General features: G+C 45.9%; 1 protein-coding gene across 2 annotated transcripts; it reads left to right on the plus strand.

Annotated features, from left to right (window-relative positions):
- The first annotated feature begins 14426 nt into the window (after positions 1–14426).
- On the plus strand, positions 14427–32998 carry LOC136452289 (uncharacterized). 2 transcript variants are annotated; one of them, XM_066452910.1, is made up of 4 exons: positions 14427–14843; positions 15582–15651; positions 18438–18470; positions 32803–32998. In XM_066452910.1, exons 1-4 carry the CDS (start codon positions 14624–14626, stop codon positions 32810–32812), a joined length of 333 nt encoding a protein of 110 aa, XP_066309007.1. In that variant the 5' UTR covers positions 14427–14623; the 3' UTR covers positions 32813–32998. The 2 variants fall into 2 exon arrangements, with proteins under 2 accessions (XP_066309007.1, XP_066309008.1); XM_066452911.1 differs by lacking the exon at positions 18438–18470.
- The last annotated feature ends 27834 nt before the right edge of the window (positions 32999–60832 follow it).

Here is a 60832-nt window from a genome sequence, read left to right on the forward strand (position 1 = left end):
GCGGAGTAAACTGCTTCAGACCCGGTGGGCCATGGGTAGTGTCATATTCCATACGGCGATAACTTTCATGGGATGCTCGATCGTTGGCTCTCTGGTTGATGCGATCACACAGATCGCGTTCCCCGAGGTAGCGGCGGAGATCGTTATTGCCATCACGGCGATCCCGGTTGCCATCCTGATTAACCCTGCGACCACGGCGATTATCGCGGTTATCTCAGCGATTGTCATCCCGAACATCGCGGCAGTTGTCCTCCCGATGGCGATTGTCATCCCGACCACCATCATGACCACCGTTTCCGCCTTGACGATTGTCTGATGGGTCATTGTTGTGCGAGCCATGTTGGTTGAGTGGCTGTGAGTGACTTGAGTATTGGCGGCTGTGGCTTGATTCGACTGAAACGGATGGAGCCCGGGCTTGATTCACCATCTCTGCGGTCTGAGCCATAGCTACCATCAGATAAGCTTATATATCATCGCGAACTGCCTGGATTTCGGGGGTGTTGGGTAGCCGTTGCATTGTCGCCATGGCGACGGCTATGTTGGCGCTTGGAGTCCTGAAGACCTATTTGTCCCCCACCCTGTCGAAAGCATTATTGAGGTCACATGGCTAGACCCTTATGTGTCGTGCCTCTTCTTCTGCTTCAGCTTTGATTTGCCGGCGATTAAACTGGTCAATATTGCGCGCCTCGCATGCAATCCTCTCTTGTTCTATTTCACCAACTGCTAGCGGTTCATCATTGCTGACAACATTGATCAAACCCCCTCGTCTTGGCGGGAAAGACGGGAATTGCGGGAACCCTGGGGCATGGTCTGGGATATCCAGATCGTATTTGACGCCTTCATCATCGTGATGCTGGAGCTCGGTGTGGATGGAGGCATTAGATGCGATGCCAGACGAGGAGCTGGAGTCACCCACTTGGACCGTGTGGACGGATCCTTCTTGATAATCCTCAATCCGGATCATGTTGATGAAGTTGCTTGGCTTCGGCCGAGGCTGATGTACAAAACACAGATCTGAGCAGCGTTGTATGTTGTACGCATAGTTGGAGGCAGTGTTTCATAGGCCATAGAGCTAGGCCTGGTAGTTATCCATCGAGGCTTCGTACTCGGAGAACCAGAGACCCATCGCGGAGGCTAGCTGGCGACGAGCGGAGCGCCCTTTAGGAGTAGATATGACCATGAGATCTATACCAAGTCATGCAGGATGACTGGCCTGAGCTGGTCGGGGTAGATCTGTTGTGGGGAGCAGTTACCTGCTTATTAGGTTGACTTTGAATTGTACTTACTAGAGCTAGGGTTTCAGCGAGTTTGGTGCCGACCCGATCGATGGAGTCGAGCAGGTCGGTGTTGTCGATCTGCTTCCCTTTGTAGCGAGGAAGCAGATGATGGGTTGTCGGCGTGGCTGAAGATGATGCAGGCGTGGTCGGAGCTAGATATACTATGGTCGGAGTCAGATCCATTGTGGTCGGAGCTGTATCCACCATGGTCGGAGCCGTGTCCACCGTGGTCGGAGCCATGTCCACCATGGTTGGAGCTGTAGCCGATGCAGGTGGAGCAGTGGTCGACGCAGATTGAATCCACATTTCCTCCATGATCATGGCGATGAAGTCGTCGGAGCCGGTGGTCCAGGTGATCTGGCCGATGGTGAATGCGAGGCCGTTCAGTGTAGCCACGGAGCCGGAGATGAGGACCATCTTGTTTGCTTGGAGAGCAGTACGCACACCCCCTACCTGGCACGCCACTGTTGATGAAATATGGTCGGCAGTCTACCTAGGGGTATGCCCAAGGTAGTAGGTTGTTGGCAAACAGATGCGCAAGCCACAAACAAGACAATGACGCAAGACAGACATGAGGTTTTATCCAGGTTCGGCCGCCAAAAAGGCGTAATACCTACGTCCTGCGTCTGATTGTATTGTTGTATGTCAATGAGAGATGTTTTTAGAGGGGTCCCTTACCCGCCTTATATAGTCCGAGGGGTAGGGTTACAGATCTGGAAACTAATCCTAGCCAGTTACAATTGCCATAGGTGACCGGATAAGGATTCCTATTCTAACCGACCAGGATCTTGCTTGATCGCCAAATCTGCCTTGACTCCTTGCGCGGGACTCCAAATAGGTTGGCTGGGCCACACGTCGTCTTTTGATGGACCGGATCCTCTGATCTGAGCCGGCCCAAGCCTAGCCATAAGGGTATAGGGGTTAATACCCCCACACACGGCGGTTCCTAGGAAAGAAAAGGGAGAGAGCGAGGGAGAGGGAAAAACTCACAAATCCTTTCGTGAACCCAGAGTGAGATGTCGGACTGGAGGTCATCCACCATGAAGGAGTCGGTGCTAAAGGCCTTTACCACGAAGGGGTTTATGCTCCGTAGGAGGTGGCGCACTAGAGGGTTCCTAGGAGGGAGGAGTTCCCACAACCTCGGCCTGACGAGGTGGTTTCCTTTCTCACCTTCCACGAGCGCAGGTTAGGATACCCATGCACTGGTTCCTGTGTGGGCTCCTCAATGAGTGAGGTCTAGAGCTGCAACACCTTAATCTGATGGGGGTGCTGCATATCGCTGGCTTCATCACCATTTGTGAGGCCTTCCTTGGGATGGAGCCGCATGCGGACTTCTTCTAACGGCTATTTTCTGGGTGAGCTTTGCCGGTGGGGAATCCACCTGAGGTCACGCCGGTGGGGGCTTCGCCCTGTAGAGAAAATCAAGCATAGGGGGTTCGTATCTCACGTACATCCCCTATGACTCCAACCAAGGGTGGCATGAGGAGTGGTTTTATATCAGGAATCCGGTGAAGGCACCATTCTCGGCGTTCACTGGCGGGAGGCCAGAGAAGCAGGATAGTTGGTCATGGGGTTGTTCCTATCATGAGAAGAAGAAGGTGGAGATCATCGAGGAGGAGCTCTAGAAGCTTATGCAGCATGGCCTTGACAGGGTGTTGGTGTTCCACACCCTCTATCGCCGCTGGGTTGCTCCGTTGGCAGAGAGGACATAGCCGATGTGGAAGTACAATGGCCCGACGGACCCGGACCGTGCGTCGCCAGAGAAGCTACCGAATGACAAGGTCTGGAGTCACCTTGACCGGGTGCTACAGCTAAAGCGCAAAGAGAAGGTCGATGGGAAGCCTACACCTTTCAACTTCGCGATCATGTCCAGACTGGTATGCTCCCTTATCTTTAGTCCATGCTTCTTCCTTTGCTTTCCTTTTTTTATTTTGAGTCACCCATTTCATAGGGACTTGGAGTTTACAAGTCTCGGCCGCACCTTCCCAAGGGACCAGAGGGCGTGGCTCGATAGGCCGCCTAGAAGGAGGCGGCAGATGCTAGGAAGAAGAAGAAAACCAAGGTGGCTCAGCGAAAGTATAAGAAGGAGAAGGAGATTGCCGACGCGTGAAGGCCGAGAAAAACAAGAGCGACGTCAAGTCCGAGCTTGAGTCGGAGGATCCCACAGATGTGGATGACATGGTTTTCTCCAAGGAGGAGGAAAGTCGGGAGGTCGTTGTGACCTCGGTGGAGCATCGTGACCCTGCAGCGATGTCTGCTAGTGATGAGTAGGAGGCGGAGAGGCACGCGGTGGTTCCCATGCTGAGGAAGCGTGCAGCGAGCATGGACGCCGTCGATGAACGGGAGGTGAAGCGGACGCGGTCACCATGCCCATTGGTGGTGTCACCGGCCTCGTCCCCGCCTACCATGAACGTGGCCAAGCAAGCCAGGTGGTCCGAGGAGCAGGCTTGCACCCCGTGCATCGCCGGGACCGGTGCCAGCACGCAACTCACAGCCGGAGGATGCCCTGTTTGCTGCTCCGATCAGGGGGTCCCGAGCCGAGGGTCATAGTGACCAGTAGGCTAGGCAGGAGCCAGTTGGGATGACTCCATCCCTGGCTAAAGTGAGGGGGTGTGGGTCATAGCCTGGGAGTGGTCCTTGCCCTACTGGCCCATCGACGTCGGGTCTTGGCATCAGAGTCATGCCGCTTACCTCCCGGTATGTTTTTCTTTGTTTCTTTTCGATATTTTGCTGTTGAGTCTTTTTGGAGTATGACTTACCTATACTTCTTTGTCAGCGGTTGGGCGATGACGGGGTTGAGCATCGCCCCAACTCTCATGTAGGAGGTTTGGAGGCCCACCCTGCAGCGCGCCGCGGTGAGCGGTGGGGGGAACATGGTGGTGGCAGCAAACCCTTCCCTTCTGGGGGTGGTGCTCCCCGGGTCGGTCGCTAGTATGGCGGCGTCGGCATTAGCGGCAATCTCGATGGCAGAGGTCATGTTGGAGGTGACTCTCATGGCCCCTCCTCCACCAGCTATGGTGGAGGAGGAGAGGGAGACTGAGCTCCCTGCCTCGCCAGGTGGAGGGCTACACGGCTCACCCTTGTGGTCGGAGCTAAAGGCGTCGGGGGAGACATGGCCAGGACGGAGTTGGAACGCCTGGCGGCAGCCCGTGCAACTAAGGTGGTGGAGATCCCATCCGACGATGAGGCGAATGACGCGGTGGAGCTACCGATGCCGTTGTGGGAGCTAGCGTGGTTTGGTCGGAGGCTGGGCCCTTCAACGGGCTATTGGAGGGTGATCTAGAGTGGCCCTGCCCCAAGGACCCATCAAAGGTGCAGTTCATCCTTTGGGATTCCTAGGAGTGTAAGCTCTAGGACATCCTTGGGGGAAAGGACTCTCCATGGAGTCTGAACTTGCCAACCTATCGGTGAAGCTGGAGGGTGCCTAGGAGCGGGTTAAGTCCACCCAGCAATTAGTTAAGGTTAACCTGTAGCTCGCCATAGAGGTGAGTTTCCCGTATTCGTCCTTGACCTCTGAGTCTCTCATTGGTTGCCTCAACATGCTTGCTTTTCATAGGGTCTAAAGGAGATGTCGTCCCACAAGTCCTGCTTCCTTCGGATGGAGCATGCCCGGGTGGCTGAGCTCGAGCGTCAGCTAGAGTCCGCCTGTCGCGAGTCCTAGGACCGGGTGGCCGAGGTGACTGCGGTGCGGGAGGAGGAGCAGCATGTAGCGGAGCGAGCGACCACCACCAAGCGGGGGCTTGAGGCAGCGAAGGCCCGCTAGGCGAAGACCAAGGCGGGGTTGTGGAAATCCCTGGCGAACACCGAGGCGACGCTAAAAAATCACTGGAGACCCTTGAGTTAGAGCGGAGTGCCTTGGTGTAGGAGTGAAACACCCTGGAGTCAGCACGAAAGGCCCTGGAGTCAGAGTGAAAGGCCTGGTCGGAGGCAGACTAGGAAGTGCTGGCGCTTCAGGGCTGGGTGATGGGGACAGAGGAGGCAAGTGCCCAGCTACGCAAGCAGGTGGCCCGGTAGGCATACGAATTCTCCACCCTTGAGAACTTTCGCATCGATACATACCTTTTCTATTTTTCATCATGTTGGTTTCTTCCTTTAGCCTGTTTCTGAGCTTGTTGCCCTTCTTTCAGAGCTAGGCGGAAAGGTGAAGTTGTTGGAGCGGGACCTAGAGACGGTCAAGGCAACTTTTGGCCGGAATACAGAGGAGCTGGCCAAGTCCTATGAAGAGTGACGTGCTCTCAAGGGGGAACTTGACTAGATCCACAATGTTGCCCAGCTTGTCATCTCAAAGGTCTTCGGGTCAGCGCCAAGTACTAGCGCGCCCGCCGTCCAGCTAGCGGAGGTTCTGAATGAAGTCTGGGTCCTTATCACAAGCGGGTTGTTCTATGGAGCGTCGGGGGTGTTGACTTCGGTGGCGACGTACCATACAAACTTGGACTTCGCCACTATCTATAGCGGGTACGCCGATGGCTTGAGCACGAAGGACATCCAATCACTTGGGGAGAGCTTGCTGCCGCACGCAAGGTTGGTGGCAGAGCAAGTCTCTGTGCAGTGGGTGATGTGGACAAGGATAAATCAACCTCAACTATGATTCAATAGTTTGTTACAGCTATACCTGCAAAATTGGGCCATGTTTCTGCATCCTTATTCTATATCAACAGAAAGATATTGAAGTCTATTTTCCAACGCAACAAACGGTGTATCTTTTGGACTTCCGAGCTAAGAGTTATGATCATTTTAGTGGAAGGTGCACATGCAACCCAGCACCTGCGCGAGAATTGAAGAGATTGCTTGAGTTCCCACTTCAGTTAGCCAAAAGTAAAGAGGACCTTTGGAATGGTGGTTAGCACCCAGATTAAGTGTCAACTTTTCGCATACTTTTCATCATTGTATAAATACCCATGTAATCCTTCTATGTAAGAGTCTCTTTTGGTTAAAATACAGCCACCTTGTGTGTGTTTTTCTCCTCTCATGGAGAGAATATTTGGAATCTTTGGTAAGGCATGAGTGCTTTGCAACATTCGTTCTTTCGACTCCTGAGGGGGTTGTAGAACACCGAACTTTGGTTCACCCAGTTCGTGCCTTCATGTCTATATGGCGTGATTGCGTGGACTGGTTTTGTCGGCGCATGGAAGGGTGGATGTCTCGGCAGTTCGTCGTGGGTGCAAGATCTCGTGGTGCGCTACCTCTCCATCAGGTCATGCAACGATAGTTATCAAGTTTACTTATGCTCTACTATGAAGATCAGGCCATACAAGTTGCAGTCATGTGTTCCATACACGTACTCACATCATTTGGTATTCAGAGCCTTGGTTGTCATGGTGTGAGCTGATTATCCTTACAAGCTTCCTTCGCAGATTGGTATTCAATTCCTAGATAGTGTTGAGTCAAGTCAGAATGCTGATAGGGTGCCTTGAGAGATTTAAACATTGGTTTCCTCTCATTGCGTCGGGTCAATTCGATGGTTTGGTTCTCACTATATGGAGTTGTTCTCAGTTTGCGCTCGAGTTTGTAGTTATCTTGCATTGTCAAGTCTTGTTTTTTTTGTTCTTTCTTGAGTCAAGTTTCCAATAATGTTCATCCAATGTTGATGCTACGAGCACGAGTCGAGGACGACTCGTTTCGAAGGGAGAGAGAATGATGTGGACAAGGATAACTCAACCTCAACTATGATTCAACAGTTTGTTACAGCTATACCTGCAAAACTGGGCCACGTTTCTGCATCCTTATTCCATATCAGCAGAAAGATATTGAAGTCTTTTTTCCAACGCAACAAACGGTGTATCTTTTGGACTTCCGAGCTAAGAGTTATGATCGTTTTAGTGGAAGGTGCACATGCAGCCCAGCACCTACGCGAGAATTGAAGAGATTGCTTGAGTTCCCACTTCAGTTAGCCAAAAGTAAAGAGGACCTTTGGAATGGTGGTTAGCACCCAGATTAAGTGTCAACTTTTCGCATACTTTTCATCATTGTATAAATACCCATGTAATCCTTCTATGTAAGAGTCTCTTTTGGTTAAAATACAGCCACCTTGTGTGTGTTTTTCTCCTCTCATGGAGAGAATATTTGGAATCTTTGGTAAGGCATGAGTGCTTTGCAACATTCGTTCTTTCGACTCCTGAGGGGGTTGTAGAACACCAAACTTTGGTTCACCCAGTTCGTGCCTTCATGTCTATATGGCGTGATTGCGTGGACTGGTTTTGTCGGCGCATGGAAGGGTGGATGTCTTGGCAGTTCATCGCGGGTGCAAGATCTCGTGGTGCGCTACCTCTCCATCAGGTCATGCAACGATAGTTATCAAGTTTACTTATGCTCTACTATGAAGATCAGGCCATACAAGTTGCAGTCATGTGTTCCATACACGTACTCACATCAGTGGGTCATGGATGTTCGCCGTGAAGACATGGCCAGAAGCATGCATCGAGGGGATGTCGCCCCGCCTGTAGATGACACGGAGCCTAGGTCGGAGGTGGACATCGCCCTGGCTTCAACCGAGCCGAATGTTGTCCTGCCGGGGAGTGAGTAGCACGTGCCTTCGTCGGTCACACCGACAGTAGATGCCACCGAGCCGCCCCAATAGCTTGTAAAGTATAAGTAGTTTAGTAGATGTAAAAAGTTTAAGTTCATGGGGGAGCCCCCGTGTAAACATTCTTGTGTATTCAATGAGTACAATTGGTTTTGTTTTTTGTGATGCAGTCACTCCGTTCGAGGAATCTTGTCCCTTCTGTTCCTTACTTTTTCCCTTAGCATAATTTTGTTTTTTATTCTTTCTTTCTTGTACTTGCATGTTCATCCCATAGGCTGCAACCTTAGGAGCCCGAGGCATGGCCTACGAGGCTCAGCTGCTCGTAACCGTAGGTAGAGGCGGGGTGCGATCGGTCGGAATATTTTAAAGCAAAGCTACATAAGGCAAATTATAGGAACGAACTACCCTTTTGTTCAGATAGGAAGGAGTTTCACCATATGATAGTAAACGAAAAAGAGAGGTAGTTGTGCACCCTCGTGGAGCCCTCGAGCGACCCAGGCCAAAAGTGTTCTGGTCGGGGTGCTCTTATAGGAGCAAACACTAAGTAAACAATGGTAAGACTGAATTTTAGGGGAAGAAAAATGACATAGCTGTTCTAAGCGTTTGGTGAGAATGTCGTCGTTGTTGTCCTTTAGTCGATAGGCGTCCGGTCAGATCATTTCAACCTTCAGTCGTCCGGATCCTTGTCCGCTACGCCCCTTTCTTGGCCGCTGCTTCTTCACCGTCTTCTTCCCTTGGCCCACCGGCCTATCGTAGAAGGCGCTTGAGGAGCTCGCAGTCCTTTGTAGAGGTGTTTGATGGGGTAGGTGTGGTTGGTGCACGGGCTCTCCATGAGCTTGTGGAAGTGGCCCGGAAGGTCCTGCTGGGGCTGTTTGCCCGTGTGATCAGCCATGGCGACCAACACGGAGTTGGTCGGTCGGCGGCGATCTTTCCTATTCTTTTCCCCTTCTACGTGGAGGGGCCCTCGTCTTGATATTGGCGCTTGGGCTTGCCTTTGCCTCGGCCTCCGTTGGAGCGCTGCGGGAGCGGCGCTCGCTGGATGCGTTGGTCAAAGGCCCATGGTCCTGAGCCATCTGGACTGGGACTTCGGTTGCTGCTGCGAGCATCTCGGTTCGGCCTGAGCCACTCGTGTACAGGCGGTTGGTGCAGAGCGGTCATCAAGTCAAGACGAGGTGTAGATGTGGCCTCTTGTGCCGTGCTTGGTGGTTGTAGTGGTGAGCGGGTGGAGCAACTCGTCTGTTGTGTCCCCATTCCCCTGGTGGGGAGCGAGGCCGCGAGTTGGTGTCATGATACGGAGCTCTCCGCCTGTTGAATGGTGGCGGTCTCCACTAGTGCCCGAAGGTTCCGGTGGATCACCTGTTCTTGAGGGTCGTTCAGCTCGGGAAGGCCGCATAGAAGCATTACCGCAGCGGCGATGTTCTGATTGGCCCAAGAGAACTATGGGGGATCGTTCCCCTATCCATGGTGTTGCGCTAGACCCGACGGGCATGACCCCAAGGGCCACTCATTGGTTTATGCGCACGGGGGCGTAGTGTGGTGCGCCGAGCGAGCTGGCACAGTCGGTGGCTGGTGCAGCCACTGTTGTCGTAGTTTCTCGCCGTGCTCCCATGAGAGCGCAGGGGTCTTCGCACGAGGGTCCAGAGGGGTGTGAGTCTGCAAGGACTCCATTACCATCGGTGGTTGTCCCAGAGCATCCGCCATATCGCACTCCCGAGACGGACGGTGGCTAGGCGCCACATCGCCGATATTGGAGCCATCACTCTCAACATCGTCATCCATGAGGTCGAGGAAATAGGTGGGAGCATAACTCACCATCCCCACGAATTCAGACATGAGAGGGGGCGGCGCCGGCATCCTTTGGAGCCCTCGGGCATACGCGTCCGTAGGAGACGTGAGGCCATAGGGGAACCGATCGTATGGCGGTCACGGCGGAAACAACGGGGTCCCTCTGGATAATCGGCGGAAGATAGAGAATAGCAAGTAAATAACAACATGTACATTACTCACAGCGGGGTTTGAGCAGAGAGTTTGCTTGGAATAAAGCATAGATGCCTCATTATTGAAGTCGTCGCGCGTCCCAGAGCCGATGGAGGGCGTCCCTTCGACGGGCGCGGGAACGAGTGCCTCCTCGTGGAGGTGTAGTACGCCGAGCCGGTCGGCGACGAAGTCTAGGCTACTGAGAAGGAAGGCCTAGGATGGCTCAAAGATGGGTGGAACCCACATCCCAACAGGTGGGAGTGCGGGAAACTCCAGTGAGCCAAAGCGAATCGTATCGCCTGAGCCTGCCATGGCGATAGTGGCGGAAAAGTGGGCCATCTGATGACCAAATAGTGTTGAACGTACAACGTCTTCCCCACGGACGGCGCCAACTGTCGATGCAGAAAGTGACCAACAAGTAAATATTTATAGTTTTATCGTACGTTGTGATCGAAGGTGGCCTAGCACTCAATGACATAGGGTTTATACTAGTTCAGGCAACGTGCCCTACGTCCAGTTTGAGTCGGTCGGTGACTTTATTCCTGAGCCCAGATGCTCAAAGTTTACAGTGGGGTAACAAACAAGAAGGGGAAAGATGGGGGTACAAGAGGTCTGGTCGGACTCCGGTCGGAAGGGCCGAGAGCGACAAGAGCTCCGCTATGAGCTAAGTGTTCGAGCGTGTGCTCGTGGTTTGAACCTGGTGGTTCTGCTATTGTGCGCTAGTGAACTTGATCGATCTAATGAATCTAGAATGACTTGAAATCTACCTTGGGAGAGAGCGCATCCCCTTTTATAGATGAAGGGGATAGCCTTACAAGTGAGAGGGAGTGAGTTCGTATGCTTCTAAGCCTTGTTGCCTACGCCGGCGAGTACGGGATGATGGTAGGTGCCCACAACACTGTTGGATATCAGATGCACGTGGGAGGTTGCGTTGTCTTGTTCAGGTATAGCAGATGTCGGTACCTGCTATACTGTTGATGCCTAGAGGCATGTGAGGAGTTTCACCATGTTCACTCGGTACGGTAAATTTTGGCGTCCACAACACTGTCGATGCCCAAAGGCATGTCTGGAGGAGCCTTACCGTATGGGAGTTAATGACGCCCACAATACTGTAGGGGAAAATGTCGGTGCCTACAACACTGTTTGGGCTCTGTTGTGCCAGGGAGGTTGTAGAGTACTGTTTCTGCAGGTGTATAGGGTATGGTCTCTGGTATCGTGGTTTGACTTGTGCGTCCTGCCTTGCTTTCTCTGTTCGTTCCCTGGTCCTTTCCGAGCGGGCGTCCCCGGTCGGTTGGTCCCAGTCGGTTCTGATCGCGCCAGTCGGAGAAGAGCATGAGCAAGGGTTTGGCACATCCCCGGTCAGAGACGCGGGTCGGAATCAGAAGCAGTGCTTTGACCAGGCCATCCGGTCGGAGAGGGCATCCGGAGGTGGACTGGAGATCGAGGCGAGTGTTCCAATCGGAGAGGTGGGCTGGAATCGAAAAGCGGGCGCTGTTCCTCCCCGGCCAGGCCTCCCGGTCGGAGATTCGTTCGCCCCTCTGGCCTGTCTTTAGATACTTGGGCCGGTCCATGAGTTGTGCGTTGTGTGTTTGGACCGAGCCTTTGTTGGGAAGCCGGTACCCGAGGGACCCCGGGTTTATGAACCCGACAGATATAGTAGTTAACCGTTTTCAGATTATTTACTATCTTGGTTCTGTTTTTATTTAATGTTTGCTGGAAGGTCATAAGTGGCTTGCTTGTAGTTGTAAATCTTATGTTCCCTGTCATTCATCGCTAATCAGCCAATGTAGAGGTGTACAATCCCGAGGAGGAGGCTTGTTTGTAGCTTGTTTGGCTAGTCAGTTTTTGGATGATTTCGGGTGATTCAATAGTATTCTGTGAGAGAGAATAAGCTAAAACAAGCTGAGAACTGAACAGCCGAACGGGCTTGTCTCCATTGGTGACCAAGTGGCCGTTGCCAGGTTTCACTGGAATGATGCATGCTCTGGTTTCATGGTTCGTCGGTTTGTAGAAATTGTTGCACAGGGATAGAAGATTGACAAGGGGTTCAAGGACGTCCACCTGAATGTTGTTGCAAGGTTGGTGACCACCTTCAGCGGGAGGCTGTGCTCAGGACAGCAAGTGTACAATCACCTGAGGTATTGGCGGGCAAGATGGGTGAAGGTGTGCAAGCTCAAGCAAATGAGTGGTGCTGGTTGGGATGAAGAGAACTACATGATAACAGTCCATGCCGATCAATACGAAGGACTCGTCAAGGTTTGCTAGCTGTTATATCTTGCTGGTCTTATTTTTTTTGTCTCTTGCAAGTTCATAATTGCTGCTGTTCTAATGCTTTGTTCCTTGTGTTTTTGTCTCTTGCTGCATAGGTCCACCCTAAGGATACAGTGTTCCTGAACAGGCCCATAGTTAACTACTATCAGATGCAAGTGATCTTTGGAAGTGGCGTCGCTACAAGTAGGTATGCAATGGGGTCAGCTGAAGCGTTGGGAAGGCCAGGACAAGCAAATGCTCTAGTGGATGTCGAAGCCTATGAGAGAGGTGAAGAGCAAATGGAGAGGCCTGGATTTGACAAAGAGAAGGAAGATCAGGTGACACCAAAGAGGACACCAAAGAGGATGAGGAACAATGAAGAAGGAGGATCAAGCAGCGGCGGTCTCGCAGATGCTATCACGGGACTCAGCAATTCTGTGGCTGAAGGGTGTAAGGGGATCAACAGGGCTGTCATGGATGTCCCTGGATTCAGCAGATACGAACTGATGTGTGCCCTGGACCACTTCATGGAAAGGAAAGCGGCAGCTCTGGTTTTTCTGGCCATGACTGAGAGTGATAGGCAGCTGTGGCTGAAGCGCTTCCTTGCCAAGAATTACAACTGAAGGTGATGATCCTATCAGCACATACACTTTTCCAAGAGAAGCACAACTACAAGTATTTGAAGCTCAAGTAATAATCATCATTTCTGTGGACTTGATTTTTTGACATGGGCTTACAAATCTTGTATAATAAATGTGATACCGTGGATGCTGTTTTAATTGTGTGGATGCTGGGATAACTTGTGATTCATGGTCATACTATGTGATAACCGTGATGTGTTTTAATTTGTTAGGTCATAACTGTGAACTGGTTGTGATATGGAGTATGAATGTCACTGGAATTGGTCATATGTGATGTTTTCTGTATACTGTAGACCCGAGATGTGTTCTGGATAAGCTCCTAGGTGTTCTGCATTATTTCTGAATGTTGAGTTAACTAGAAAAGAAATCTGGATGTGTTGAGTCTTCTGAATGTTCAGTTTAACTTGTGATATGGAGGCTAGATGTGTTCTGAGCCAGGTGAAATTGTCAGTCATGTGAAATTGGATTCCTGTTTCATGAGAAATTGGCTGGTATTGATTTCACATGTGGAATTGGATAACCTTGTATGGACAATGCAGCACTCCATTTGTTCCCGCCAAAACCACAGTCCAGCACTCCACTTGTGAACACTATGACCAGCCTGTTCGCTTGGTTGTATTTGGCTTATAAGCTATGGCTTATCAGCCAACGAATAATATTTTTCTATCACACCAAAACAGCCAACAGTACTTTCAGCCATGGCTTATAAGCCAAACAAGCCCAAACAAAACAGGGCGCAATTCGTACACAGGAGGTAACTTGAACTGAGCTAGTGCAGCTAACCAAACACCAACAGTTGCACTACCTTGTGCAGGCTAAACGGTACGCATACAACCAATCAAGCACATAGTACTGTACAGCTCCTTATGCTGTTGAACCAATCAGCTCCTAACTGCATTGGCTAATACATGATAAGAGTATGCTGCATAGCATCTATATGCAATGCAAGTATCCAACCAGCCCCAGTATATTACTCTCTCCGTTCCTTAATATAGGCCATATAAATTTCTAAAGAAAATTCCAAAATATAGGTACGTATCAGCTCCCACGCCGATTAGTTTGGAAACCTTCCCACCGTAGATAGCACATGCCCCAACCAATCCCTTAGATTTAGGAAGCAATCTGATTAGGAGAGTGAAGATGTCCTGATTTTCCTTTTCCTCGGTCTCACATCCTTTCCCAAGCCGTGCGTTAATATTGGTGCTAAAAACTATATGGCTTATATTAAGGAATGAAGTGAGCATATCAAATATTCAATTAGACATATAACACTATAAATTTCCGCATCAACACGCGGGGTGTCATCTAATACTAGAATAAAATGCGTCGATTTTTAAGCTAGATGGCAAGCTACGTGTAGAAAAAAAAGAAGCTATAGTCTGCCAAACATCAAACGTGGTGGACTCTAGCTTATGATAAGGCCACAACCTGTCGAGGAGCTAATTTTATGTCTTTTTACCTATCCATCTGAGGATTTATCTATTGCCACCCTAACCAATAATTGAGTTTTTTTTTTCATCTACAACAAAATTTACTTTATAGTCTGGGTTGCCAAGCAATCCTAGAATACATGTAAGGAAGCCTATAAGTTGGACAGAGAAAGAAACAATCAAATATATGCAGAATAAATTATCAAAAGATAATTGCGTATCTATATATACACGTGTAGACGTACGGACGCATGGTACTGTTAACCTGTAGCACTTCGTGGTTTCCTCCTTCCTATTTTCCCGTCAATCGTGCAACCTCTATTTTCCTCCCAGAAGTTTCCAGCCCCCTCCTCTCATCCATCTACACAGCCACTCGGCTCCGCGCGCGGACATGCGAGGCGGCCACGGCGTCTCCCTCTTACTCTCCTCCGGCTACGGCTCCGCTCGGAGGCCGGCTCGGGTGGCGGCACGCTCATCTCCTCTGTCCTCTCCCCCCGCGGCGGCTATGCTCAGCGGCCGGCTCGAATGGCGGCGCACGCCACCGCCTCCTCTCCTCCGGCGGTGGCTTTGCTCGGCGGCTCGCCCTCTTCTTCTCCTCCTCCGTCCCATGGCCCAAGCAGTGGCGCCGAATCAGCTAGACCGCCCTGCCGCATCACCATGGACTCCAATGTCGTCGCACCATCCTTTGCCTCAAGGGTATCACATCTCCCGTTCTGCATCTGTACGCCCATCTCCTGCCCTCCAGGTACATGTTCATAATAATGATTTGTCAATATGGATAAAATGTTACCTGCCCACCAGGTGTTTGATAGAATGCTTTTGAGACAACATTATTTTCCGCTCATAGCTCTTATTCTTTCAATAATTATAGATAAGTTATACCAAATGTATCACATATTTTCTTCCTGATAATCATTGAGGTTGCCTGGCACTGAAGTGATTATATGATTTTGTATTATCTTTTTTAGTTGTCAAATCTCTTTAGTATTCAGTACTTGGTGAATATTTTCCATTTTAGATTTCAAATCGCATCCGAGAATGATTTTAGTAGCCTTCATCTTAGTCAACAGAGCATTGAACTGGGACATCAACTTTCCAAACAGTTGTATTCTGAGGAATTTAGGATGCTCTTTCTGTGGTAATGCAATAGAACATTGAACTGAAAACATTAAAGACATTGGTCCTGTTCGTTTATCTTATGAGCCGTGCTATTTCAGCGAACGACAATGTTTTTCTCTCACAGCAAATCAGCGAACAATACTTTCAGCCATGACTTTTTAGCAAAACGAACAGGGCTATTGTCTTGTGCAGCTTTCCAAACAGTTGTGTTATATGTGATTATGATGCTCTTTCAGTACTATACAGCGTCCTGCTATCCTCTTTAACTTTACTTTGTTGTGTCGCACAACAACCTTGCTGCTATTTAGTTATGAAGTGTCTTATATGTATGAATTATGATGCATCCTTATGCTCATCTCAACAGCAACAGCAGGCTTCTATGCTTCCAGGTTGCTGATTGTTGCTGGTCATAGATTACATCCACATCTAAAGAGGTAAATCGTCGCTCATATTATGAGCTCCATGTGACTGTTCTGGCTTGATTTGTTTAGTCTATTTATGCCTTTCCCATGTGTTGGCATGTTGCCCTGTATGAAGTTCTTACTACCTAAGTTTCATGTCACTATACCGAAAGGACTTTGATGTCACCTAGAGGGGATGAATAGACGCTTCTGAAAATTAACAATAAATAAAACTTGCAGCGGATTAGTAGTGTGTGGCACTGCTGCTCTAATGTTGCAGCATTGTAGCACTGCCTCAATCAAAATGCAGCACTGACATGCCCTTGTAGATAGCTCAGCACAAGCTGTGCCTAGAACTCAAACTTGGAGATGTGCTTGGAGATGTCCAGTGGCAAGTCCACTAAGTACCTGCACTTACAAACACGCACAACCAAGTAGGTCGAGTGGAACACAAATAACGCAATTCAAACCATAAAACACAAGACACAAGATTTATCATGTGGTTTCGCTCGCCACTAAGCCTTGCCTATGTCCATGTTGTTGAGGCAGACACGAAGGGTTAGACTTTGTAACCCTTATCCTCGTTCTCAAGTCAAGAGAGTGAACTCTTGAGATAAGGGATTTCTACTAGATCAATATGGTGATTACAAACTTTTTCGTGGCTCACCACAAGCACGGGAGCTCACCGGGGTAACGCCTAGCCGTTTAGCAGGCTTCACCTCCAAGAGTAACAAATGAAGAACGAATGCTTGATGCAGCCCAACAAGTGCTCAATGATTGGCTTGCTCTTAATTGCTCTAACACTTAATCAATCACTAATTACTCACTCTCACAAAGAGAGGGATTAGAAAGAGCTCTTACAAGGCTTGGGAAGGGTTTGGAATATTTGGAGCATTAGCAGCACGGCTAGGAGGCGTGGGATGAGTATATATACTCACCCCACAAAAACTAGCCGTTATGTGCCACTGCTGCGAAAATTCGCGGCATTGCCACAGCTTTGAAAAATAGTACATGTCACCTCACGGAAAACATCATAATTTTTTACTCCGAACTTCGTTTGCAGTGATCTTGGACTTTTTGGAAAGCTTGTTTCGAGGGCTATCCAACCCAGTAGAGAACAAGCCCCAAGATCAACAAGTGCAAGTGTTGTGCTAATGTGTTTCTCTCATGTTTGTACTTGGGTTCGGTTAGTTTGAGCACTTGAGACTTGTCTATTTTTCGTATTGCATCCCCCTTGATAGTACGACATACCTGTACTAAAGATTAAGAGAATATTCAACCACTTGAGTCTTCAATGTCTTCATATGCCATTTCTTATCAATATCACTTCATAAGGGGTTATAATCATCTTTGTCTTATCTCTTCAAGCAAACATACCTTGAGCATGTGACTTGAACCATTTCCACACATATGAGTTCACCTCAATGGCTTCAAGTCACTTCCATTAATGATTTGATCATCAATATAATATGACTCCTCATAGCTTGATTAGTTCCTCGACTCAATACAAGTACTCTCTTGTTCACGTTAGCCATGGTACCTCGGTCCTTAAGCCATTGCTTGCTCTTCACCTCCGCTTAGTCTCTCGAAGCCCTTTCCTTGCTATCTTCACCTTATCAAGTCATAATCAAGTCACATCATACTAAGCATTCATTGAAAAAACATTTCTTTAATATTATGATCCTTGCTTGAATATCTTCTAGATATGAATGTTGAGATCAATTAAGCTTTAGTTTAACTTGCATAGAGACATATATGGATCAACATCAACATGGTCAAGCCAATTCATGATTCCTTATATCCTCTTCATTTTGGCTTGACACTCCTAACACTTACTTCGATCTCTATTCTTCATACCTTGATCATATTAATGCAAAGTGATTTTCCAAATCTTTATCCATACAAGCAAACCAATGTAGAGAACATCTTATATCCATTATACATTGTCTCCTTTGTCATTTCACCTTTGCTTGACATTTCCTCACTTATGCACTCTTGATTCATTCTTCAATCCTTGATCAAAGCTACTCCACTATCCAACTCTTCTTGTTCATGCAAAGCAAGCCATTATAGAGACCGATCCAAAATCATCAACTCATATCTCATTTGCTATTTGCCAAATATGCTTGCTTTCACATGATGCTATGATATTCCACAATATAAAAGCTATTTCATTGATTCCATTTGCATTGTTATCTTTTGTTTGAACTAGATTGTTTCCATAATCTTTCAATATAATAATATACAATTTGGCCTTCATTTCAACACTACTTGATATATCATCAAGTATGCCTTCTTGTTGAACCTTTGATACACTTCTCATTACACAATCCACAAGTGTATGCAATAAACTCGATTTTCTATTCAACACTTAGCAAGCTTGTTAGGCCTTTAATTATGTTGTCATTCAATTCACCAAAACCCACTAAAGGGCCAGATGCACTTACATATACTACCTTTTTTACCAAAAAAATCCATGGGTTCTATTATTTCATTGCAACATTAGGGTACAGGATGTTGTGCAAGGATAAAATATTTAACATATTTCTATTCTTCTTCCTTTTTTTGGCATCAGAGGTGAATAGCAAAATTCCTGCTATTGCAAATAATTTGTTCAGGAATAGTGCTACCACATGAAGGCAAAAGAACACACCTACCTTTCCTGTAAAAAGCTACATTACTTAATACCTAATCGTACTTTGAGTTGATCTTTGCCTTTATTTGTTACAAAAAGAAATGTTGTCATTTTGATACGTACTTTATATATTCTTTGTAAGTTTATTTCATAAATAATTTTTGGTAATCTTTGTGTCTCCCAGTTTTGAGAGCTACAAGCATCAGTTTTGTCGCAGGTGAGCACCATCTCTGTACCATGAAGAGCCCCTTTGTTGTATCGCACGCTATTCTGACCTGCCTCTTGGCTGCTGCTCGTGTTATTAGCACTGAAAAGTTCGTAGTAGGGGTTACAAACGGGCGAGAGAGGGATAGATCCCAAGTCTCTGATAGAAAGGTCAAATGGGTGCTGAGAGCTTGGTTGCTGCTTAACTATGTGTGATGTGATGTGTGATGTCTTAAAATTGATCCCCTTAGTGGGGTGTCATGCCTTCCCTTTTATAGGCCAAGGGAGGCAGGGATTACAGATGGGAGAAAGAAGAAAAACCAGAGGCAAATGAGGTCCTTCAAAGACGTCGGGTCTTCCTTTTCCTCTGTGCGAGCCCCGCTGATATGGCAGGCGGTGTTAGGGATAGCTCCACGCTGGGTGCATGTCCGCTGATCCTAATAGGGCCGTGCTGGGCGTCTGTCCGCTGATGATGCCATGTCCTGGTATTGTCAGCAAGTTGTCACGTTCCATCCCGCCCCGGTGGGCGGCGCGGTGGACCACGGTGCTGATCCACGGCCCTACGGGGAGCAGATGGTGCAGTGACCGCATGTCTGTTACTATAGGTGATGTGAGTTTCCTCCTAGACCATAGTGGTTGTCGTGTGCTTCTGTCAGGATCCGTGCCTGAGGGCAAATGGCGGCATCCACGGCGTCCACAACACTGTAAGACAAATGTCGACGCCTATAATACTGTTTGGACTTTGACATGCCCGGAAGGTCTCAAAGCGCCCTTCTAGTCATATCTTGATGGTACCTCTACGCACGTAGTTATGAAGGAGCAGCGCGTAGACGTCGGGCGAGGCGGAGCCAGCCCTCGGACGTCGGGCGAGGCGGAGCCAGTGCTCAGACGTCGGGTGAGGCAGAGCTTGCCCCCATACATTGGGCGAGGCGGAGCTAGCCCTTAGACGTCGGGCGAGGCAAAGCCAGCCCTCGGGGGTCGGGCGAGATGGAGTCTGCCCTCAGACGTCGGGCGAGGCGGATCTAGCCCTTAAATGTCGGGCGAGACGGAGCCAGCCCTCGGGGGTCGGGAGAGACGGAGTCTACCCTCAGACGTCGGGCGAGGCGGAGCCAGCCCTCGGGAGTCAACCTAAGGCGGAGTCAACCCTTGGGGGTTGGGCAAGACGGGGCCTGCGGCCACAATGCACACCAAGGCGGAGCCAACCCTCAAGGGTTAGATGAGGTAGGGCCCATAGTCTCGGTGGACGGACGAGAAGTGACCCGACAAGCAGTGTAGTCACGCTCTTGATCATGCGGATGAATCAATGTCGACGGTCATTAGCTCCTCTTCGGGTACCCTAATATTGGTCCCCGACAGGAGCCCCTAGGCGATTCAAGTAGAATTGCCTGGGGAATTTTTTACTTGCTAGCGGGTGCGCGCGAGCGCACCTGGTGGGTGTAGCCCCCGAGCCAGCGGAGGAGTAGGATACTCCTTCGGAGGGTTTTCTAAAAGAGAGGATTCTGAGAGCCCTGGCCCTCTATTGTTGCCCACGGCGTGCTCTGAAGATAGTGATTTCTTCTTCGCCAAGGTCAGGCCCCTTCGCGGGTATGGTCGTGAGATTTGGTGGTTGTTTAGCTAGATAGCTTGATTGGGGTCCCGGTATCCCATTCGTGGAGATCCGGTCATGGAAAGCCTGACTGAGATTTAATCGTGGGCTGAGATGCCCGTGGCAGTCGTGAACCTGGGCGCTGGCCGCTTGCGGGGCCTAGCTCTTTCCACCCTTTGTTGTAGGGGTGTTTGGAGCGGTTGTTGGACCCGTTGATGGGCCAACCATCGGACTCCTAGGCTTAGATGGGCCATAGATGCGCTTTTGATCCATACTCTTACTCGTAACAAGTCTCGGTCCGCCCGGGGAGGCAAAACGTCCGGCGAGTTTCCCGAAGACCTTTGAGGCCCTATCGGTGAGGGCGTGTGTCGACAGAATACCTCCTGGTCGGAGCTAAAAGGTGAATACATCCTGGTCGGAGTTACTATTCAAGTAATTTCCTTGTATGATGGAACATTGTAACGCTTGTAGGCTACCGTCATAAAGCCAAGGCACAGTTTGATGTGCTGGTGCAGGAGGCTTGGACCCAAAGGGATAACTTCGACGCTGTAGTCACCGCAATTAAACTGGTGCTCGACTGCGTCGACCTAGAACCAGCTCCTCAGCCCGTCGGCAGGCGGCAACATTCGGACACCATCATCTAGAGGTGCAAAGCAGCGTGGGAGAGTGCAATAAACATTTATGTATGTGTATAAATGTTATAAAGTGCATGTGATGCAGCTTGATTGTATTTGTGTTGAAAAATAGTTGTACTAATAGCCCTAATACAATTATACGTAGTATAAGTAGCATCTGAGCAGTTAGTTCATTACTAAGCCATATGGCCTTGGCTAGCCCATAGTCCATAACGTCGAGCACGGAGCCCGTGGACGTGTAGGAGGAACAGGCGTGACCAAAAAACCGCAGCCGACCACCCATAACGTAGAGTGTGGAGCCCGTAGCACGTGTAGGGAGAGATCAGAGACTGGGTCTTTTGCATAGAGCGCAGAGCGGAACATGTGCTGCTCGGCGGCTGGCGAAATAACTTGGAAATAGGCGTAGTATAAGTGGCGTCTGAGCAGTTAGTTCTTTACTGAGCTCTCGTCCTTGGCTAGCCCATAGTCCATAACGCCGAGCGCGGAGCCCGTGCATGTGTAGGAGGAACAGGCGTAACCAAGGAACCGTAGTCGACCACCCATAACATAGAGCGTGAAGCCCATAGCATGTGTAGGGAGAGATCGGAGACTATGTCTTTTCCATAGAGAACAGAACAAAACGTATGCTGCTCGCTGATCGGTGAAATATCTTGGAGATTTGGAGAAAAATCTTCGATGATTTGGAGAAAAACGTGGTGAAATACGTTGGCGATTTGGAGAAAACATCCTCGGCGATTTGGAGATAACGTTTTTGGTGATTTGGAGAAAACGTGTTAAGCAATTTGGAGAAACGTGCTCGGCGATTCGGAGAAAAAATGCTCGGCGATTTGGAGAAACTTGTTCGGCGAAAACATTGGAGATTTGGAGAAACATGGTCGGCGCAGTTATGGCGATTTCTTGTTGGAGTTCGTTATGGAGTAGCTGAAAGCCCGACGACCGTAAGTGGAGATTAAATCATAATGGAGAAATAATGGAGACAAATTACAGAGACCAAAACTTTATTCATCATAAAGTGGAGAGTACATATCTGGGGCATTTCAAGGATAGAAACGTATGTGGTGTTCGATGTGCCATGAGTTGGGGACATCGATTCCGTCTAAGTCACATAGGGGGAAGAGAGCTTGTGCATCCCTTTGGTTTTTTGTTTTCTATGGAGAACGAGGTCGCCAACAGCAAATGAACAACCTTTGATGTTGTGGTTGTAGTACCTCTGCAAGCCTTCTAGATATTTGGCTGTGCGGACACAAGTGATTAGGCGTTCTTCCTCGGCCTTGCCGACGTCCTCTGTTCGAATAGCTGCGGCTCGCTCTTCATCATAATTTTTCACCCTAGGTGCTCGGAAGGCAATATCCGCTGGTAGTATGGCTTCTGAGCCGTAGACCAAGAAATATGGAGACACGCCAGTGCTGCGACTAGCTTGAGTGCGCAGCCTCCAGACTACAGCTGGTAGCTCCTTGAGCCATCTGCCCGGATGTTTTTCTTCTTTCTGATATAGACTCTTTTTGAGGGCATCAAGGATCATGCCGTTCGCCCGTTCGACCTAGCCGTTGGCTCTAGGATGGGCAACGGAGACGTACTTGACGGAGATGCATTGGTCTTTGTAGAAGTCCTAAAAGTGATGGCCAGTAAATGTAGTTCTGAGGTCGGTGATGATGTTGTTTGGGAGACCAAATCTATGGATGATGTCTTTGAAGAGCTCGACTGCTTTCTTTGTAGTAGCCGAGACGAGCGATTTATACTCGATCCACTTGGAGAACTTATCAATGGTGACGTATACGTACTGGAAGCCACCTGGCGTTGGCTTAAAAGGACCAATCATGTCCAGTCCCCGGCATGCAAAGGGCCAGGAAGCTGGAATGGTCTACAACTCTTATGTCGGCACGTGTATTTGCTTGGCAAAAAATTGGCATCCTTCACAACATCGGACGAGGTCTTCTACATCGGAGATGGCCGTGGACCAGTAAAAACTAGCTCGAAAAGCTTTGCCGACCAGTGTTCTCGAGGCCGTGGGTTGCCACAGGAACCAGAGTGAATTTCGAGAAGTAACTTCACTCCGTCTTCTTGGGTGATGCATTTTTGTAGAATCTCTTTCTTGGCACTTTTCCTCATCAAGTTGCCATCCACCAGCACATAATGTTTGCTTCGACGGATTAGGCGTTCGGTTTCAGTCTTATCGGCGGGTACTTTGGCGCTGGAGAGGTACTTGTTGAACTGTCCTCTCCAATCGGCGATCGACAAAGGTACCGTAAGTACCAGCTGCTCGGTGGGGGGAACTTTCTGAATTTCCTTTTCTTCCTTAATGGATGGCACCAGAAGATCTTGAATGAAGACCCCTGGTGGAATCGCGGCGCGAGAGGAGCCCAACTTGGACAAGTGATCGGCGAGCTGATTTTGATCGCGTACCACGTGGTGGTACTCGATACCATAGAACTTCCCTTCAAGCTTCTTGATTTCGGCGCAATATACATCCATCTTCTCGCTAGAGCAAGACCAATCTTTGGTAAGCTAGTTTATGACCAACGCAGGGTCCCCCCATAAGGCGTTTGATGCCGAGCTCAACGGCGATACGGAGTCTATAGAGACATGCTTCAGATTCGGCGGCGCTGTTGGAGGCCGGAAAGTGTATCCGAAGAACGTATCAGAGTTTATCCTTGGTCGGCGTAATGAACAGAATGTCCGCACCAGCACTGTTGATGTTAAGGGCGTCGTCAAAGTACATCACCCAGTGCTCGGAGCAGGTGGCGATGATGGGCTCTTGGATCTCGGTCCACTCAGCAATAAAATCAGCAAGCGTCTAAGACTTGATCATAGGCCTGCTTCTGAATTCAATGGAGTAAGTGCCAAGCTCGACAGTCCACTTGATGATACGGCTGTTGGCCTCTTTGTTGCAGAGGATGTCCTCTAGAGGGAACTCGTTGACCACGACGATCTTGTAATACTCGAAGTTGTGGCAGAGCTTGCGAGACGTAATCAGAATGGCGTATAGCAGCTTTTGGACTTGAGGATAACGAGTCGGGCTCGTTAAGAACCTCACTGATGAAATATACCGAACGTTGCACCTTATAGGCGTGCCCAGCCTCCTCACATTCGACCGCAATTGTTGTGTTGACGATGCGAGAAGTAGCGGCAATATAGATCAGGAGAGTTTCGTCTAGCCGTGGCGCTGTCATGATCGGAGGCTTTGTTAGGAACAACTTAAGCTGCTCGAAAACTGTGTCTGCCTCTTCCGACCAGGAAAAGCGCTCAGAGGCCTTGAGGAGTTTGAAGAAAGGTAGCCCTTTTTCGTCGAGGCGCGATATGAAGTGGCTTAAGGTAGCCATGCAGCCTATAAGCTTCCGTAAATCCTTGACGCATGTTGGCCGTTTCATGTTGGTGATGGTAGAGACCTTGTCAGGATTTGGCTCGATGCCTCGTGTGCTGACAATGTAGCCCATGAGTATACTGGATGGAACTCCAAAGATGCACTTTGAAGGGTTCATCTTCCATCGGTGCCTTTTTAGGTTGGCGAACGTTTCTTCGAGATCGGCGATAAGATCATCGACGGTCTTGGACTTGACAACCACATCGTCGATGTAAGCTTCGACGTTGCAGCCAATCTGTTGATCGAGGCACATCTAGATAGCCCTTTGATAAGTCGCCCGGCGTTCTTGAGTCCGAAGGACATGGTGGTGTAGCAATACGCACCGAAGGACGTGATGAACGGCGTCTTGATCTGATCTTTTTCCTTGAGGGAGATATGGTGATAGCCAGAGTAACAGTCAAGGAAGGAGAGTGGTTTGCAGCCGGCGGTGGAGTCTACAACCTTGTCTATCCGAGGTAAACCGAAGGGGTCTTTAGGGCAGTGTTTGTTAAGATCAGTGTAATCAACGCAAATTCTCCATTCTTTATTCTTTTTTCGAACGAGAACAGGGTTTGCTAACTGAAGGGGACCATGACGCCTAAGAGGGGGGTGAATTAGGCAACTTAAAATTCTAACTCAAAACTATGGCCTCTTTTTCTAAACCTAGCAAAACTTATGCAAAAGAGAAACTATCTAAATATGCAACTACGGTTTTGCTAGTGTATTGCTATCTCTACCGCAAAAAGGAGTAATACAATCAATATAAATGCGGAAGCTAAAGAGCAAGGTAGAGATATGCAAACTCCTGTCGACGACTTTGGTATTTTTACCGAGGTATCGAGAAGCACGCAAGCTTCCCCTTAGTCCTTGTTGAAGCCTCTCGCAAGGAATCCCTCGCAAGGGCCAAGCACCTGGTCGGGAACTCCGTGGATAACCTCGGGTCTTCCCCACGCGCAAGTGGGTCGCCGACGTGCCTTCCGGCAAGCCTCTTCCGGATGCTCCCCGCCGTCTTCACTATCAAGCTTCCGGCCGAAACACCGTGAGCCTTGTTTCCTCCAGTACACGGTGGCGGTCACACTACAAACACGGTTGGTGTGATCTCGTAAGACTATAAGCCCCTTCGATGTACAACAATGGTGCGCGCAAGCACCGAGTGGTAAGAGGTATGCAAACCTCACTAAACACTAGGCCTAAACCTAGAGCAAGCGCATAAGCGGTGGTCTAATCAACCTAAGCACTTCGCACAGCACATACGCTAATCACCTAATAAAACACTAAGCACTATGTAAGTGGATAAAATGGTGTATTAACACCCTTGGTATGTTTTCTCAGCTCCACACCTGCCAAATGACCGGTTAGGGGTTGTATTTATAAGCCCCACTGAGAAAGTAGCCATTGGGGATGAAATCTCACTTTTCTGCTACTGACCGGACGCGAGAGTCGTCCCGAACGTTGGAGCCACAAACAACTGATCGGACGCTGCCAGCGTCCGGTCACTTGCCACCAGACACGTCCGGTCGCAAGTTCGTCGCTCTGGAATCTCTCTGTACTCGATCGGACGCTGTTGTCCTGTGTTCGGTCAGTTTGCTGCCAGCGTCTGGTCGCTTCTGCTGTTGTTAAGCCTCTGATCGGAGCGTCCGGTAGCTTTCCTCCAGCGTTCGGTCGCTTCTAGGAGCTTGTTTCTTTGTGATCTTACGTGTGGCTTAGTTTCTATCTTCGTGCTTGGACTTTGCTTGATATCTTGGGTTTTCTCTTATGCTCCTAAGGTCTTGCTTAAGGTGTTGATCATCGGATCATGACATCGCCTTTGTCCAAGTTACGTCTTGCATCCTATTGAACTACAAAACAATCACTTGCAAATTCATTAGTCCAATTTGGTTGTGTTGGTCATCAAACATCAAAATCCAAAGTAAATGGGCCTAGGGTCCATTTTTCCTTACAATCTCTCCCTTTTTGGTCATTGATGACAACATGACCAAAACAAGCAAATAATAAAAATTTTGAATTTAAAACCTATCTACTTGATTGGATGCAATGCAAGGGGCAAAGTTATATGATGTTAAAAGATACTACTTGTAAGACTATATAAGAACTTATCTTACCCTTGTAAATGTCCACATGTGATGTTATGGATTTAAGCCTTGCTTCCTGTAAATTCTTCCCATTACATAGGCTAATCCATAATCCACTATGCTCCCTTTCTCGGACCATTACTATAAATTAATGCTTGCTTTTGGTACTTTAAATTCTCTCCCTTTGGAATCAAACACCAAAAAGGAAGACATTAGTAGCACAAGGGAGGGGCAAATTTATGATCCTTTGTGTGTAGAGTGAAATAGATCACGAAATTTGACTCACATTATATAGATTAAGCTCCCCCTAAATATATGCATACATATGGTAGAAAAGCAAGGCATATGCATATATGGCAAAGTATTGCACAAGGGAATTTAATCTATATAATGTACGGAGAAAGCATATAAATATCAAAATGAAATCAACATGATGATATTGGTTTAGAAGTACCACATGTAGAAATCAATTTGATTTCTACCACTTGCAATCGGTGGTGGATATTTAAAGTATGATGCTTAACTCCGGGGACTCCATTTTCCTTGCAATGAGATTACTACACACATGATAAGCTTGAAAAGGTGTTAGTCTCAAAGCATCCAACTTGTAGAGTAACCTCCCCCTAAATTTGTGCACACAAGTATGGAATACTTTGTACGAAACATGCACATTGATTTTAGAATAAAAAATATCACTTGAAAGATGACATCACATGAATGTGAGTCATTTTTAAGGCGATATTCGGGAGAAATTATCTACAATTTGAACTTTGGCACATATTACATGAACAATTGAAGGACAAGCTATGTGCCGTGCTCCTAAATAATTTTAAACCATGTAGGTTTGCTTCAAGGGTTAAGAATGAAACCGAGCAATCCTACCATATGAAATACCTAGTGTATGCATGACAAAATATATAAGAATGCAAATGCAAACCTAGGCATGAATGGTAACTAGATGCTAAAAGATACCAATTGTAAGAAAATTTAAATCTAATACACATTGAAGTAAATTGAATCTAGTTACCTAACATGGGAAGGGGAATTTGGGTTCATAGTATTCGCTAACCCACTTGGCAATGATTTTGTCCATCATGATGCACCCCATGAAATCACCCATACTTTGCAAGTCTCCAAATTCATCGAGAGTCCATAGGACTTCTTACTTCCTATCGGGTACCATGAAACGGGGTACCCCGAGCGCATACCAAAAGAATCACTTAAACGCCATAAAAAACAAAGCCAAAGGATAAGCCATTTGTTAAACCCTGGCCTCGCCCGAACCCACCGGCTCTCCGCCTCGCTCTTGGCCTCATACACGAGGCCTTGGCGGCCTGCAAAATCTCCGCCTCGCGCGAGGCCTCACGCTGGGGGCCTCGACAGGGAACCGATTCTCCGTCTCGCCCGAGGCCCACGCGTAAAGCCTCGGACAAGATGTCGATTCTCCGTCTCGCTCGAAGCCAGCTCGACAATGACCCGTCGCTTCCACCACGGCCAGTATCCCCGATAGCGCGTCGTGTTCCATTAATGCGCCAACCACTCCCGCAATATCAGCCAGACGATGGCTCGACACTGTGGAGCGGTCGACAAGACGGGAAGTCATGTCTATGCCATACCGTCCTAGACCGGGCGCAGCGGGGATTACCGGCCACTGTGCTCTAGTGTTGTGCCCATGGTCAGCGCCTGCACTACACTGTGCCACCTAACCCCCGCCCCAGGGATAACGCGGCATGGGGGTCAAGTCCAAGACACCAAAGCCTCAGAATCAGCGTATGTCACCAACTACTCCCTCCAAGCCTCGGCAATCCACTTCAGGGTCTCGGCAATTCCAGGATTCACGTCTGCCGAGCCTCCCACGATGGCTCGGTCTCGGCACCAACTGAGCCTCAGCTTCCCGCGCAGTCAACACACGATGACCAACACGCCGACTTCCGCGCCCACTTTGAGATAGCACTGGAGCTTCCATGACACACAGGATCGGATGTGACCGGCACGTCGCCCCAGTACTTCAAGGACAGACCACACCGTTGGCCATGTCGCCATAGGAACAGGCTACAGGGCTCGGACACGCCGCCTCCGTCCGCACGACGCCGTGTAACTAGCAAATGTATTACCCTTGTCCCCCCTCCAACTATAAAAGGGAGGGACCAGGGCCGTTTCGAGGGGGGACACGGGCGATTAGATCTAGACTCGCGCAAACACACTCACTCAATTCACGCACACTCTCCCGCGGCCTGAGAGCAACGTCTCAAGCAACCTGCACCGCTCCACGCCGAGACCTGGGACTAGCTCACTCTCTCACCCAGCTTGTAACCCCCTACTACAAGCACTTCGATGCAAAGAATACAAGATCGATCTCTCAGACTAGACGTAGGGCACCGATTGCCCGAACTAGTATAAACCTTGTGTCTCTTTGCATCACCATCCGGGATTGGGTACACGCAGTACAAAATTACTAGTTGGTTGAGGACCCCCCCCCCGGTCCGAAACATCGACACCAAGCGTCGAGCTGGGACTTTCGAGCCTGCGGAGGCCGTCAAACTCGTCCCAGTCGACCCTGCGTGCCTCGACGACCGGGCGCTGAGGATCAGCGCCACTCTCGACATCAAATAGGAAGCCATGCTCGTCGACCTTCTCCATGCTAATGCCGATATGTTCGCGTGGAGTCCCTCGGACATGCCGGGCAAACCGAGGGAGGTCACTGAGCACGCCTTGGACATCTAGGCCGGCTCTAGGCTGGTGAAGCAGCGCCTACGTCGATTCGATGAGGAAAAACACAGGACCATTGGCGAGGAGTTGCAGAAGCTCTTGGCGGCCGGATTCATCAAGGAGGTATTCCATCCAAAGTGGTTAGCTAACCCTATGTTGGTCAAGAAGAAAAATGGGAAGTGGAGGACGTGTGTAGATTACACCAGTTTGAATAAAGCCTGTCCAAAAGTCCCCTTCCCATTACCCTAAATCGATCAAATCGTTGACTCCACTGTGGGATGTGAGACTCTATCTTTCCTTGATGCGTACTCCGGTTACCATCAAATCAAGATGAAAGAGTCCAACCAGCTTGCGACTTCTTTTATCACACTGTTCGGCATGTACTGCTACGTGACTATGCCTTTCGGCCTCAGAAACGCAGGAGCCACATACCAGCGGTGCATGACCTAGGTTTTTGGTGAGCACATTGGGCGAACCGTCGAGGCCTATGTGGATGACATCGTGGTCAAGACTAGAAAGGCCGGGGATCTCGTCGATGACCTGGAGATAGCCTTCAAATGCCTCAGAGAAAAGGGCATCAAGCTCAACCCCGAGAAGTGTGTGTTCGGGGTTCCCCGAGGCATGCTCTTAGGGTTCATAGTCTCAGAACGTGGCATCGAGGCCAACCCGGAGAAGGTATCGGCCATAACCAGCATGGGACCAATCCGAGACCTCAAGAGAGTGCAGAGGATCATGGGATGCCTTGCGGCCCTGAGCCGCTTCATCTCGCGCCTCGGCGAAAAAGGCTTGCCTCTGTACCGCCTCTTGAGAAAATCCGAATGCTTTTCTTGGACCCCCGAGGCCGAAGAAGCCCTCGACAGGCTCAAAGCACTGCTCACCAATCCACCCGTCCTGGTACCGCCGGCCAGGGACGAGGCCCTCTTACTCTACATCGCTGCAACGACCCAAGTGGTTAGCGCTACCGTAGCGGTAGAGAGGCAGGAAGAAGGGCATGCTCTACCCATCCAATGACCTGTTTACTTCATCAGCGAAGTGCTCTCCGAGACCAAAACACGCTACCCCCACATCCAGAAGCTGGTCTACGCCGTAGTCCCGGCCCGGCGCAAGCTGCGTCACTACTTCGAGTCCTACCTAGTGACCGTGGTATCGTCTTTCCCCTTGGGAGAGATAGTCCATAACCAGAAGGCCTCGGGCAGGATAGCCAAGTGGGTCGTCGAGCTTATGGGGGAAGCCTTGACTTTTGTGCCTCGGAAAGCGATTAAGTCTCAGGTCTTGGCTGATTTTGTGGCTGAGTGGACTGACACCCAACTGCCACCTGCTCAAATTCAGACAGAATGCTGGACCATGTACTTCAACGGGTCTCTAACGAAGACCAGGGCAGGCGCGGGTCTGCTCTTCATCTCGCCCCTCGGAGTACACATGCGCTACGTGGTGCGGCTCCACTTTGCCGCCTCCAACAACGCGGCCGAGTACGAGGCCCTCGTCAATGGCTTGCAAGTCGCCATCGAACTTGGGGTACGGCGTCTCGACATCCGGGGCGACTTGCAGCTCGTCGTTGATCAAGTCATGAAGGAGTCGAACTGCCTCGACCCCAAAATGGAGGCATACTGCAAGTTGGTACATCGCCTAGAAGACAAGTTTGACGGTCTCGAACTCAACCACATCGCGCGGAAGTACAACGAGGCCGCTGATGAACTAGCAAAGATGGCCTCGACACGTGCTCCGGTCCCCTCAAACGTCTTTGCTAGGGACCTCCACAAACCTTCCATTGACTACGCCTCGGCAGCAGAGGAGGGCCCACCGGTCAAACCCACGACGGGGCTCGACGCCCCCTTTGCCGCCGAGACTCCTTTGGCCGAGCCTGAGGTCATGGAAGTCGACGCAGAGCCTCCCCAGACCAACCAGGACACAGACTAGCGAGTCCCGTTCCTTGATTGGCTCGCTTAGGGAAAGCTTCCTAGTGACAGGACCAAAGCCCGACGGCTTGCGTGGCAAGCCAAAACTTACGTCCTCTACAATGGCGAATTGTACAGGTGAAGTCCCTCCGGTGTCCTCGAACGATGCATCACCATCGAGGCAGGCCAAGCCCTGCTTTGGGACTTGCACGCAGGGGCCTATGGGCACCATGCGGCGCCTCAGACGCTCGTCGGAAATGCTTTCCGCCAAGGGTTCTACTGGCCGACGGCGGTTGCCGACGCCACCAAGCTAGTACGCTCCTGCGAGGGATGCCAGTACTATGCAATTGTGTGTGCCAAAGGGTTGAGTAGGAACCTAGCTACGCGCCGAACCCTCCCATTACTGCTGCCAGCCGGTGTCCAGCCCCAATTTGACGATTCCTTCACCGTCGGCCATCTTAAGACCCTGCGGTAGCACCCATCTAATTCACCTTACCCCATCCACCTCCGTCCAATTAGTTGGCACTGTGTCTTCGACCTATTCCCCTCTATTCCGTGCGCACCCATATTTGCCCGGCTATTGCCTGACCATCATTGCTGACGCAATCGTGCCACCGTGGCCATCGCTATGTTTACCGTGCACGCATGGCCGGACTCACTCGGCCTGTCTCTGATCAGCCCACCACGTCTGGTTGGTTCGGGGTGAGTCTCTGATGCCCATTCTTGAGCTCGTTCACGTTGTCTATGCCTTGGCTTACAGGAACGTGGCCGCTGTCGTAGGAAGGAGTCCGCCACCGTGGAGGGAGCTTAGGACAACATCTCCATTCACTGCTTCGCCGCCCAACACTTTGAGTTTGCGCCTAGGTGAGCATCGGCTCGATATTAGGGGCGGGGAGGGGATGGTCTGGCCGGCGTAACCGCCCTGTGCCAGCGTCGCCATGCAGGTGTGTGTGCGGGTGCTAGAGGGTTTCATCATTGCGAAGACAGGTTGTTCTGAGGGCCTATCTACGAAGTAGCTGACAATAGGAATAGTGCCATGGGTCTCAAGGCGATTCGTCGGTAGGGCAGGGCCGTTTTCGCAAAATAGCCAAAGCGCGCGGGCCTCCCCGTCGCGGGCCATCGTCGCGTGGATGGGCCACGCCGGTACGTCGCGTGCGCGTGCGTTGCATCGGGCTGGGCCGAGCCGCTCGCACAGTGGGCCGCGTGGGTGGAATTCGGTTTTTCAATTTCCAGTGAAATTATGAATGTTTATTCAATTTAGTTGAGCTAAACTTTGAAAAATAATAGTAAATTCTATAGATGCCCAAAAATAGTGAAACAAAATTCGTTAGATTCGCAAAAATGTATCTATCTGTTGGTATAGTTAGTTTACAGTTATCTATGGTAATGATAGATGCATAAATTCAAATTAGAAAGCTTAGTATTATTTAGCTTAATATTTGTAGGAATTTTTGTGGCAAATCAGTGATAGCTTTAGCCATGAAATTTTTACAGTAGGTTTATTAGATTATTATGTACTCACTGTCGTGGGTTTGGGCGTAGGGAAGACTTGTTGCTCTCTTGTCGTGGGTTTTGGCTCTTTTTGGACCGACTGATTGGAGACGGGGATGGTGGAGGTCCTTGCACCGCACTAAGTCTAGGACTCAGGAGCGAGGGCTTAGAGTCTAAGTTTGGATGGGGACCTGGACCCCATGACAGGAGGGTAATGGGTTGATCCTACTTGTGCCTGGGGTAGAAGCGGGGCATGTGTTTTTGGGGTACCTAGCTGTGGGCATTGATTCGCGAATTGCCGGCGTTCTGGTATGTCTTGTCTACGGTCTAGCACCGTAGTAAGAACTAAAAGATAAAAGGTGATGAAATAGAACTGATTGTTCAACTCTTGCTTGAAAGTAGATTAGGTGCTTATATAGAATGACTAGATAATAAATTAATCATGGCTCCTAATAATAACATAAATAAGGACTCACTATTAGTATTGCTTTTTGTAAAAAGGAAACCCAGCAAACTATAATGCTTTGCATATCTCTTGGAGTCAGGAAATTATTCCCACTAGTCGGATAAGTCTTGCGAGTACATTGTGCACTCAGGGTTTATTTACTCCTGTTGCAGGTTAACTTGAGGAGTACCATTGTGTGGAGGATTCTTCTAGTCAGCATAGACGGATTCTTGTTTTTTATCGCTAGATGTTTATTTTTATTTCGCTGTTTAATATTCCGCACTGACTTTGGAAATGTAATAATGTAATTTGAAGAACTCTAGATGTATGAAATTGATTTAAGTATTGTAACTTATTCTCATTATTGGATCCTTGGCGAAAAATATGGATTTTTCGGGCTCTCCCTTGGGGTGAGCCCGATGGAAACAGTCATTGTAGCTTACTTACGGGGTGCTTAGTGTCTGGTGGAAGGCGAGCGCCTCCGTAAGTGCTTTATTTCGTGTGGTTCTGCCATAGTTGGTATCAGAGCCAATAATGGGTTACGAGTTTCATCACTCTTTTCTAAAACTTAAAAATTTGATCAACAAAAATTTTGTGAAAAATAGGATGCGCTAAAGTTTTGTAAATTGGTATAAGCCCTATCAATATGGTCTATCTAGGATAGCGGCACTGGTTTTATATAATCAGTGTTCTACAGGTACACTGACTTACGTTGCGTAAGAAATCACTTAGCATACGGAAAGTGAGTGTGTGATGTGCCAAAAAATTTGCGAATGCCCCTATATTCTGGCTTGAGTGAGCGTACAGGCCGATACATGCATCATGATAATAGTATCTTGCTTAAACTAAGCCCCCCTACATGTATAATTTGGATTTGTAAATTGATAGGATAACAACAAGAATGCTTTAATAAATGTCTTGTCATTTCTCTCATCCCTTGCTTCTGATCTTGAAGGTTGTCCTAAGTGGTTGGTTCCTATCTCATATAGATAAATCTGAGGTCCGGACGTGGGAGCACCAGTGCTAAGGTGGGCCACGGTCTTGGCGAGGGCCAAGGTGAAAGTGGCTGGGCCAATGAGCACGGTGGGGAGAGCCATGAGGCTCCACTTTTGGCTCCTCCGCCACCGCCTCCGTCGATGACTCACATGGAAATGATGGCGGAAATGATGGCTACTCATCGCGAGTCAGCTCGTGCGATGGAGCTGCTAGCACAGGCCATGAGGGCAATGGTGGGAACGGGGGTGGTGCTCGTGGTCAAGAGGGACCCTGCTCTTACTAGGATTTCCTCAAGACGCACTCGCCCATGTTCACCCCATCGGCTGAGCCTCTAGATGCGGAGCATTGGCTTCGCATTCTGGAGCAAAAGTTCCTATTGCTCACCGTGACTGATGAGCAGAAAGTGCGCTTTGCAGCGCAACAATTGTTGGGGTCCGCAAGTGCATGGTGGGATACCTTCATTGCCATGCAGCTGCCAGATCACTGGGTTACCTGGCAGGAGTTCACCGCAGCATTCAGAGAATTTTATATTCCTGCTGATGTTCTCAATAGGAAGCTGACTGAGTTTCTGGACCTTCGGCAAGGGAGTATGACAGTGATGGACTACGTCAATAGGTTCAATCACTTGTCCTAGTATGCTGGAACTCATGTGGATACAGACAAGAAGAAGAGGGACCACTTCTATCGCGGCCTCTCTTGTAGCCTTCAGGAGAAATTGTATACTAGGAACTATCAGACCTTTAGGGCAATGATGAATGCTGCCATCGCCATGGAGGGCTTGCAGCGGGATTCCTAGGCTAAATGGAAGCATAAGCGGGTGGCTACGGGGTCTTCTAGCCACCCCCATACTCAGACAGTACAGGTTGTCCGACGGGTGCCCTATCAATCATCAGGCGGGCATTCGTTTCGACAGCCCCAGTATACTTCTCAGGCTTCTTCCACACAGTACCATGCACCTACTCAGTAGGTGCCACATCAGTAGCTCTAAGGACAGCAGGCCCCACCTTGTCTAGGACAGGGAAACAAGCCGAGTGCTTGTTTCAATTGTGGCAAGGATGTCCACTATGCCCGAGAGTGTCCCCAAAACCAGCTAGTCCAGTCTGCTCAACCATCAGCTAACTCCAGGCTAGTCAAGTGGACAGTGATCAAGAAGAAAGTGCCAGTCAACCGATCTGGACAGGTGAATTTCATGGATGCTAAGCATATATTGCAACAGGAACCGGTGATGGCTGATATGTTCACCATTGATTCCCATCTAGCTTATGTGTTATTTGATTCTGGTGCATCACATTCATTTATGAGCATGGGATTTGTAGACCGGCACAATATACCTCTTATGGCTATATCATATGCCTATAGAATCTATACTCCGGGTGTGTAGATGTGCATCAATACTCGAACGGACACAGTAAGCTTAGTATTAGCCACCCACACTTACCGCCTCTAGTTCATGGTGCTGCCTGGGCAAGGCATTGTTGCAATTCTTGGAATGAACTGGTTACGGGTATATGGGGTAGTATTGGATCTGAAGCAGAGAGTTGTGGAGTTACGGCTTCCTTCTTCTGAGGATAAGATGTCTCTTCTGGTACCCTCAGATCAAGTCTTACCTGTTGCTGCTCATGCTGAAGCCTCTTCTGATCTTACCTCTATTCCTGTGGTATGTGAGTTCCTGGATGTTTTTCTAAAGATCTACCTAGGTTGCCACCGGATATAGAGGTAGAATTCTCCATTGAGCTAGAGCTGGGTACTGCTCCTATCTCCCAACGCTCATACCGCATGGCTCCAAAGGAGTTGGCTGAAATGAAGAAGCGGTTGGAAGAATTGTTAGAAAAAGGCTTTATCCGTCCTAGCTCTTCAACATGGGGTTGTCCAGCCATTTTTGTGACGAAGAAGGATGACACTCTTCGGATGTGTGTGGATTACCACCCTCTTAATGCGATAACCATTAAGAACAAGTATCCCTTGCCCCGCATAGATACTTTGTTCGATTAGCTAGCTGGTGCCAAGATGTTCTTCAAGATTGACCTCCATTCAGGCTATCATCAGATTAAGATTAGGCCACAAGATATCCCAAAGATAACTTTTTCTACTAAGTATGGGTTGTATGAATACCTAGTCATGTTCTTTGGTCTCACCAACGCTCCTACATTCTTCATGTACCTGATGAATTCAGTGTTTATGCCGGAGCTGGACAAGTTTGTTGTTGTATTCATTAATGATATCCTGATATATTCCAAGAACGATGAAGAGCATGCCCAACACCTTCGGATAGTACTGGCTCGATTGAGGGAACACAAGTTGTATGCTAAATTCAGCAAGTGTGAATTCTGGTTAGATCGAGTGCAGTTTTTGGGGCATGTTTTGACACCTGATGGTATCTCTGTTGACCCCAGCAAGGTGCAAGATGTGCTAAATTAGAAGTCTCCCAAGTCAGTGCACTAGATTCATCAGTTCCTTGGTCTAGCTGGGTACTATCGACATTTCATTCTAGATTTCTCCAAGATAGCTCAGTCAATGACCAAGCTGCTCTAAAAAGAAGTCAAGTTTGATTTGAGCCCAGCCTGTGAAGAGGCCTTTTAAGATTTGAAGACATTTCTGACCACTGCTCCTATGTTGGCCTAACCAGATATTGACAGACCTTTTGATGTATATTGTGATGCCTCGAAGATGGGGTTGGGATGTGTGCTTATGCAGGATGGGCGTGTGATAGCTTATGCTTTGCGCCAACTGAAAAAGCATGAAGTGAATTACCCCACTCATGATTTAGAGCTGGCTGCTATGGTCCATGCTCCAAAAATTTGGAGGCATTACTTGTTGGCAACAAAGTACATATTTTTACAGATCATAAGAGCCTCAAATATATTTTTACTCAGTCTGAGTTAAATATGAGGCAAAGGAGATGGTTGGAATTGATCAAGGATTACAACTTGGAGGTACATTATCACCCTGGAAAGGCCAATGTGGTACTGATGCGTTGAGCCAAAAGTCATATCAGGTTGAAGAAGTACCTTTGTCTCTCAACCTTGTAGGGGTGCTGGCTCACATTGCTTTGACCTCAGAATTGCTGGAGCAGATTATTCTAGAGCAAAGGCAAGACACTAAAGAAATTCCTCACATCAAGAAGTTGATTGCCGAAGGGCGTGGCCCTCACTTTAGTATTGATGAGTAGGATGTAGTGAGGTACAAGGATAGATTGGTGGTTCCATCAAATGAGGAGCTGAAAAGGAAGATTTTGAATGAAGCTCACCATTCAAAGCTGTCTATCCATCCTGGCAACAACAAGATGTACCATGATTTGCGCCACTTGCACTGGTGGTCCAACATGAAGTAGGATATCACCCAGTACGTCATGGAGTACGACACTTGTGGGAGAGTTAAAGCAGATCATATGCGTACTCTAGGATATTTGCAACCCTTGCCCATTCCTGTTTGGAAGTGGGAAGATATCTCCATAGATTTTGTGGTGGGTTTGCCCCGCACATCCAAGGGCTATGATTCTATTTGGGTCATTATGGACCGTCTAACTAAGTCTGCTCATTTTATCCCGTGGACACTAGATATACAGCCAGGAAGTATGCTCATATATATTTTGACCGGATTGTGACCCTGCACGGAGTTCCCCTTACTACCATCTCTGATAAAGGGTCAGTTTTTGTCTCCTATTTATAGGACCAACTGCAGCAATGTCTTGGTACTCGTCTCCTCAGAAGCTCAGCATATCATCCACAAACTGATGGCCAAACAGAAAGGGTGAACCAGGTACTCGAGGACATATTGAGAGCTTGTGCCATTTCTTTCCCTGAAAAGTGGGATGAATGCCTGAAGTTCGCTGAGTTTTCTTACAACAACAGCTATCAAGAGAGCATTCGTATGGCACCCTTTGAAGCTCTATATGGAAAGAAATGTAGGACACCACTCAACTGGGTTGAAGTGGGAGACCATGGGTACTTTGGGCCTGATTTCATCAAAGAGGCTCGAGAGCAAGTAAGCATTATTCAGAGTCACTTGAAGGCAGCTCAGAGCCGGCAGAAAGCTTATACAGACAAGCAAAGAAGGCCCTTGCAGTTTGCAATTAGCGATTATGTGTATCTCAAGTTGTCTCCTATGAGAGGGGTGCATCGGTTTGGTGTCCATGGCAAGCTAGCCCCTCGAGGATGATGATGATGATGATCAATCTTCCTCCACCTCCGACCTTGATGAAGAATCAATCAAACTTATCAACAAGGTGGAGAAGATGATCCAAAGGCTCAATGTTAAGGGTGTGCCCATCCAAATTGAAGATTTCATCTTCACCAATCAAAGAAATGAGCAAAGAAAGGATGCTATGGATGCGGCGAGTTGGGGTACTTTGTGGAAGTTTGTCCAAACAAGCCCACACCCAAGACAAAGAAGAAGGCATGCAAGGACAAAGCCCTCACATCAATAAGGTCATGGGATGATTCCTTAAGTGAACAAGAAGACCATCATAAGAGGTGAGGCCACAAGCACTCATCATCAAGCTCTTCTTGTGTGTGCTTTATGGCACGAGGTAACGAAAGCTCATCCTCTAGTGAGAGTGATAGTGATGATGAAATGCCTTCTCTTAATGAACTTGCTCAAGAAAAACTTAAATATGCTAAGGCTTACAGTAGCCAACAAAAGAAGTTAAAATGTTGCAAGAAAAGCTAGATAGTTCACAAGAAGCATATAAAACCTTGCTTGAATAATATGAGATATTTGCTAATCTTAATATTGAACTATCTACTAAAATTGAGCAACTTGAGGCTAGTGCAACAATAAATGTATGCACAATCAATGATGAGCAACTTGTAAAGGAAAATGAAAAATTAAAAGAAAAGTTAGCTAGCTCACAAGATGCTTATAAAAGTTTGTTTGTTAAAATGGAAACCATGTGCAAACATTATGATGAGCTAACTAATAAAGTTACTAATCTTGAAGCCATCGGTACAACCCTCACCAAGGCACCTAAAAAGAAAAGTTCTATCTTTGACATGCCTAAAAAATGATGCTTCTACTTCTTACAATGATTTATGTTTAGACTCACCCTGGTGCAACCAAGTTTGTGTTGAGAAAGTTGTTGTAGATACATTCACACAAGAGGTCACAATGGAGAATGAGCAACTCAAGCAAGAAGTGACTTGCCTTACCAAGGACTTGACTCAAGTAAAAGGCAAAACAGAGCAAGCCCAACATCATCAAGATAACACCGTTAAAGGTGTGAAGAAGCTTGATGAAGGACAAACCATGGTTTGCTATGTGTGCCACAAGGAAGGCCACAAGTCATATGAGTGCAAGGTAAAGAATGGGGGAGGATCTAAGAAGAAAGAAAAAAACAAAAAGGAAACAAGCAATCTCTCCAACACCTACACCAATAAGGTGGACAAAAAGGCCTCCACACCTTATCTCTTGAAGAAGAAAAATGACAAGGTGGTGGCCACCAAGGTGAACAAACAAGCCAACAATGGGGCCAAACGCATTTGGGTGCCAAAGGAGATCATTTACAACATGAAGAGCACCAAGAAGGTTTGGATCCCGAAAGGGAAGTGAGAAGTCCGATGGACTTCGGGGAATTCAGAGACTTGACAAAGTATGGGTGCATTTCATGGGGTGCATCATTATGGACAAGGTAATTGCCAAGTGAGTTAGTGAATACTATGGACCCAAATTCCCCTTCCCATGTTATGTAACTAGATTTAATTTCTTGCAATTTCAATTAGCATCTAGTTCCTTTTTATGCCTAGGTTTGCATTTGCATGTTTAATCTTTTGTCTTGCATACACTAGGTATATCTTACGGTAGGCTTGCTTGGTTTCACTCTTAACCCTTGGAGCAAACCTACATGGTTTAAATTGTTTAGGAGCACGGCACATAGCTTGTTTTACAATTGTTCATCTAATATGTGCCAAAGTCCAAATTGCAGATAATTTCTCCCAAATATCACTTTTGAAAATGATTCTCACATTCATGTGATGTCATCTTTCAAGTGGTATTTTTATTCTAAAATCAAAGTGCATGTCTCCTACAAGTATTCCATACTTATGTGCACAAATTTAGGGGGTTTACTCTACAAGTTGGATGCTTTAAGACTAATACCTTTTCAAGCTTATCATGTGTGTAGTAGTCTCATTGCAAGGAAAACGGAGTCTCCGGAGTTAAGCATCATACTTCAAATATCTACCACCTATTGCAAGTTGTATAAATCAAATTGGTTTCCACATGTGGTATTTCTAAACCGATATCATCATGTTCATTTCACTTTGGTATTTATATGCTTTCTCCATGCATTATATAGATTAAACTCCCTTGAGCATTAATTTGCCAATTATGCATAAACAACATTCACCATCATATGTATGCATATATTTAGGGGGAGCTTAGTCTATGTAATGTGAGAGTCAAATTTGGTGACCTATTCCACTCCACATACAAAGGATCACAAAGTTTGACCCTCCCTTGTGCTACTAATATCTTCCTTTTCGGTGTTTGATTCCAAAGGGGAAGAATTTGTAGGACCAAAAGCAAGCCCGATCATAATAATTTACATGTGGTAATGGTCCGAGAAAGGGAGGAAAGTGGATTATGGAGTTAGGGGGAGGCTAAAATCCATAATGCCACATGGGGACATTTGTAAGGGCATGATAAGTTTCTAAAGATGTTTACATGTGGTATCTTTTAGCATCATATAACCTTGCCTTTTTGCATTGCATCCTAGCAAGTAAATAGTTTTTAAATTCCAAATTTTTTATTATTTGCTTATTTTGGTCATGTTGTCATCAATCACCAAAAAGGGAGAGATTGTAAGGAAAATGGACCCTAGGCCCATTTACTTTGGATTTTGGTGTTTGACGACCAACACAACCAAATTGGACTAATGAATTCGCAAGTAAATGTTTTGTAGTTCAATAGGGTGCAAATGTGACTTGGACGAATGCGACATGATGATCCCACGATCAACACCATAAGCAAGACCCTAGAAGCACAAGAGAAGACCCAAGATATCAAGCAAAGTCCAAGTAAGAAGATGGGAACCAAGCTGGACGCAAGATCGTGAAGAAATGAGCTCGATAGAAGTGACCAGACGTGGCCCTATGAGGACCGGACGTGTCCGATCAGTTGCTTGGCAATAATAGGCGTTAGCAGCAGTAACCGGACACTGAGTGAGGCAGTGACCGGACTCATGGACTTCACTGTTCATCATGAACGGCAATGTTGAAAGCTCTAGTTTGGTTTTGGTGAATTGATGAAACCCTAAGTGCTGACCTAGTTTATCAAAGTGATTATGAGATAGGTAGCACTACTCCAAGTGGTGAAGCGAACGAAGATCATGACATAATGATGGTGATGCCATTGTGATGATCACGTGCTTGGACTTGGAAAAGAAGAAAGAGAAAAATAAAAAGCTCAAGACAAAGGTGAAATTGATAGGAGTTTTTTGGTTTAAGTGATCGAGACACTTAGCGAGTGTGATCACATTTAGGATCGATAGTCGTACTATTAAGAGGGGTGAAACTCATATTAAAACACAGTTATCAAAGTGCCACTAGATGCTCTAATTCATTGCATATGCATTTAGGATCTAGTGGAGTGCTAACACCCTTGAAAACATTTGTGAAAATATGCTAACACATGTGCACAAGGTGATACACTTAGTGGTCGGCACATTTGATCAAGGGTGGTGAAGTTTGGGGTCAAAAGGAGAAGTTTTGTATTGACCAAACTTTGCCTTGGGCAGTGACCGAACTCTGACCCCACGTCTGGTCAGTGGCGCGCAGTGAAGGCTGTCCTCGGTCCCTTGATCGGACGCTAAAGAGAAAGAGGGACCGGACGCGCAGAAGGTGTGTTCGATCACCTAGTGACGTACGCCGACGTAAGCAATAGAGAGAGGTTATGTTGACCAGACGTAGGCCTGGGTTTGGTCATGAGCCACCAGACGCATCTGGTCGCGAATTTCTGCCTCTGGAACCTTACTGGAAGTGACCAGACGCTAGGCGATAGTGCGTCCAGTCCTACACTATAGTGCGTCTTGTCGCAACTTAACACATGGCATGAAGCTGACTAGCCGTTAAGATCGGGCACTCAGCATTTGAAGCTGATGACACGTGGCGAGCATCAGGCGACCGGACACTAGGGTCTTGCATTCGGACAACCTGATCGGCGCGTCCGGTCAGCCTGTGTTTTAGAGGACTGAGGAGCCAATGGCTCTATTTTGTTGGGGCTCTATTTAAAGGCGTGTGGCCGGCTCTAGCTCGCTCTCTTGGCCATTTGCATTTGATATAGCAACCTTATAAGCTTAGCCAAAGCCCTCCCACTCATCTCCATCATTGATTCATCATCTTTGTGAGATTGGGAGAGAATCCAAGTGCATTGCTTGAGTAATTGCATCTAGAGGCACTTGGTGTTCATGTTTTGCTGTGGGATTCGGTTGTTACTCTTGGTGGTTGCCGCCACCTAGATGGCTTGGAGCAGCAAGGATCGTCGAGCGGAGATTGGTGATTGCTCTGGCTCCGATCGTGGTGATTGTGAGGGGTTCTTGACCTTTCGCCAGCAGAGAGTCAAAAGGTACTTTAGTAAATTGCTCGTGGCTTGTGTGATCCTTATCTTGTGTTGGTTGTGTGGCACCCTATTGAGGGTTTGGCATGTGATGCCAATTAGCGCGTGAACCTCCAAGTGAGTGAATCGCCACAACGAGGACTAGCTTACCGACAAGCAAGTGAATCTCGGTAAAAAATTCATTGTGTCATCATTTGATTCTGAGGTAATTGGCCTTTATTGGTATTCATTCTTGTGATTGATTGGTTCATTTCTTGACTCGGCGGCATAACCATCTTGCTCTCTCTCTTTACATTACCGCAAACTAGTTGTCAAGCTCTTTAGTGTAGCTAGTCATGAGAGCTTGTTAGTTTGGTTAGTGTGGCTCTTTAGTTAGCCTTTTGAGAGCACACTAACTTAGTGTAGTAACATAGCCATTGTGTGGATAGAGACTAGAGAAATTAGAATTGTGGTAGGTGGCTTGCTTTTTAGTAGGCTAGCGCAACACTCGCGTTGAATCATATTTATCTAACGGTTTGCTAAGTGTTGTTGTAGAAATTTTTTATAGGCTATTCACCCCCCCCTCTAGCCATTAGGACCTTTCAAGTGGTATTAGAGCTATGGTCACCGTGATTTGAGGCTTAATAACCTTCGGTGTCAAAATGGCTTAAATCAATAATACAAGAAGTCACCCCAATTTGATGGCTCAAACTATCCCTATTGAAAGGCTAAGATAACAACATATATCAAGTCAATCAATAGGAAGGTTTAGAAAGTGGTGGAGACCAAGATTGAGATAGAAGATCCAGAGAATCCCACCGCCATAGAAGAATTGCTTCTCCAAAACAATGACATTGCGCTTAGTGCCATTCATGATGCCATTGATGAGAGAATATTTGAGCAAATCAAGAACATTGAGATGGCTCATGAAGCATGGAAGAAGTTGGAGGAATCATTTGAGGGCACTCAAAGCTGTGAAGGGTGCCAAGGCATATATCCTCAAGGAGAAGTTTGCTAGTTTCAAGATGAAGGAGGATGAAAGTGTGTCGGAGATATTCCATAGGTTACAAGTGCTTGTCAATGATCTCAAAGCACTTGATGAGAAGGTGGAGGACAAGGACTTCTCCCATAAGTTTTTGAGATGCTTACCCTCAAGATTTGACACATTGGTCACTATTCTAGTGAGGAGTGGTTTGGACACCATAACACCAAACCAAGTGTTGGGAGATATAATGACCGATGATACATATAGAGATGATGATGAGAAGGAAGAAAAGAGGGAGAAGAGAGATGACAAGAAGGATGATAAGAAGAAGAGTGTGACGTTCAAGGCCACATCATCCAAGGGCAAGGCAAAGCAAGAATCATCAAGTGAAGATGAAGACTTGAGCTTTGATGGGATAGATGATGAGAAGATGGCTCTCTTTGTCAACAAATTTGGTAAGTTCATGATTTTGAAGGGCTACCGTACTAGAAGAAAGAAGTCTTCATCCAAGAACAAGGAAGAATCAAGAAGGTGCTTCAATTGTGGAAGCAAAGATCATCTTGTTGCTCAATGCCCATATAATAGCGCAAATAGTGATGATAACAAGAAGAACAAGAAGAAGGACAAGAAGGAAAAGAAAGAGAAGAAGGACAAGATGACCTTCAACAAGAAGAAGAAGGGTGGTTCATATGTAGTCACTTGAGATAGTGATGCTTCCCCAAGTGATGATAATGATAGTGAAGATGACAAGACCACCAAGAAGAAGGCACTTGCAAGCATTGCTATCAATGAGAAGCCTTCTCTCTTTGACATTCCATCATGCTTCATGGCTAAGGCCACTAAGGTACAAACTTGTGATGATGGAAGTGATGAGGAACATCATAATGAAAATGAAAGTGATAGTGATGATGATGAACCAACTAAGGATGAATTACTTGACATGCTAGATGATGCTAAAGAATACTTTGACATTAAGAGAAGGGAATGCAAAAGCTTGCGTAAGGAACTAAAAGCCCTTAAGCAAGCCTTTGATGAGCTCAATGCATTCCATGAGAGGCTAGATGAAGCCCATGAGAAGCTTGGCAAGGTTCACAAGAAGCTTGAAAAGCTCATTCCTCTTTGCTTAATGAACAAAATGAGAAGAAGCATGTTGAGACATGTGATGTAGGCTTAACTTGTGATATAATTGATGAATCATTCTATAAGCCTATCATTGTTGCTCCCAATAACCCTTCTTGTAGCACTTCTACTTTCACATCATCTAGTAGTGACGGTTTCACATGTGATGCCTCACTAATGGTTGAGAATGAGACCCTCAAGAAGGAGGTCAATGAGCCCACTCACACCTTGGCTAAGGTCTATGGACTATGGTAGTGAGGACCGCTTGCTTATGTGCTTGGGTAGTTAAAGAGCTTCTCTCTACAAAGAAGGATTGGGCTATACCCCCAAGAAAGGCAAGGCAGACTTTGCTCCTCACAAGACTAATTTTGTGAAGAACAATGGTCGGTTTTGCACTAGTTGCAAGCAAGTTGGTCATAAAGTACATGAGTGCAAGAACAAGAATAAAAATGCTAATGTATCCTCAATTAAGATTAATTCTTTCTATGTGCTTACTAAGGGTACAAATGGTGTGAAAGTTAAGTTTATTGGTACACCATGGATGGGCTCAAAGAAGAAAGTCATTTGGGTGCCAAAGAGCTTGGTCACTAACCTTCAAGGACCCAAGCAAGTTTGGGTACCTAAAAAGAATTGATCTTCTTTTGTAGGTCAATTACAAAGCTGGAGGAAGGCATTGGGTTCTTGATAGTGGGTGCACTCAACACATGACCGGTAATGCAAGAATGTTCAACTCAATCAATATCAATGGCAATGATGGTTATAATAGTATCACATTTGGTGACAATGGCAAAGGCAATGTCAAAAGGCTTGGTAAGATTGCAATATCCAATGACATGAGCATTTCCAATGTGTTACTTGTTGAGATATTGAACTTCAATTTGCAATCCATGGCTCAATTGTGTGATCTTGGATTCAAATGCATATTTGGGGTAGATGATGTAGAGATCATAAGTGTCGATGGCTCTAACTTGATCTTCAAAGGTTTTAGATATGAGAATCTATACTTGGTTGATTTCAATGCTAGTGAAGCTCAACTATCTACATGTTTGTTCACTAAGTCTAGCATGGGTAGGTTATGGCATAGAAGGCTTGGTCATGTTGCAATAAAATAATTGAATAGATTAGTTAAGCATGACTTGGTTAGAGGCTTGAAAGATGTTGTGTTTGAGAAGGATAAACTTTGTAGCTCTTGTCAAGCCGGTAAACAAGTTGGAAACACACATCCTAGGAAAAGCATGATGAGCACTAGTAAAGCATTTGAGTTATTGCACATGGATTTGTTTGGACCAACTCAATACACTAGCATTTGTGGTAACAAATATGGCTTCGTGATAGTGGATGATTATACTAGATACACTTGGGTATTCTTCCTAGTGGACAAAAGTGATGTGTTTGCAACATTCAAATCATTTGTCAAGGGCATTCACAATGAGTTTGAAACAACCATCAAGAGAGTTAGAAGTGACAATGGTAGTGAGTTTAAGAACACTAGAATTGATGAGTTGTGTGATGAATTTAAAATTAGACATCAATTCTTGATGAAGTGCACTCCACAATAAAATAGCCTTGTTGAGAGGAAGAATAGAACACTCATTAATATGGCAAGGTCTATGCTTAATGAGTACAATGTGAGTCAATCTTTTTGGGCCGAAGCTATCAACACGGCTTGCTATTGTAGCAATCGCCTCTATTGTCACCCATTGAAAGAAAAGACACCATATGAGCTCTTGAATGGTAGAAAGCCCAACATTGCATATTTTTTTGTGTTTGATTGAAAATGCTATATCTTGAAGAAAGACACTAGATTGGGCAAATTTGACAAGAAACGTGATGAATGATTCCTACTTGGATACTCAACTACTAGCAAAGCATATAGAGTTTGGAATTTGATAGTGGTACTCTTGAGGAAGTTCATGATGTTGAATTTGATGAAACCAAGGGTTCCTAAAATGAGAATGAGAACTTGGAAGATGTTAGAGGCATTCAACTTTCAAATACCATGAAGAACAAGGATGTTGGTAAATTAAGGCCTAGGCAAGTGAATGATGATGAAGATGAACAAGTGCAAGTGCTCTCTAACACAAATATGCAAGATGATACAAATAAAGCTAGTACAAATGGCTCTCATGACAATAAACAAAATCAAGTGGCTAGTACATCATCTCAACCCAATGATCAAGCAAGTACAAGCAATCAAGTTTTAATCCTCCAACCAACCAATATTGCAAGGGATCATCCACTGAACACTATCATTGGTGTATTTCAAGAGGTGTGCAAACTAGATCAAGATTGGTTTTATTTTGTGAGAATTTCTCATTTGTGTCATCCATTGAATCAAAGAAGAATGATGAAGCATTGAAGAATGTTGATTGGGTGAATGCTACACATGAAGAATTGAATAACTTCACAAGAAATCAAGTATGTGAATTAGTAGAGAGACTAAAGGGACACAATGTGATTGGAACCAAATGGGTATTTAGAAACAAGCATGATTAAGATGGGATAGTAGTAAGGAACAAAGCAAGATTGGTAGCACAAGGATATACACAAGTTGAAGGTCTTGACTTTGGAGAAACATATGTCCCAGTTGCTAGATTGGAAGCAATTAGAATCTTACTAGCCTATGCTTGTGCCCACAACATCAAGCTCTATCAAATAGATGTTAAGAGTGTATTTCTCAATGGTTACATCAATGAAGAAGTATATGTTGACCAACCTCCTGATTTTGAAGATGATAAGAAGCCCGACCATGTGTACAAGTTGAAGGCATTGTATGGCTTAAAGCGAGCACCTAGAGCATGGTATGAGAGATTGAGGGACTTCCTACTCTCTAAAGGGTTCATGATGGGCAAGGTTGACACCACTCTTTTCACCTAGAAGATTGTCAAGGACTTATTTATGTTGTAAATCTATGTTGATGATATTATATTTGGATCAACCAATCAAGATTTTTGTGAAGAGTTTAGAAAAAATGGCTAATGAGTTTGAAATGTCTATGATTGGGGAGCTAAGTTACTTCCTTGGTCTTCAAATCAAGCAATTGAAGAATGGTACATTTATGAGTCAAGGCAAGTACATCAAAGACATGCTCAAGAAGTTTGACATAAGTGATAGCAAAGCCATTTGCACACCAATGGGGATAAATGGCAATTTGGATAGTGATGCAAGTGGCAATATGATGGATCAAAAATTGTATCGGTCTATGATTGGAAGCCTACTCTATATGACCGCATCAAGGTCGATGTTATGTTTAGTGTATGCAAGTGTGTAAGATTTCAAGCCTTACCAAGAGAAAGTAATTTGAAGGCTACAAAGAGAATATTGAGGTACTTGAAGCATACACAAAATATTGGTTTGTGGTATCCCAAAGGAGCAAAGTTTGAGCTAGTTGGTTACTCTGACTCGGATTTTGTGGGATGCAAGGTTGAAAGGAAGACCACCTCGGGCACATGTCAATTGTTGGGAATATCACATGTTTCATGGTCATCGAAGAAGCAAAATAGTGTTGCATTATCAACCGCTGAAGCCGAATACATATCCATCGGTAGTTGTTGTGTACAAATACTTTGGATAAAGGCCACCTTGAGTGACTTTGGAATCAAGTTCAAGAAAGTGCCATTGCTATGTGACAATAAGAGTGCAATCAAGTTAACCAACAACCTGGCTCAACTTGCAAGAACAAAGCACATTGATATTCGCCAGCATTTCATAAGAGATCACCAACAAAAAGGGGACATTTGCATTGAGAGTGTAGGCACCGAAGATCAACTTGCCGATATATTCACCAAGCCATTAGATGAGAAAAGGTTTTGCAAGCTAAGGAATGAGTTGAACATATTGGATTTCTCAAATATATGTTGATGCACCCCCTACTTATATGATATGCCTCTCCTTCGAGCAATCCAAGGAAAAAGTTGATTGGCATGGCATACATCCTCACAAAGGATATGTTTAGTGCATCTAGACATCTTTCATATTTAATAGGCTTATTCATGAAAATTAAATGAATTTAATGATTATATGGTACCACTATTGCTTCTATGCTTATTTTGATCTAGTGGTAGCATATGACATGTTTGTGGGCTTATAAACCTAGTGTTTGATCTCAAACTCATTAGCCATCATCTTTCCAAATTCTTCATAAAAGTCTTGATTGGTTGATCCAAATATGATGTCATCAACATAGATTTGCAATATAAATAAATCTTTCCCAATATTTTTGATGAAAAGAGTGGTGTCAACCTTGCCCATCATGAATCCTTTAGAGAGTAGGAAGTCACTCAATCTCTCATACCATGCTCTAGGTGCTTGCTTCAAGCCATACAATGACTTCTTTAACTTGTACATATGGTCGGGTTTCTTATCATCTTCAAAACTGTGAGGTTGCTCAACATATACTTCTTTGTTGATGTAACCATTGAGAAATGCACTCTTAACATCCATTTGATAGAGTTTGATGTTGTGGGCACAAGCATAGGCTAGCAAGATTCTAATTAGTTCCAATCTAGCAACCGGGGTATATGTTTCTCCAAAGTTAAGACCTTCAACTTGTGTATATCCTTGTGCTACCAATCTAACTTTGTTCCTTACTACTATCCCATCTTGATCCTGCTTGTTTCTAAAGACCCATTTGGTTCCAATCATATTGTGTCCCTTTGGTCTCTTTACTAATTCCCATACTTTATTTCTTGTGAAGTTATTCAATTCTTTATGCATAGCATTGACCCAATCAACATCCTTTAATGCTTCATCTATCTTCTTTGGTTCAATAGATGATATAAATGAGAAGTGCTCACAAAATGAAGCCAATCTTGACCTTGTTTGCACACCTCTTGAAATATCACCAATGATAGTGTTCAATGGATGATCCCTTACAATATTTATTGGTTGGAGCATTGGAACTTGATTGCTTCCACTTGCATGATCATTGGATTGAGATGATGTACTAGCCACTTGATCTTGTTCATTATCATGAGAGCCACTCGTACTAGCTTGATTTGTATCAGCTTGCACATTTAAGTTAGAGAGCACTTGCACTTGATCATCTTCATCATCATTCTCTTGCCTATGCCTCAATTCACCAACATCCATGTTTTTCATGGCATTTGAAAGTTGAATGCCTCTAACATCTTTCAAGTTCTCATTCTCTTCTTGTGAACCCTTAGTTTTATCAAATTCAATATCATGAACTTCATCAAGAGTACCACTATCCAAATTCCAAACTTTATATGCTTTGCTAGTGGTTGAGTATCCAAGTAAGAATCATTCATCGCATTTCTTGTCAAACTTGCCCAATCTAGTGTCTTTGTTTAAGATATAGCATTTGTAATCAAAGACCCGAAAATATGAAATGTTGGGCTTTCTATCATTCAAGAGCTCGTATGTTGTCTTCTCTTTCAATGGGTGACAATAGAGACGGTTGCTATAATAGCAAGCCGTGTTGATAGCTTCAGCCCAAAAGGATTGACTCACATTGTACTCACTAAGCATAGACCTTGCCATATCAATGAGTGTTCTATTCTTCCTCTCAACAAGGCTATTTGATTGTGGAGTGTACTTGGCCAAGAATTGATGTCTAATTCTAAATTCATCATACAACTCATCAATTCTAGTGTTCTTGAACTCACTACCATTGTCACTTCTAACTCTCTTGATGGTTATTTCAAACTCAATGTGAATGCCCAAGCCCTTTGACTTTGCTTTTGGCATTGTCACCAAATGTGATACGATCATAACCATCATTGCCATTGGTGTTGATTGAGTTGAACATTCTTGCATCACTGGTCATGTGTTGAGTGTACCCACTATCAAGAACCCAATCCCTTCCTCTGGCTTTGTAATTGACCTACAAAAGAAGATCAATTCCTTTTAGGTACCCAAACTTGCTTGGGTCCTTGAAGGTTAGTCACTAAGCTCTTTGGTACCCAAATGGCTTTCTTCTTTGAGCCCATCCATGGTTTATGTGGCAGAACCACCTAAACTATAGGACCCACATGCACTAGTCACTGTCCAACGGCTTCTGACGACTATGCATTTCTCCCTTCTACCAAATGAACTAACATATGCTCGCAGTTCTTATGAGCGGTGGTGCGACACCTCAATTGATCCTTTAACTTGCCCACCTAGATGGCATCTAAGGCCCTATCCCTAGTAGCCTGTGCTAACTCTGCTGAAAGCCTCTGTATCTCTGCCCGGTGATCAGGCCTAGAGCTGCTACTGCTAGCACCATCATTCCTAGGGGTAAGCTGGTGACGAGGAACTCCTTTAGGTCCAACGGACTTACGGGGTGTTACCTTGGTACGAGCCATACTATAGGAAGCAAGATTAATCCAACTAAGACAATCTAATCAAAATCTAAAGAGCAGCCATGATGGATTACATAACTCAACCCAGACTCACTACCCAACCTAGACTTAGAGTGAAGGAAGTAACAAGTGAATTAACCATGATGCATGAATCGTTCTTACAAACAAAAACATCAAAGCTTGTAAGGTACATAACCACAGTTATTTTTATATAGGGCATAATAAGATTACTACTCCACCACACAAAGCCTTTTTAATCAATTAAGGAATGGTGAGAATGAAATAAGATAAGCCAGAAGCAATTTGGACCAAATTAACAAGTTATATCTATTTGTCCCAAATCATTTTGAAGTTTTTGTAAAACAATACAACAAAGACTTTGTAATGGTCACTCTGATACCATTCTGTGACAGAACCTCCTAAATTATAGGATCCACATGCACTTGTCACTGTCCAACGACTTCTGACGACTATGCATATGTTCCTGGTAACTTAGGAAGACTATCGGGTGTACTCGGGGAACCCCGAATCATCCACGATTTCCGAGCAGGATCATATTACAGAGTCATTGCAGTATTACAACATTTATTCAAATATATACATCAGAGTAAAATAGCGGAAGTCTTACGATAACTTAGTTTACAAACCAGTTGTTTCAAACCTTATAAACTAAGTTCGATAATTATTACAAACCATAGTAGTAGTGGAGTGACATTAGTATCATAATACAAACACACAAAATAAGCATCCTGCCCAAGGATCACACATTCACTTATCATCATCGACATGAACAACAGTCATGCAGCAAGGTCCAAAACAGACCTGCTCATGAAGCTCACCTGCAACAAGGGTCAACAAACCCTGAGTACAAAAGTACTCAAGAAGACTTAACCGGAATCAAAACTGAGACGACTCAGGAATGCAGGCTCAGGGATTTAAGGTATGGCTTTAGCAATAATCAAAGTTCTTTTACGTAAAAGCTCTTTAACAAAATTCTTTACTTCAACATATAAAACTTTATAAGAACCACATATGAATCTGCCATGATCCATAATGAGATCATGAAACTTCATATCTAACACTTTCTCAAACCTTATTCGAGTTCTAGTTATTAACTACGATGATGAACAGTGAGTTGAGTCTCCATAACTGAGGAGCAACGATGATTCGAACCGATTATAACCCAGCTGGGGATTCCAGACCACATGACATATGTAGGTCCCCGACCTACATATACCAACCTACCCTCGGATCCTCTAAAACAAGAATGGGTCCACGCCACCCGAGAATATAGTACTCCACCAATCCAGCCCATTGCCACGTGGGTACATGCTATTCCCTCCATCTCTCCACTCCTAGTGCGCGAGTAGCCATTCTCGTAATAGAATAGCCAAGTTAAGGCTTATCGGAGTATATGGTTAGTACTACAAAGTCTCACCTCATGCAATTCAACAATGGACGGACCTTAATCGACACAGGCGGAAACAACCTGCTCACAAGACCTCTATGTCTCGTGGCTCTCACACACCGAGTCCGTCTGGTCTAGATTTATTACTCCACATGCTCATATCTCATGATAACATAAGTAACCAAACATAAACATAGATCCATTTAAAACTTGCAGGTGACAGGTAATCACCCGACTTTTATCTGTCTAAGCATGTCTAAGCATAACTAGGCATTTACGAAGTAAAACTGGTAACAAGGTAGATATGGAAAAACAAGATTGATAATGCACCAATTAGGTTTCCACTCAACTCCTAATCACTTAATGCAGTATTGAAAAGCAAAAGCGATAAAAACTTGTAAAACACAAGGTAGGTTTAAATGCATCCGGGGCTTGCCTTGATTCACGGAAAAGTCAGGTTCCTGAGACGTTCCACAATTATCATATCCGTCCTCAACAGACAGATTAACCTCCTCCGCAACTTGATTAACTACCACGTATTCACCTTCGTTCACTACACGTAGTAACAATGCCATGTTTAACATGATGCGGGATACGAAACATGATGCTTGATGATGAATGCGAAAGTTAAAAACTCGAATACAACTTTCCTTCGCGGTACAGTTACAAGTCAAACTAACTAAACCTTTTTTGTAATACATACTTCAATTGCCAAGGATCATTACCAACTAATGACCCAAGGTCATCACTCAATCCAAAAATTCAAACAAAACCTAAATCATTAAAGGTTACTATTTGCTTTTATGAATTAATTATTTAATTCAAAATTATGAAATAAATCAACTTGTTCCAATTGAGCTCAAAATTCTTTTAAAGGTTCATCACATGATAACTAAGTGGCAAAACAATTTTCATAATTTTTGGATAATTAATTAAGCCTAGAAAAATCATGGAAACCCATTTATTAATTAATTGAGCAATTTTTATCACATTCAAAATGTACTTAAAAACAATATTTCATATTTTTATTAAATAATATGCATCACAGAGATGTCACACAAAATTTTTCATAATTTTTGGAGCTCTAAATAAATCTATACAAAAATAACAAATCACATCACTATTCATTCAAATCTACAAAATAGAAAAATCCATTTTGAAACACTGAGTCACTGACAACCCGACCCCACATGTCATCCCCTTCCTCCGCGCTGACCACGACGATGACGACGCTGACCGGCGATTTCTCGCCGCTAGTGGGATCAACAGCCAAGGCGAAGGTACCACTATGATCACCACGACAAGGCGCATCTACTAGTGTCACAGATTGCATCGATAACAGCTCAAACCGAGCTCAACACCGGCCATGGTGGACACGGCGGAGCGGCTGCGCTACGCTGGCAAAACAGAACTAGTAGCGGTTAAATAAATGGCACAGGAAGCACCAGGAGCTCACCCCGAACGTGTTGGAGTCGATGACCGAGCCGAAGGAGCAACAGAAAGGCGGGTCGGCGTGCACAGCAACCACGGCGGAGCAAGGGTCGTCGGTAGCGGTGTTCCGGCGACTGTGATGAACAAAAGGACCAAACAACCAGTCATAGAGCATCACGGGATCAAGGCAAATCAGAAACAACACCGAGCAAGGACAGTGGCTCACCGTAGAGCGCTGGCCACGGTGGCGCTCGCTCGATGGTGGTGCTGCCGGACGCGAGGAAGAAAGGCAAAGAACGACGGTTCCCGGCGCAATCAAGCAACAAGGGCTAGAGGACTGGTTGCGCAAGGAACTAGCGAAGCAGTGGCAAGCTTAGCTGAGGTTGGTTTGCGCTGAGGAGGCGAGGCGAGCTCGACGGAGCTATGGTGGCGGCGGCGGGAAAACAGAGGAGGAGAAAGGAGAACGGCGACGACGTTCCAGACTTAACCAGTGGGCAAAAAGCGGTGGTGAACGGTGCGCTTGACACGCCACGACGACGCGGACACGTCAAGGCCAGAGGTGGTGTCTGTGGGCTCACGTAGAAGCCGGTGGAAACATGGCCGGCGGTGGGATGTCGGCCGCGAGTACTATTCACCAAAATTACAGAATTGCCACCCGCCTATTTTCCCAAATTACTCCCAAATTTATATAACAACTCAAAAATCTCCAAAAATAAAAGTTGTTCAAAATCTAAAGTTCTACAACTTTGCTTTTATTACCACCCCCTAATTCGGTCTACATTTTGAAATGAAAATTAGAATTCAAATAGGGGACATTTAAAGAATTTCGCCTTTTCAAATTACTTTAAATTTTTCATAACAACTTTGAAAACTTCAAAAACAAACTTTGTATAACTTGACAAGCTCTACACTTTTGCTTTTAGGCTTAACCCCAAAATATGCTTAGATTTTGAAATGGGTTTTCAGGGTAGGATTTAAATACTGAAAATCAGGGTTTTCTTGAAAATTCAAATCCAAACAAAATTTTGAACTTGATTCAAACAATACAATTCAACACATACCACATGAAGGTAAACTTGTTTTAGTGTATGCATATCAAAATTTTCACTAACACATGAATGATGTGCTATGCATATGATGACATATCATATTTTAATATTTAAACACCCGAGGTGTTACAGTTTACCAATGAACTTAGCCTTTATACCATTTGCACCCTTTGTAAGTACATAGAAAGAATCAAGCTTAATGGAGGATACATTAGCTTGTGGCTTATTTTTCTTGCACTTTTGCTCTACATAACCAACTTGCTTGCAACTAGTGCAAAACCGATCATTGTTCTTCACAAAACTAGTCTTATGAGGAGCAAATGCCACCTTGCCTTCTTGGGGGTATAGCCCAATCCCTCTTTGTAGAGAGAAGCTCTTTGGCTACCCAAGCATACAAGCAAGCAGTTCTCACAACCATAGGTCTTAGCCAAGGTGTGAGTGAGCTTATTGACCTCCTTCTTAAGGGTCTCATTCTCAACGATTAGTGAGGCATCACAAGTAAAACCATCACTACTAGATGAGGTGGAAGTAGAACTACTACAAGAAGGGTTAGCGGAAGCAACAATGATATGCATAGATAATGATTCATTAATTATATCACAAGTTAAGCCTACATTGCAAGTCTCAACATACTTCTTTTTATTTTGTTCATTAAGCAAAGAGGAATGAGCTTTTTCAAGCTTCTTGTGAGCCTTGCCAAGCTTCTAATGGGCTTCCTCTAGCCTCTCATGAGTTGCATTGAGCTCATCAAAGGCTTGCTTAAGGGCTTTTAGTTCCTTACATAAGCTTTTGCATTCTCTTCTCTTAATGCCAAAGTGTTCTTTAGCATCTTCTAGCATATCAAATAGTTCATCCTTAGTATGTTCATCATCACTATCACTATCATTTTCATTTTCATTATCATGTTCTTCATCACTTCCATGATCATAAATTTGTACCTTAGTGGCCTTAGCCATGAAGCATGATGGAGTGTCGAAGAGAGAAGGCTTCTCATCGATAGCAATGCTTACAAGTGCCTTCTTCTTAGTGGTCTTACATCATCACTATCATCATCATCACTATCATTATCATCACTTGAGGAAGCATCACTATCCCAAGTGACCACATATGAACCATCCTTCTTCTTCTTGAAGGTCATCTTGTCATTCTTCTCTTTCTTTTCCTTCTTGTCCTTCTTGTTCTTCTTGTCATCATCTTTGTCACTATTGTATGGGCATTGAGCAACAAGATAATCTTTGCTTCCACAATTGAAGCACCTTCTTGACTCTTCCTTGTTCTTGGATGAAGATTTCTTCCTTCTAGCATGATATTCTTTCTTCATCATAAACTTCCCAAATCTCTTGACAAAGAGAGCCATCTTCTCATCATCATCATCATCCCATGAGCCATCATCTTCACTTGATGTATCTTGCTTTGCCTTACCCTTGGATGATGTGGCCTTGAATGCCACGCTCTTCTTCTTCTCATCCTTCTTCTCATCTTTCTTCTCCTTTTCTTTCTTCTCATCATCATCTCTATATGTATCATCGGTCATTATATCTCCCAATACTTCGTTTAGTGTTATGGTGTCCAAACCACTCCTTACTAGAATAGTGACCAATGTGCCAAATCTTGAAGGCAAATATCTCAAGAACTTGTGGGAGAAGTCCTTATCCTTCACCTCTTCTTCAAGTGCTTTAAGATCATTGACAAACACTTGAAGCCTATGAAACATCTCCGGCACACTCTCATCCTCCTTTATCTTGAAGCTTGCAAACTTCTCTTTGAGAATATATGCCTTTGCACCCTTCATAGCTTGAGTGCCCTCAAATAATTCCTCCAATTTTTTGCATTCCTCATGAGCTCTCTCAATGTTCTTGATTTGCTCAAATGTTCTCTCATCTAAAGCATCATGGATGGCACTAAGAGCAATGTCATTATTTTGGAGTAGCATTTCGTCAATGGCAGTGGGAGCCTCTTCATCTTCAATCTCAATCTTTGTCTCTACCACCTTTCAAACCTTCCTATTGATTGACTTGATATAAGTTATCATCTTAGCTTTCCAATAGGGATAATTTGAGCCATCAAATTAGAGTGGCTTCTTGGTGTTGTTGATTTGAGCTATTTTTACACCGAAGGTTGTTAAACCTCAAATCACGGTGACCTCAGCTTTGATACCACTTGAAAGGTCCTAATGGCTAGAGGAGGGATGAATAGCCTATTAAAAATATCTATAACAACATTTAGCAAACCGGTTAGACAATTATGAGGCGAAGCAAGTATTGCGCTAGCCTACTAAAATTGCAAGCCACCTACCAAAATTCTAGTTTATATAGTTTCTATCCACACAATAGCTATGTCACTACACTAAGTTAGTGTGCTCTCAAAAGCTAACTAAAGAGCCACACTAACCAAACTAATAAGCTCTCACAACTAGCTACACTAAAGAGCTTGACAACTAGTTTACAGTATTATAAAGAGAGTGAGAAAGATAGTTATACTGCCATGTCGAGGAGTGAACCAATCAATCACAAGGATGAATACCAATCACCTCAGAATCAAATGGTGACACAATGATTTTTTACCGAGGTTCACTTGCTTGCCGATAAGCTAGTCCTCGTTGTGGCGATTCACTCACTTAGCGGTTCACGTGCTAATTAGCATCACACGTCAAACCCTCAATAGGGTGCCGCACAACCAACACAAGATGAGGATCACATAAGCCACGAGTAATTCACTAGAGTACCTTTTGGCTCTCTACCGGGGAAAGGTCAAGAACCCCTCACAATCACTACGATCGGAGTCGGAGACAATCACCAACCTCTGCTCGATGATCCTCGCTGCTCCAAGATGTCTAGGTGGCGGCAACCACCAAGAGTAACAAGCGAATCCCGTGGTGAAACACGAACACCAAGTGCCTCTAGATGCAAACACTCAAGCAATGCACTTAGATTCTCTCCCAATCTCACAAAGATGATGAATCAATGACGGAGATGAGTGGAAGGGCTTTGGCTAAGCTCACAAGGTTGCTATGTTAATGCAAATATCCAAGGGAATGAGCTTGAGCCGGTCATGGGGCTTAAATAGAAGCCCCCATGAAATAGAGCCATTGTACCCCTTCACGGGGCACTGCTCGGGGTGGCCAGACGCTTTGGTCATATCGATCGGACGCACCCTACCAGCGTCTAGTCAACGGATAGATACCACGTCATCCCTCTCTTCAAATACTGAGCGCCCGATCCCAATGGTCAAGTGATGACTGGATGCGCTGCTTGAAGTGACCGGACACACCAACACCAGCATTCGGTCGTTTCTAGTAAGGTTCTAGAGGTGACCGGACGCGTCGGTTTGATCATGACCGGACGTAGGACCCTAGCATCTGGTCATTTCTAGTAAGCCTTCACTCACTACCGGACGCATCCGGTCATGCTCGACTAGACTCACCTAGCATCCGGTCACTCACTGTCTCCTCTGTGTGCTGCCACGTTAGCAGGACCGGACGTACCCCGCCAACATCTGGTCACAATGTGACCCAGCATCCGGTCGAAGACCGACGCTAGCATCTTCACAGCTTCCATTGACCGAATGCTCCGGTCCAGTTGAGACCAGCGTCCGGTGCACTCTGTGAAACCCTATCTTTTCTATATAGGGAACCGGTGGCATCGTCGGACTGTCCGCACTCTATGGGCGGACACTCCACCGGTGAATTTTCAAACCCTTGCTTAAATATGTCAACCACCAAGTGTACCACCTTGTGCACATATGTTAGCATATTTTCACAAATGTTTTCAAGGGTGTTAGCACTCCACTAGATCCTAAAAGCATATGCAATGAGTTAGAGCATCTAGTGGCACTTTGATAATCGTATTTCGATACGAGTTTCACCCCTCTTAATAGTACGGCTATCGATCCTAAATGTGATCACACTCACTAAGTGTCTCGATCACCAAAACAAAATAGCTCCTACCACTTATACCTTTGCCTTAAGCCTTTTGTTTTTCTCTTTCATCTTTTCAAGTCCAAGTACTTGATCATCACCATGGCATCACCATCATTATGTCATGATCTTCATTTGCTTCACCACTTGGAATGTGCTACCTGTCTCATGATCACTTGATGAACTAGGTTAGCACTTAGGGTTTTATCAATTCACCAAAACCAAACTAGAGCTTTTAGGACCTCTCTAGAAATGACCGGACTTGACAGAGGTGTGTCCAGTCTTAGCACTATGCTGCGTTCGGTCGTGACTTGGCCGTTGGTGCGTGGCAGCTGTCCGTTGAGATCAAGCGACTGAGGTTGAACGGAGGTGACACGTTGTGTGCATCCATTGATCGGACGCTGGCAGGGTGCGTCCGGTCGATCTGATCGGAGCATCTGGTCACCCTGAGTTGTGCCTAGTGAATGGGTACAACGGCTCTATTTTCATGGGGGCTATAAATAGAAGGGGGTCTCAGCCTTAGGCTAGTTGTGGAGCACACTAGAGCCTTGGTGGCTTATGTGGTAGTGCTTGGGAGCCCTCTAACTCACTTGAGCTTGATAGTGTTCATCCGATCGAGTGAGTGAGCGATTCTAGTGCGATTGCATCGTGAGGTTGCATCGAGTGGCACTAGGTGTTCGAGTTGCAAGCCGGTGGTGCTTGTTACTCTTGGAGGTTGCCACCTCCTAGATAGCTTGGTGGTGGTCTCTATCGAAGCTCGCAAGAAGCTTGTGTGGTGCTCCGTAGAAGAGCTTTGTGAGGGGCATTGTGCTCGCCCCGCAGGAGCCACAAAGGGCAACTCTAGTTGAGTGTGCCATTAAGCTACCCTCACTTTTAGGGTAGGTTCTTACGATGCCCGACGTGCGGGTTTGGCGGGTGATGCCAATTAGCCACCGAACCACCAAGTAAGCTGTCGACACAACCGGGACGTAGCATGTTGGCAAGCATGTGAACCTCAGGAGAAAATCACCGGTCAACATTGTTCTTCCCGTTGGTTTGCAATCCCCTAACACAAGCTTGTAGTTACTTTCATATACATTGTGTTTGTGTAGTTGCTCTTGTAATTAGTTAGCTTGTGTAGCTCACTACTTACCTTCTTGCTTGTGTAGCATAGAAGTAGCTCCTTTGCGTGGCTAATTTAGTTTGTGTAACCTTGTTAGTCACATTGCTTAGTTTGTGTAGCTAAGTAATTTGTGCTCTATAATTTGGTTTGTGTAGCCTTGTTATTGGGCATTGCTAATGAGTTTAGGAGCTTTGTGCTTTTGCTTACTAGAATTATGTAGGAGCTCCCTAGTGTGTAAAGTACTAGTGGTATAGGTTTGTGTGACCTTAAACCTAGAATTGGATAAGTGAGCTTTAACTAGCCCGACACCTTTGTTGCCTAATTAGGATCTTTATAAGGTGCTTGTGAACTTCGATAGAGAGGTGTAGTCTTGGCTAGACCGATTGTTGTAATTTTATATTTATTTCGGTTAGACGACGCGATTAAATTTAGTAATGACTATTCACCCCCCCCTCTAGTCGCCATCTCGACCTTACACGCGTCCTATCGGGACGTGATCAGCGTCCGGTCACTAGCAGAAAGTTGGGTCTCGGGTCCAACGGCTAGTTCTCACATGTGGGGCTATAAATAGACCCCTCAACCGGGCATTTGAGGTGTGAAGAGTTGAGGAAACATACCAATGGTGTTGATATACTATTTTAGTGATATCCACTTGCATAGTGCTTAGTGATTCATTAGGTGATTAGCGTAGGTGCTTTTACAAAGTGCTTAGGTTGATTAGACCACCGCTTATGCACTTGCTCTAAGTTTAGGCCTAGTGTTTAGTGAGGTTTACACACCTCTTACCACTCGGTGCTTGCGCGCACCATTATTGTACATCGAATGGCTTGTAGCCTTGCGAGATCACACCAACCACGTTTGTGGTGTGGGCGTCACCGTGTACCGAAGGGAACAAGGCCCGCGGCGGTTCACCCGAAAGCTTGATAGTGAAGACGGCGGAGAGCGGTCCAGGAGAGGCTTGTCGGAAGGCACACCAGAGACCCACTTGCGCGTGGGGAAGGCCCGGGGCTATCCACGGAGTTACCCGACCGGGAGCTTGGCCTTTGCGAGGGATTCCTTATAAGGCTCCAACGAGGACTAGGGGGAAGCTTGCGCGCTTCTCGATACCTCGGTAAAAATACCGGAGTCGTCGACGGGAGTTTGCATATCTCTACCTTACTCTTTAGTTTCCGCATTTACTTTGCAATCTTGGTTTGTGCTTTACTTTCCTAGCTTAGTTATAGGCTAGTTGATAGGTTTGGAACCTAGGTTGCATAACTCCTTTTTATGGTAGAGATAGCAACACACTAGCTAAACCGTAGTTGCACATGTAGATAGTTTATCTTTTGCATAAGTTTTTGCTAAGGATAGAAAAGTGGTCATA

Source organism: Miscanthus floridulus, chromosome 5 (genome assembly GCF_019320115.1).
Source record: "Miscanthus floridulus cultivar M001 chromosome 5, ASM1932011v1, whole genome shotgun sequence".
Classification (NCBI taxonomy): domain Eukaryota; kingdom Viridiplantae; phylum Streptophyta; class Magnoliopsida; order Poales; family Poaceae; genus Miscanthus; species Miscanthus floridulus.

Excerpts from the sequence above, each read along its gene's own strand:
- LOC136452289 (XM_066452910.1), top strand. The coding sequence starts at position 14,624 with ATGGCGGCGCACGCCACCGCCTCCTCTCCTCCGGCGGTGGCTTTGCTC. Across the intron at positions 14,844-15,581 it reads GCCCATCTCCTGCCCTCCAG|CAACAGCAGGCTTCTATGCT; the intron begins GTACATGTTCAT and ends TCATCTCAACAG. Across the intron at positions 15,652-18,437 it reads TTACATCCACATCTAAAGAG|TTTTGAGAGCTACAAGCATC; the intron begins GTAAATCGTCGC and ends TGTGTCTCCCAG.